This window comes from Helianthus annuus, chromosome 14, assembly GCF_002127325.2.
Source record: "Helianthus annuus cultivar XRQ/B chromosome 14, HanXRQr2.0-SUNRISE, whole genome shotgun sequence".
In the NCBI taxonomy this organism is placed as follows: domain Eukaryota; kingdom Viridiplantae; phylum Streptophyta; class Magnoliopsida; order Asterales; family Asteraceae; genus Helianthus; species Helianthus annuus.
The window spans coordinates 79507685-79579773 of record NC_035446.2 but is presented as its reverse complement, the minus strand read 5'-3'; the positions used below and the strand labels follow the sequence as shown (position 1 = coordinate 79579773).

The window sequence follows — 72089 nt, the reverse complement described above, 5'->3', positions numbered from 1 at the left end:
CAACATCCCTTGGCAATTTTCAGCCACATGACCTATTTCATTACACAAAGCACAAACATCAAATATTTGGTTAGTGGTTTGAACATTACCATCATCTATGGCGTGCACTTGCGGTCGGGTAGTGGTCGGGCGAGCTCTTCTTGAAGCTTGAGCTTTCCTCTTTGATGTAGTTGCCATGCTTTCCAAGAACTCCCAATCATCATTCTCATAATTTGTTCCGAAGGTCCCACCGGTAATAGACATCAAATCACGTGCATCTTCGGCACTCAACCCCTCGTGGAAGGCATTCATCAACTCCCACAATTCAATTCCATGGTGAGGGCAATTTTTAATCATCATGTTGAAACGCTCGAATGCCTCATGAAACATCTCACCATGTTGTTGTTGGAAGCTTCTCAACCCCTTTCTTGCATCGTTGGTCTTTTGGGCGGTGTAAAACTCATCCAAGAAAGTTTGTTGCATCTCCCCCCATGTATATATAGATGCCGAAGGTAACGTGTAAAACCACTTCTTCGCCTTATCTTCCAAAGAAAATTGGAATAATACCAATTTGATATCGTCGGCCGAAAACCCTTGACTCCCAAGAGTGTTGCAAATTGAGTCATAAGCCTCTAAATGAAAATAAGGCTCCTCCGTTGCCAACCCTTTGTACTTTGGTAGACTTTGCAAAGAGTTAGTTCTTACTTCAAATGTTCGCCCTTGATCATTATGAGGAATGACTACCGGTGAAGGGTTTTGCGTGATTACCGGCCGAAAATGTGCTTCAATGCCCCTCACATTTTCTCTAAGGTGTCTCCTTGGTACACCATATCTACCTCTTGGAATAATAGGACCATTTGGCCTTGGTACTTGCCCTTGTGGTGCGATTGGTTGTTGAAACTGTTGTTGTCGCATCGGTGGACGTTGAGGTGGTCTTTGAAATTGTTGTTGCACATGTTGTGGCCGGACTTGTTGCAATGGAATAGGTTGTGGCATTGATGGCCCTTGAGGTCTTGGCCGAATGTGTTGTGGTATAAGTTGTTGTTGTGGCATTCCACCAACACTTGCCATCCCTTGAGATTGACTTTGAATATACCCAAACTCCCCTTGATCACCATAACCTCCATAACCGTACCCATCATCTTCATAACCCTCATAATCTTCAAATCCCTCATCATAACCATCTCCTTGAATTCCCGAGGTCTGCCCAAATGGGATGGTCAAATACTGAAAGCCCGATTGTTGTTGTTGTGGTCTACAAGATGAAGTAGTATGCACGATAGTTGAATTGGGTGCAATTGTGAAGGTGGATGATGATTGACCCGTAGTTGGGGGATAGAAGTGAGATAATGGTGGGATTGTGGTGGATGGATTGTAGGTGATGGCGGGTTCAGCTTGAGTGGTGATTGGTTGGGTGACATTGGGTGGTGTGAATTCGGCGGTGGTATTAGGTAATGTGGTGTTTGGTGATGGTTGGGTGGAAGTAGGTATAAAGGATGAGGATGATTGACTGGTTGTGGGTGGAATTTGAGAATCAGCCATGATGTTTCTCGGTGTGATGGGTGAAGTGGGTGAACCAATGATCTTGTTTTCTCGTACTAACACTCTGTTTTGTCTTAGCGTTCTTTCAATTTCCGGATCAAACGATAGCGGTGATGACCTGTGAGAGCCTCTAGTATGCATACACCTGAAGTACCTGCACACTAAACACAACCAACGTAAACCCGAAAATAACAAACAAAACTATTAAACTAGCACACGTTGCACACTACTCCCCGGCAACGGCGCCAAAATTTGACGTGAAGTCGCGGTCACAATCAAATTTAATCCCAATAACAACTATATAGATAGCGGCAAGTGGGTATCGAACACAGGGAGTTTGTGGAATGTGTGTTATTTGAAGATTTATCTAAGTTACCTAAAATTAAACTAATTGCAGAAGAAATAAGATTCGAGAGTTTATGTGAGTGAATTGGTTTTAGACTAAATTAAACTAAGCAAATTGCAAGAGAAAAGTTTGGTTGTAAGCAAATTAGAGACAAATGACCATCCTAGATTTCCGGTTTGTATCGACATTCATATTATCATTCCACTAGAAAGAACTACATAGACATAGCTCATGTGTGATTACTTGCAGTGATGAAAGGGAACTAAGTACTCAGATTCCTAGAACGTGAGGTTGTTACCCGATGATCAATCAACCCTTACCCAATCCTAATTCTACCCATGATATCTCGATTGCCAACGGCACCAAGAACGTATGGTTTCAAACTAGAAAATCATAAGAATTAACAAGTTACTAACAAACAATCACACACCATAACAAACCAACCATCAAGATTAGGATTGCTATTCTAGAAATTAGGAAATCAAATACAAATTGTCTTAAACAAACCTTCAATCTAGGACAGTCATAAAGTGTTTAGCCACACATGGCTCGAATCAACATCCTAACAAAGATAATATTGTTCATACGGATCAAAGACACAAACCGAATGTTAGAGATTGTCCAAAAACAAGCAAGAACCAGCCAATTCGCCCTGGAATGCCCCCAAAACCGACAATGATTGGAATATGTGAAAAGACACCATCAAAACCAACTTAATGTGGAAGTTACACTTTTTCACGCAGCCACCACCGTAAATTACGGCTCCACCGTAATTTACGGTGGACTTGATATGTTTATGGTGACAGGAGACTGATTTACGGTGGCCAATATTTGATTCTCAGGTCCACCGTAAATTACGGTGGAACCGTAATTTACGGTAGTGACCTGAATGTCCTTCTTTGTCTTGTCTTTTGTTCCATGCTTGACCCGTTCATCACCAAAGTCTCCAAAGCTGCATTTAATCCATCTTTTAGCTCCCAAAATGCACCTGAAACATAAGCAACGGTAGTTATCTAATTCAAGATAATTACACAATTAAGTGGAGGATTATTTCATCTTTTAACACGCTTAAGGGTTGTCCAATGGACCACCCGTCAGGGACCGACCATCTTCGGATTTCATAAACTCTTTTAAAACAAAGGTAGCATTTCCATTCATTACAAAATACGATATGCATGACCAATAAGTACTTTATATCCTCTTACATATGCAAACTATATTCTACCTTTTAAACCAAGCTCAATCTAAATTTGATTCAATAAACTCAACGTTTCGTCTAAACAACTATACATTCATATCATCATACACGTTTTTGTCGCTTCATCGCGACAATTTCACTTATATCGTTCGTATTTACATGCTCAACCTTTTGAGCACTCTTACATACGTAACTTTGTTATGTTTCAATTAATATTATATACGTAATCATTAGTATTTGTACTCACACTCTCACTCATATTCATAACAACGCATTTTATGCTTATACTTATAATCGTATTCATACTTGTACTCATGCGTTTTATGCTTATAATTATATTTATATGTTTCATGCTTACACGTATACTCATACTACTCGTACGTTTGTTACCCATACTTACGTGTATATTCATACTTAAACTTATACTTATGCTCATAATTTTGCTTATACTCATGATTCATACATTCGTACCTATACGCGAGCGTAATCCGAGGGATTCGCTTGCGTGGGTCCCATACATACTTAAGCATGGAATTGCTTACATACTATATTCTTATACGTACACATTCTTATTCTTTTTATGTATACCCTGATTCATACACAACTAGTACAAGCTATGCAGATCATGCGATGATCAAAATAATCGCGGGTGCACACGGGATTATAGTGATAGGCGTATGAGAACCATAGAGTGTACTACAGTGTATGGTAAGACACGGAACGTAACCTGACACTGAATACGAGACAGACGTGACATGGTCAAAACATGGTGGATACGCCGCTGGTACTTCCTATATATAAGTGTTTCACCATGTTACCAAACCGTCGTAGAACGTGCCACGAGAAATTCAGTGTTTTGCAGACCCTTTGACCTAATACAAACTTTAAATAACTCACAAACGCATTATATCCGATTATCCATGACGAGACTTCATCTTTAACATGCTACTTTCGTCTATCTAATACTTATATCATTCATATACTTGCATTCATTTAGTGTCAATTGTTCACCCCATACTCCTATTATTCTCCATTATCCTTATTTTCATATGAACCCCGTTCGCAATCAAGCTTGTTTAAACATTCAAATCCTAACTTATCTCATTACCTTTAAAACCGTCTTCCTATTCTTTATTCTTATGTAAATGTACTTAGTATACCTTTAACAAATCTTTTCGTTACTCTCAATAAACAATTTTTACAAAAATGTGATTTTTATACTATCCTTTAGACTCCCCATGCAAACTACCACACTTTTCATCAAAAATACTAAACGCATTATACGAAAGTTATACTTCTTGGATATCATATTTTAAAGATACCTCTCCATTCTGGGACATTCAAACTTATTTAAACTCCTTTGCCTATGCGCACGCATACACGTTTTACCTATGCTTAAACGCCTCAACTCATTTTAGTCAAACAAATTCCTATCCTATCGTTCTTCAAAATTTCATACTTTTCTAAACGTTTCAAAACTCCCAAGTCTCGATTCTTTTAGCCAAAATGCTTTTTCTCCAAGGTCTTCCTCTTGAACAAATTTCGGGACGAAATTTCCTAAAGAAGGGGAGACTGTAACGCCCTGCTTTTTCATACTTTCCATAATTAGAAAGCCCGCCTTGTAATGCTATTTTTGGAAATCTTGTATTATTGTAGTCGTCTTTTCGTTGTAAAATCCGAGACTTGGATCATAAAAAAAATTCGTATTTCTTTAAATTCACCATCTACATATTCATACATGTTCATACGTTTGAATTCATTGTACATCGAATCCTTATTTGTAATTCATACTTATACGATACTTATTCACGATGCATGTCCATGCTTGTCCTTAAATTTTTGATACCTAAAAACCCCTAATAATATGCTTATTTATACAACGGTTAATCATCTAATATGTGACATATACTTGTCACTTACAAACATGTTACATACTTGTACATTACACTTTTTACCTAGTTAAATCATGTTTTATTTCATATTTCACCTTGTTACAAGTTAGGGGAAACATTGTTGCATATTATTACACAACTTAATTAACAAAATTACTCATTATAATGTTTTAAAAAAATAAAAAAAAATAAAGAAATATGGCAGCCCCAATTCAGCAAAATTCAGCCCCATATAGTTGGGTTTTGTGGGCTAGTTTCAAGGTGTAACCCCTTCTAAACACTTCCAAAGCCCAACCCATTGAAACCCTAATCCTTCCCCCTATAAATACCACTTATAACCAGCCTCCCTACCACTTTTGCAACACTAAAAACTCTCAAAACATCCTCCAAACTGTAGCTGAAAGCAAGGGTTCGAGCAGATTGACACCCCTTCACGAAAATGAGCATAACTCACTCAATTCTTATCTGATTCACTCGATTCTTTTTCCTACTACTTTGTATTGACCTTATCTACGTTTCCATGGGTTTTTCACAGTAAATAAGTCCCTGGAATGTCCCCAAATAGGCTCCAAAGTGGGCTGTTCGTTTCTGTTTTTATCTAAACTTTGTTAAACTCATCCAACTTATGTCTAACACATCTCACACCTATGTCCTAATGCTTACAACCTCACTTATGGTTGGTTAAGCTTAAAAACAAGGTTGAGACACTATAAGTCAGAGGTTAAAACCTCAAATACTTTCTGTTTTGTTAGGGTATTTAACCCACAAATCATGTCAAGCTTAGATCTTGATGAATGAGTGATTATGGAACAACTTGGGCTGTCCTACATACAATCCTCACATGATTTGATGATTTCTCTATAGTTAGGTTGTTTATGTTATTGTGCTAAACCTAGTTCGTGACCCTCCTTGGTTGTTTTTACATCAAGTGAAGTGGTGAACATTCAAGGGGTTCCTAAATGGAAGCATGTTCTTCCTACCCCATACATGACATCTATGATAACACGAGGTGCCTAAATGAAGATCCTAATCTTCTACCTCCTACTTGAATTATTGGACTAAATAATATGTAGTACTTAACCTAGATATATATATATACACTCATTCGAACCTTTGATGTTGAACTTATGTTTATATGTTAAAGTAGTAGAACATCACCTAACACCTAAACCTTGTTGTGATTCTTATGGGTGTTCAACTCATGAAAACATTATCATAACCCTTGTGGTTACCAAGTGTCATACAAATGTTAAGTGTTGAAGATGATTATTTTCACATGCTATTCTCATATCTTACTTTTATGTTGTTTTAAATACCGAATCTCGACTCTAAGCATACTTGAACTTTAACCCTACACATTCAATCTTCTAACCTCATCAACTCGTCAATAATTGGATAATTGGAAAGCATATGCAAACTTTGTGAGTATACTCGTATTTCCCTTTTTTTACTTTTACCACTTTTGGGGTGTAACATGTTTACCTATCAACAAACTTACACATGAACATTTTGCTTAAACACATGAACATTCCTATAACATGCTTGTATACGTGATGGCTTGATACTTTAAACTTGGGTGAAACTTATGTATTGAACTTATCATTAACTTCGTACGAGCCAAACCGTGACATATATAGCGCTATAGGATTAACGACCCGCCCTTTATCATCGGTAATGTCATGAGCATATTGCGTTTCCTTGGTTTGATATGTTAGACACATGCCATGTTTAAATGTTTATCTTGAATCACATGCTTGCTATGAGGAATTGTTTAAAACTTATCTTTTGCTATGTATGTATCAAACTTGTATACTCGCCTTTGCTTTTGCATTGAATTATTTTAAACATGTTACAGGTTGATGAGGATGATGCTAAGAAAAGAATTAGCGTTGATGCCTAGATACACACATAGACGTTAGGGTTTAATATGTTGTATCAATTTTGTTATGTTGTCATGTTATTTTGTTACACTTGTTGTATTTGAATTTCTTGTAATGTTGAAAATTTATCTTATGAAATGAAATCGGATTATTTAAATACTTGTCGCAATTATTAGCGTTATGATGTCTCGAGCAATCTTCACACTTCGTCTCATCCCGATGTTTCCGCCATTGGTTGGGGTGTGACAGGTGTTTTTTATACCAGTTGTTTCTTTTCTACAGTTTGATTAGTTGCGTATGGTGTTATGTTGTAGATATTATATTGCAGTGTCTTTTTTTGCACATCGTTAGTTTTGAATGGTATTTTCTGCATTAGTTGTATATTTCCATATGGTGTTTTATTGTAAAACACAACGCCTTGAATCACAATACAATGAAAACACCATTGTATGAACATAGAAAAAACACCATGGACTAAAACATCCAATTGAAACATAATTTTGTTCTCTACATGAGTATAACAATATGATACTCATGGTAAAGATAAAAAAAACACCCGTTATTATGGTGTAATTAAAAAAAAAAAGAGTTACGTATAAAATGTTATTGACGTTTAAAAAAGAAGGGGGGAACTTGTATGTGGATTGCATGTGACTTTCTAAATTTAAAAAAAAATAATTTTACCTTTATACCCTTAATCTAGAAAATTAATTATTTTAATTGTTACATTATTTACAAAATTGCCATCAAGATCTCAACTATTAGATTAAAGATCTAATGGTTTAGATTATTTCTTACCCTTCTCACAAAAAAAATATTTTTTTACAATAAACACACCCTCTATATATATATATATATATATATATATATATATATATATATATGTTTAACTAAAGTAGGGTTAGAGTATGTGTGAAATACTCGTTCTAAAAACAAATAGTTTTTTTTTTTTTTCATGGAACTTTAAAAATAATAGGCAAATTCTTCTTGTATGTTAGATTTTTTTATGTGATTTAATTCGTGAAATAAAAAGAATACCGAAAATAACTCATTTTAGGTATGTATCAATATGATTTATGCCTCTAGCTAAATGTATACGACTAGGCTATATATAAAGAAGATCATAAGTGTAAATATGTTGATAACTAAAAACGAAAGTAGATATGAGAAAATGAAGTGGATACGTGAAAGTTGTTGATGCAACAAACACGAGACCAAAGATGGTAGCTGAGTTGGTTAGGCAAAAAGGTTGAAGGGTTCAACCTTGCCTAACGCAGGTCGCGGGGTCCCCCCACGTTTGCGAGACGTGGAAGGAGGTTTACTAGTTTGTAGTTGTCGTTGGCTGAAGATTCTTTTTCTGAGATGTTCTCAGATCCAGAAGTGAGAGCAAACAGAATGTGTGTGGTGGATGTGAAAAGGAGTGACTTGGACGTAAGCAAGTACTCCACACGAATGACAAGAGATGAGAGAATCTCAGCTGATCAGGGATGTCTTCTGGAGTAAATGAAGTGTCATTTTATAAGGGAAGACATCTCCCAAAGTGGCATGTATTAGACTAGTAATCCTGCTTGTAGTGGAGGGTTTCCCCTTTTGGGGTTGAAGGCTTTTGACCCCTGGGTAATAGCGTGTATTGTGCAGACCTGCTTTGCTTTTGCGGCCGAGGGTTGGTGAAGCGAGCTCCGGATGTGACTGGCCACTGTTTCCTCCTCGCTTTTCCCATCTTACAGCTTTTTAACCATTGAACCGTTTAACCATTTAAGCATTTGCATATTTAGTCACTTTATTTAGTCTTGGGCTACCCCCGTCATCAGCCCCCCAAGTCAGAGGTTTTTTGGGTAGTATGCTCAAAGACTTCTGACTTTTATGCATGTGTTTTATTGCTTAAGGGTTCGTTGCTTGATGGCTTGAAAGGCTGAAAGCAGTTAATGTTTGAATTTGAATTTTAAATGACTGACAGTTGATTTGATTGATGTGTAGCAGTTGATAGGGTGGCGGTTTTGCAGAAGTTATTATTTACATTTTTGCCCCTATATTAACTTGTTTTATATTTTTCTTAATTGCCGTTTCATTTTTGCATCCAAGTATTTTCTGCAAGTCTTCCCCTTTTCTTTCAAGGTTAGTGTTGTTTTCTTTTGCTTTACTTTTTCATAGTTTCCTTGCAAAAATGGGTGCCCTTAAGGATTTAGCAAGATCCTTTTCCCGGTTAACCCAAGAGGAAGTAGAATTGTTTTGTAAGGAATATGGCATTGGGATTGAGTTTACACCTACTGCTCCTGCATGTGATGCTTCGATTGATAAATGCCTAACTGGTTTCATCGCCCTTTATTGTCGTCACTTTGAGTTTTCAAACCTTCGCTATCCGTTTTCTCTGTTTGTTTTGAATTTGTTAGAGTATTACCGGGTTTCCTTTGGTCAGATTCATCCGAAGGGCATGGCTAGGGTTTTACATTTCGAGGTTTTGTGCCGTGCCCTCGGATATGATCCTTCCTTATTGTTATTTCGTCGTTTTTTCCGATTGGCCAAGAATGGCGATTGGTTTACTTTTGAAGCATCTAAGGTTGATTATAGCCTTATTTCATCTATGGTTACCACACTTGGAACTTGGAAGAATCGTTTTTTCTGGGTTTCAGACACTATTGTTCCGTTTAAAACTGTGTGGCGTCACCCGGATGCTGTTCTCAATGAACCGGAACCCCTTGAATCTGATTTAAATGATGCTTTTCTGAAATCTATTCGTAAATGCCCTGCGAGGGTTCGTCCCTTTCCTGAGCATTTGCTGGTTTTATTAGGGGTTAGTAAGTTGTGGGAAAAAGCTGACCGGGATCCGGTTCTGATGAGAGATGGCACGGGTATGCATTTTTGTTTTCTCCTTTCTTTTATATTTCTAATTTTTGTCTCATGTTCTATCTGTTTGTTGCTTGCAGTTATGTCTGCCTTGGATTTCATCAAAAGTGATGACACTTCGGACGTGGTTTTTGGGGATGTTCCTGTTGTTCCTGATGAAAATGTTGTGGTTAAAGGTACCGAGCAAAGGTTTGAAGGTGGTGGGTATGTTAGTGTGTCGAATGTTAAAGGTTTCTTTAAGCCTCTTGCCCCCAAGACTTCGACTCGGCGATCTACTCGTCGTTTGAAAGCTGCTCCTCAATCCACCTCTACTGAACCGGTGGAGTTGAGTGATGATGTTGAAGAGTCTAAGGACCAAGGTGTTGAGGCGGGTTCTGAAAGGGAGAGGAAGTTAGTTGTTCATGGCAAAAAGGATTCAACCAGAAAGGTTGCTGCTACACCTGTTCAAGGTTCTTCGAGTATGGACGTTGAAGGGTTGGATCCTGATGCAGTTTATGTGCCAAGCTGGTCGGTAAAGGTTGATGATAGCTTTAAAGATGCTGTTGTCTGTGAAGAAGCCTTAAGTCATATTGCTCCTCCTTCGGTTCATAAGACTATCTTCGAAATGGATGATGATGTGATGCTGTCCCGGATGATTCTTAGCACTTGCAACCTTGCAGCTATGCTTCCTCAGGGGGTTGCTCGTTTTCGCCAAAGGATGCGAGAGTATGAAGACTTTTCCAAGAAGAAAGATAAGATGAAGTCTTCGATGGCGTCGATGAGAAAAGAGATAAGCAGCTTTGCTGAGAAGGAGGAAGCTTGGTCGAAGAAGGTTGAAGGCTTGTCCAAGCAGCATGAGATTGAAATGACTGATTTTAAGAAGAGCTTCGAGGCTGATCGGTTGAAGCTAAAGGCGGACAGGGAGGCTTTGTCTGTTGCCCAGAAAGCCTTTGATGCAGAGAAAGAGAGTTTGAAGGCTTCGGTATCTCGTGCAACTAGTGATAACCAGTGGTTGATTGAGCAGGGCTTTCAAAAGGTTGTCACTTACCTGCTTCATTCTACTGAGTTTAATTCTGCCCTTGGTGATGTGTATACAAAGTTGCTAAACTTGGGAAAACACCAAGGTCTTGTTGCCGGTTACAAACTGCATGAAGTTGGGCATGCTCTGGAAAAGTCTCCCTTATTTCGCCCAGATGCCCCTGATGTGTTCAAGAGCTCAGTTGAACAAATGGAGAGGCTAACCTATCCTTATGTTCATCAGGTTTCCTCTTGCTTTGGTAAGCCTTTGTCTGTTTTACAGGATTTGAAACCTGAGGGTCTGAACGAAAAGGTGTGCACTGAAGTTTTGGGCTCCCTTTCAAAGAAGAGGTCTTATTCCAGAGATAGTGATGATACTCTCTCGAGTCTGCCTGATGTTTCAAAGGATGTTGGTTTAGAGGCCTCCGCGGTTGGTGGTGATGATGGTGCTAAGGCCAAGAAGTCTAAGAAAGCCAAGAAGTCCAAAGCTGAAGGTTCGAAGCCTTCTGCCATCTGATGATTATTCGTAGCTTTCTTAGCAAAACACTTTATGGTCTGTAATGTTATTTTGAACAATGTTAGGTTTCCAGGAACCCTTAAGGTTCCTGTTGGTGGTGTGTTGGGCCCATATGGCCATTTGAACAGTAGTTTACCTTGCAAGTTACTAGAACTTGCTTTAACTGTTATCTGAAAGTCTTTTATGACTTTCTTTGCTATGATATGATGGTTATTATGTTACTTGTGTTATGTTTTTTATGCTTGCTTTGCTTAGTTTCTTCGGTAGGCTCTTAACCCTTCAAGCCTTTTGGTTAGCTGTTTTTGGGTTGAAGCCTTCAACGTTTCAAGCTTATTATCTGGGTGGTTTGAAGCCTTGATAGCTTCTGGTTTGGTTTGTATGTTTTATTGATGGATTTGCTTATTTTTCCTTTGGCAATTGTCATTCTTTTTTAGCCTTATCTTTGTTGAGTTTACTTTGTCTTTATGTTTTTTACACTTTAAAGGGTTCAGTGCTGCAGACACTTAGCCTTGGTGTTTTTGAACAAGAAGACGTAGTATCTATCCTCTTCATTATTTCTTTGTGATTTACTCGATTTCGTAAGCCTATTTGTTAGTTATATTTCTAAGGCTTAAGGAACGATTGGTGTAGGTTGTTCAGACCTGTCTATGAGACATTATTGTTTTTGCTTAATAAGTCTCATGGAGTTGTATTGATTTAGGAACTCACCCCTTATATAGGTTCATTCAACCCTTGAACCTATTGAGTGATATGGCCCGGGAGCTCATCCCCTTACATGGCCATTGCCATGGAGTTTTTTGCTAGGTTCTCAACCTGATATTAGGATAGAAAGACAAGTTTGATAAAACAACTTCATTCATTCAAGCAGTACTTGCTTTTTACAAAAGGTTTTCATTTTGATACAAACCAAACTTTTCTATCTAAACATAGAATTTTCTCAGGGTTTTTCCGTTCCAATGTCTTGGAAGTCTTTTGCCTTCTGAGTCTGCTAGCTTGTAGGATCCGCCCTTGTGTGCTTCGAGGATGGTGTATGGACCTTCCCATTTTGGGCCCAGTTTCCCTTGATTTTCCTTTTTACTAGCTTCATTGTTTCTGAGGACTAGGTCCCTTGGTTTGAATCGTTCATTCTTAACCTTCTTGTTGTAGTAGGCTACCATCTTTTGCTTGTATTTGGCTTCTTGTATTGCAGCTTGATCTCGGGCTTCCTCTAGGAGTTGTAAATTCAACATGGTCTCTTGTTGGTTTGTTTCGGGATCCATGTTGACAATTCGTTGGGTTACAACTCCTATTTCAGCAGGGATTACAGCCTCGGATCCAAATATCAAGCTGTAAGGCGTTTTCTTGTGGCTTGTTTTTTCGGTTGTTCTAATTGCCCATAGAACACTAGGCAATTCCTCGAGCCAATTGCTTTCATATCTTCCTAATCTCGTTTTGATGCCTTCCACTATGCTTCGGTTGGCCCTTTCAACCTGGCCGTTTGATTGCGGGTAAGCCACTGAGCTGAAGATCTGGTTGATCTTGTACTCTTTGCACCAAAGGCTGAAAGGTTTTTCAGCAAATTGCTTTCCATTGTCAGTGACAATCACTCCCGGCAGCCCATAGCGGCAGATGATGTTTTCCCAAACGAAGTCTATGACCTGCTTTCCTGTGATCTTTGCAAGGGGTTTAACCTCGGGCCATTTGCTGAAGTAGTCAATTGCTACCAACAAAAATTTTACTCCTCCTTTGCTTGGAGGGAAGGGCCCAACAATGTCCATTCCCCACTTATGGAATGGCCATGCCGAGGTTATTGGAACAAGATCATGTTTGGGACTTCTTGGGATTGGGGCATGGATTTGACAAGCATCACATTTCTTCAATTGCTCAATAGTGTCACGATGCATCGAGGGCCAGAAATATCCAAGGTTCATGAGCTTTGCAACCACCGACCTAGCTCCAAAATGAGCTCCGCATACTCCTTCGTGTATTTCCTTGATCAAATACTTGCTTTGTTCAGGACCAACACATCTTAGCAAGGGGGCAAGGTAACCCCTTTTGTAGAGGGTTTCTCCTTGTAACACATATTGTCTTGCTTTGATTTTAACCCTTTCGGCTTCTATTTGATCGTTGGGTAGTTCACCATTTTGAAGGAATTTTTTGATGGGAGTCATCCAGTTTGGATCTTCCTCAGTGATTACTTCTTGGACTTCCAATTCATCAATCGATGGAGCCTTCAACACTTCAACCAACACCTTTTTAGTGAGGTGGGCAAAGGTGAGGGACGCTAATTTACTTAAGGCATCGGCCTTTTTGTTTTGGGACCTTGGAATTTGCTTGATGCTGCATGTTTGGAAGGTGTTCATCAATTCCTTGGATTTCTCTTTATATCTTCTCATGTTGGGTTCTTTAGCAATGTAGCTGTCGTTGACTTGGCTTGAGACTAGCAATGAATCTGTGAACACTTCAAGCTTCCGGGCTTTCATTTCTTTGGCCAGTCTTAAACCGGCGACCAGTGCCTCGTATTCAGCCTCATTATTGGTGGTCTGAAAATTAAAACGGAGAGCATATGTGAATTCTAACCCTTCAGGGTTGATTAGAACTAAACCAGCTCCTGACCCTTCAACGCTTGAAGCCCAATCAGTAAATAATTTCCAGGCTTCAGGGTTGGAAGGTTCAGTGGTTGTGGTGTTTACTTCGTCAGTTGTTTGGTTTGGGACTTCCACAAGGAAGTCGGCCAGAACTTGAGCTTTAATGGCTTTTTGTGGAACATAGGTGATGTTGTACTCACCCAGTTCCACTGCCCATTTTGCTAGCCTTCCTGAGTTTTCAGGTTTTTCAAGCACATTCTTGACAGGTTGGTCAGTGACCACTTGTATAGGATGTGCTTGGAAGTACCTTCTAAGCCTTCTAGCTGTTTGAACTAGAGCTAGGGCAAGTTTTTCGAGGGGAGGATATTTAGTTTCAGCTAATTTTAGAGTTTTGCTGAAAAAATAAACGGGTACCTGGGCCTTGTCTCGCTCAATGGTGAGGACTGCACTGATGGCTTCGTCAGCGATTGAAAGGTACACCGATATTACCTCCCCGGTTTCCGGTGCTGCAATATCTGGTAGGGAAGCTAAATGTTGCTTCATTTGATTGAAAGCTTCTTCAGCTTCATCAGTCCATTTGAAATCCTTCTTGTCTGAGCAGTTCTTGAGCGTTTTGTAGAAGGGCAGATATCTTTCGGCTAGTTTTGAGGTAAAACGCTTCAAGGCTGCAAGCTTCCCATTTAAGCTTTCAACCTCCTTCTTGGTTCTGGGTGGTTTAGCTTCGAGAACGGCTTTCACTTTGTTAGGGTTGGCTTTGATGCTTTGCTTTCCAACAATGTGACCCAAGAATTTTCCCTCCTCGAATCCAAATGAGCATTTTTCAGGATTAAGCTTCATGTTAACCTTTCTGAGGTTCTTGAAAGTTTCTTGAATATCGTCAAGCATTTGATGTTCCGTCTTTCTTTTAATCACCAAGTCGTCAACGTATGCCTCCATGTTTTTTCCAATTTGGCTTTCGAAGGCCTTGTCGACAAGCCGTTGATAGGTAGCTCCTGCATTTTTTAGGCCAAAAGGCATCTTTTGATAACAGAAGATCCCTTTGTCCGTGTGAAAGGCTGTTTTTTCCTCATCCTCTTTCTTCATGAGGATTTGGTGATAGCCTTTGTATGCATCAAGAAAGCATTTAAACGAGTATCCTGTGAGGGAATCGACCTTGAGATCAATTTCCGGTAGTGGGTAACAATCTTTAGGACAAGCTTTGTTAAGATCTTTAAAATCTATGCACATTCTCCAAGAGTTGTCAGGTTTCTTGACCATAACCGGGTTTGCAACCCATGATTGGTACTTGACTTCTTGGAGAATGCCGGCCGACACAAGCTTTTCAACCTCTTGGCAGGCTGCCAGACTTCTCTCGGGTGCCAAGCTTCTTTTCTTTTGGACCACTGGCTTGACATCCGGTGGTATTCTTAATTCGTGCTCGGCAATGTTCCGAGGGATCCCGGTCATATCTTCTGGACACCAAGCGAATACATCACTGTAATGTGTTAGCAACTTTTCAAGGTATGAAAGGGTCTCTTGAGAAAGGTTTGGGTTGACTCTTATCCGTTGCTCAGGGTATTTAGGGTTTATGACTAACCTTTGCCTGTCTTCTTCGCTGTTTGAGTTTTCGCCCACAATCAGGTAAGCTTCCTGCGAGGGTTGAAGGGTTGCTATGCCTCTTTCGGTAGGAAATTTAACCGGGCCATGGCCAACAGACACTGCCATGTAAAATGCACACTGTCCGGGTCTCCCGATGATCACGTCATAGCTTGAGGGGATGTTGATAACCACAAAGGTTAATGATTGGGTTCTTTCTTTTAATCCTTCGCTGAAACGAACATCAAGGGTTAGCTGCCCCAAAGGCTTGAGGGGTATGTCAGCGACACTTATAGAGGTTCCCGAAGGTTGAAGCCTTGAACGTTCTTCATTGCTCAAACGTTTGAAGAACTTTTTGAACATGATTTCAGTGGCTGCCCCAGTATCTATGTATGCCTTACATGTTTGCAGCGTTCCCACGGTGGCTTCTACTACGAGAGGACTGGAAAGTGGGTCCTTCTCCGTAGGGGGGAAGCAGACACACTGAAGCTCCCAAGCTTCCAACCGCTGCCTCTTATGAGGAACCTTTTCATCACAGTATACCATATTGACTTCCTTTCCCTTGCCTTCAGCCATCTTGTCTCGAACTCCTTTTATGTAACACCTCGAATTTTTGTGTCCAATGATGTGTTAACACGTGTCATTTGTTTACACGTGGCATTGATATTAAATAAAAGACTAATATTGACAAACCTTGAAAGTATATAAATTCGAGGATTATAAATGTCAAACAAGGGTAAATATACTGTATAGTAACCCTAAGTGGTGCTTGTACCTTCAAACGAATAAATCATGGATCGTACGGAAGCGAAACGCGGAAGAAAGTGAGAGATTACAAGCTACAGGGGTTAACTGTGTCAACATGTTTAATTATACCTCTGAGTGACCCTTTAACGTTCCCAAGGCTTTGTAACAGTATAATACGCTCACTAGAATGCAATATATAAATTTTGCGAAGTTCCGATTTAAAACGAGAAAGTTATGATCGAATTCGTATAAGAAGGGTTAAAAGCGTCAACAATGAAAGTTAAGGCTTTCCGAATAATTAATAAATTAACCGGGGACTTAATAATGCGGGTAAATAACACAAGGCCCTTAATTGTAATTAACCGAGGGCCAAACCGCAAAGTTACCCCTTCAAACCCGAAAGGTCAGGTTAATAATTACGAAAGATTTCGTTATTAATTACCAGATTCTGATAATCATTACAAAAGATTTAAAATTTCTGAAAACATAACCTCTCGCAGGCCGCGTAAGGTTTAGTGTTAAGTTGAGGCGGGCCGCGAGCCACCTAATATACGCGCCTGATTTTTAAAACTCAGGCGGCCCGCGTACAAAGTGCATGATTCCTCCATGCGGGCCGCGTGGGACGCCCAGATGCAGAAACTTTGGATTTTTATGCCTTTTGAGCTTGTGAACGATCAAATCTCCAATAAATGAGGCATGGGCGCCCCCTACTCGACCCATAACACTCTAGGCCACCTGCCCATCATCCATGGTCACTTGTAGACCAATGTGTGATGATCTTGGAGCTTGGTTTGCACTATAAATAGGCATACTTGTTCACAACTTAGAACACACCTCAAAACTCAACTACTGATCATTCTTGGAGCTCTCAAGCTTTCCTCTGTGTTCTTAAGTCTTGCCTTAAGCTTCTGTAAGTGGTCTAACCCTTGTGGTTTCATATTTCTATAGATTTAGTTTAAAAGTCAATCCGTCGTAACCAACGGTTGACTTTGCAATAACTCACAAATAGTTTAGGAGATTGTCGAATCAAAAGTAGTTATGAGATGGTATTTGTGTGGGTAATAAACCTCTGAAAGGGGTCCCCATGATCACCACTCTAACTATGTCAAATATCGAATCAAACGCTTGCTTAAAAAGTCAACAGAAAGCTATGTTTGCGAATCTTGCATAATCTGTAATGTATATACTATGAAACCTGTTTTGATGATCATAAAACATGATATAAAGTTTATAAACTTGTTTACGCTCGTTTGATTCGGTCATTTGCTATATTGAACCGGTTCGGAGCCGAATGTCGCAAAAGTTTGACTTTTGCATTGACTTCAGTTCTGACCCGTTTTAGTGAGGTGTAGATATGCCTTAGGACTCTATTAGGACCAGGTTACATGATGGTATAAACCTCTGTGACCGGTTCATTGTTTGTCCGAGTCTTTTACGCATTTCCGTTAATTGCCTAAAAGTTGACCGTAACGGCCTTTTTAAAATAAAACGAGCATTTCGGACGCGTGAACGGACCATAACCTTGCTTACTAAATTATAAGCATGTCCTTAAAGTTTCACGTCAATCCGAGGTCTAGAATGAGAGTTATGCTAAAAAGCGCAATTAAAGTAAACTTTTGTAATAAACGGCGCAATTAGCATAACGCCTATCTAAACCAAGATTTCGTCACCAAAACTTTTACCCACTGTTGTAAAATAATATTTTTGGAATTTTAAAGATTTTTAATAATTTTTACCTTGCTCATAACCTGCGGTTATGGCTACGGTTCGGTAAATACCGAATATGCCCTTTTCGGCCAAAACTTGAGTTCTACAAGGTCTTTTGACCCGATTCCAGTCGCTACTGATTTTAAATAATAAATAAAGTATTTTAGACTCCATAAACTGTTTGGGAAACTCAGATTTCCTGCAGAACTCGAAAAGCTCTTTAAAAGTCTTTAAAATGACCGAAAAACCCCTACGGGGCATAATATTAACTTAAACTCATTACGGGCATCACGGAAGGTATCCTACTGATACCACAACCTCTTTAAGGCATATTAACTTAGGAAACAAGCGTAGGACTCCTACAGTTACCCATTGCGCCTATTACGCGCACGATTCGGCTTATGAGACTAGTTTTCATAAATTAGCCGATATGGGTCAAACCATATTATTTTGACCCCGAAATCCAGAGTGTGAACCTTAAACCCATATAAAACAAGTCTCTGAACTTGTTGAGTCAGAATCACACTCCATTCTCGGTTTTCGCCTTTTCGCGCGATTAAACCGTATTTATATTTCGGAACCAACCGGTCTAGGCTACGGCCAATATAAAGACCCATTAGGATTCTAATAGGTTAATTAAAACCTTCGTTCCAGAATAGGAGCCCCAGTAAAAGCTATCTGTGACGTAATCCATTAAGGAATATACTTGCAAAGGTAAATACTATAACTTATTTTCCCTTATACGGGCTTGGGATACGGTATATTAATACCGCTTGATTGAGCATCATATCTTCCATCGCTTAGGTGGTTAATTGAATAATGTGATCGGCTCATTTAAACAGTCTTGTTACTTAAAAGCCTTTGGGGGGTTAATGACCGTTGTCCCGGATATCCTTGGCATCATTTTACGAAATGGCCACGACCTCGACATCCCGGTGTAGGCGTACACCCGGTATATTATGTCGACATTATTATTAAAAGACGTAGCCGTTGGTTTTTACACTACGGTTTTACGCAATGTGGTGTGTCTATTAATCTTTAACCCGGACAGGATCCGGGCTACTGAACGCATAAAAGGACATGTAATTCGTTCACAAGATTTTAATAATTTTCCCAAGTTATAAAAGAGTTTGTGCCTCGTGCATTCAAATCAATTTTAATAAACATTTTCAAATGTGTCAGTTGAACGTATTTACCAGTGTAAACTGACGTATTTTCCCAAAAAGATTAAGTGCAGGTACTACACGAAATTGGCTGGTAGTAGCTTCCTAGCATTGTGATAAGTCTCGCAAGCTTGATGCTGTATCTGACTGAACAATACTTTATTATTATTTTGATCCCCTGTGGATACAATTCGACTTCTGTAATACACTTGATATTACATTCAAAAGGTTGAATTATATTTATCTTTTTGCTTCCGCTGTGCATTCATATAATTGTGTGGTTTGACTATATTGTTGCCAACTACGTCACGGTAATCCACCACCGGGCCCACCGGTGATACACGTGGAAATCGGGGTGTGACATTTTACCAAATGAGCGAGTTCTCCTGACTTAACAGCCTCTTCAATTCTCTTCTTTAGTTGGAAGCAATCATTGGTGTGGTGACCCTTTTCTTCATGAAACTCACAGAACTGCGTGGAGTTCTCATTTTTTCTGCTTTTGGGGAGAGGCCTGGGAGGTCTAAAGTTTTGTTTGACTTCTTCCATTGCCAGGATTTCTTGAGGGGTTTTTGTGAGGGGAGTGAAACTTATGCCTTTTTCTCTGCTTGAAGGGTTCCGACTTTCAGACCTTCGAGGGTCTGAACCCTTTGGCCGCCTGTCATAGGAGTTGAAATTTCCCCTCTTTCTAGCTGGGCTATTGCTTCGCCAGCCTGATCCTCTTTTCCTTTGTTCCTTGATGTCTACAGCTTCCTCTCCCCGAATGTGAGCTTCGGCCCTTTCAAGGGCTTCTTCCAAGGTTTTGGGCAGAGACTTGTTGAAATCTCGTGTGAGGTATTTAGAGGTTATGGCATTCATAAAGCCAGCCACTCTCATTTTCTCGTCTGCCCCTACATAGGTCAGACCTTCCTTTTTGTATCGTTCAATGAATGCTCGAAGACTTTCATCATCACGTTGTTTTATCTGGAAGATCACCGTCACGTCTTTGACATATCGCCTTTGTTGGGAGAAGTTTGCCAGAAAACCCCTGCTGAGGTCATCAAAGCTTTGAATGCTTTGAGCAGGTAGGTCGTTGAACCAGATTCTGGCGGATCCAACAAGAGTTTGCATGAACATTAGGCAACATTCAGCGTTTGACCATTTTTCTATTCGGGCTGCACCAGTGAAGATCTGGAGATGGTCCTCGGGATCTTCAGTCCCATCATACGTTCTGATGTGGGACGGCATCTTGATCTTTGATTGGAAATCATAATCGGCTATCTGCTTTGAGAAGCATGAAAGGTTACTTGGCTTATAGGGTTTAGCCAAGTCCTCTTCAGTCCTTGTATCTATATTGTTACTATTGTCGTGATTCCCCTGAGTGGCTAACACTTGATTGATGAAGTGTTGCCACGAGAAGTTGGCCATCATCTGGGTCATCATATTGGGTACGAGGTTGAAGCCTTGAAGGCTTCCTGGACCAACCGAGCAGTTTATTCCGAGAGGAGTGCTCATAACAGCACTTCGTGCTAAAGGGAGCACGGACAGAGCTTGCTCCCATGAGGTTGTTACAGAAGCTGGATAGCTTGTTACTGGGGATTGTAGGAGCTGGTCAAGTGTTAGCTCGTGTCCCAAAGGAGCACCACTAGTAATCGGTTGGGAAGAGAGGATAGGATGCACCGTAGGATTTGTCATAGTGGACAGATAAGGGTGAGGGTTTGGAGGGTTGCTGGGACCAGCCTCACTTCTTGTGGTAAAAGGAGGTAGGGGTGGTCCGGGAGACAGCGTTGGTTCAGGTTCGTCATAGTCTAAACGAATCCTTATACCCTTTTCCCTTTCTTTACTCACATGCTGGTTAAGAAGTGACCTTAACTCAAGGAAATTATTTGCGACCCCCTTGGGGGTAAGTTCAACACGTGCTGGGGTGTCAGATACACCGACATTGGGAGATGGAACCACAGATTTGGACGGAGTTGGTGTGTTGAAGGTAAGGAACTCGGGTGTGCTCCCCGGAGTCGAGAAAGATGTTGGTATAGCCACATGAGCTTGGCCACTACCCGGGGTTGAAGTGTTTGGAATCTGATTTACTTCTCCCGGAGATCCACTTTCAGACATGGTGACTTTAAGTGAAGAGAGCTACACTACTAGGTCTTTTTTGAGAAGAAATAGCGGCGTAGCCCCACGGTGGGCGCCAACTTGTTGATGCAACAAACACGAGACCAAAGATGGTAGCTGAGTTGGTTAGGCAAAAAGGTTGAAGGGTTCAACCTTGCCTAACGCAGGTCGCGGGGTCCCCCCACGTTTGCGAGACGTGGAAGGAGGTTTACTAGTTTGTAGTTGTCGTTTGTTGAAGATTCTTTTTCTGAGATGTTCTCAGATCCAGAAGTGAGAGCAAACAGAATGTGTGTGGTGGATGTGAAAAGGAGTGACTTGGACGTAAGCAAGTACTCCACACGAATGACCAGAGATGAGAGAATCTCAGCTGATCAGGGATGTCTTCTGGAGTAAATGAAGTGTCATTTTATAAGGGAAGACATCTCCCAAAGTGGCATGTATTAGACTAGTAATCCTGCTTGCAGTGGAGGGTTTCCCCTTTTGGGGTTGAAGGCTTTTGACCCCTGGGTAATAGCGTGTATTGTGCAGACCTGCTTTGCTTTTGCGGCCGAGGGTTGGTGAAGCGAGCTCCGGATGTGACTGGCCACTGTTTCCTCCTCGCTTTTCCCATCTTACAGCTTTTTAACCATTGAACCGTTTAACCATTTAAGCATTTGCATATTTAGTCACTTTATTTAGTTTTGGGCTACCCCCGTCATCAAAAGTAAAGTAGGTACGTGGAAGAATATGTATGTGAAGAAAGTAATCATTCAAAAGTTAATGTTAGTTGAAACTTAAAGGTGATTAGATAACTAATATGTATTATGGTATCTAGCTTTAAAACCATGTGTAGTGGCACACATAAATAAAGCCTCTATTTATGGGTATTTTATAATACGTGTCATTCCGGTCAGCAAAGTGGCATTATGATTGTTTTTTACGAATGGGCATAGTGGGATAATGCCCTATAATGCCCCATTAATGATTACCTAATTAATATTTTCTTGTTTTTTTTACTTTAAATATAAAGGTATTTGAGTTGGAATTACATGATTGGCCAAATAAGGTGAAGAAAGGCGTGGATTGAAACACGCCTGGAAGCTTTTTTTGAAAGAAAACGCCCAAAATTGCCCCGGGGGTGGGGCTACGACGTGATGGGGCGTGACTGGGGGAGAAAAACGCTAGAATCATTCCCACTACGGATGGTCTAATAAGTATTATGGTATCTAGCTCTAGCAAGCAGTGCTTGATGCAAGATTTTATTTAAGTGTGTTCCTTTTGATAAATTTTCTTTAGTTCTTACTATTTTTTTTTTCTAAATTCTACAAAGTTCTCACTAATTTTTTCTGTTTTTTTTTTAAACACACTGGGTTCATGAGAACCCATAAATATGGGCTGGATCCGCCCCTGCTAGCAAGTTAGGATTTTTCTTTCCGTACAACTTCTCCTCCATCGTTCAAAAAAGAAAGTTGAAAATATTGTAGAATTATGAAAGGCAAAGTCTTTAAATACATTTAGATTTGGATGTTCTGAATTCAAAGAAATTCGCTATTTAAAAAAAAATAGAATTGTGAAATTTAATCACTTATTTTGAAATTATAGATGTTGACATCACTATTTTAGCTATTTTCGAAGGTATATATATGCTGTATTTTGAGAAAAGAGTTAGGGAAATTGTGTGTTGTAGGTTGGTTGACTTTTGAATAAAACCAAATAAGCCATCGATGGTAGGGAACAGTAACCATTACTTACTAACTTGGCTGTATCCTTTTCTTGGTTCATTTCCCGTGGCTTGTTTGTCTCTTACATGCATACGATTTCGACATCTATTATTGACACCTAAACCATCATCTTTGTCTTCTTATTTAAAGTCAACCACTATTTATATAATTCAGAAAACATTGTAGCCCCCTCTAAACCGTATATTTTCATCATATGTTTTTAGATCTGAATTATAATTTACAAGTAAAATCTTGTTGTTCAATTATTACTAAAAAAGTTACTTTTACTCATTTTCAAGTATATTTATGGATTAATTGTTGAAAAGGAAATATAGAATTTATTCACTTCTAACACAAAACAACATGCGAAAAATTGAATTGAAAAGAATTATTCATCAACGATATTTAACAATTTCTTACTGAAAATAAATTCTAATAATTACAGATAAATTTTATCAAATAAAAATGATTATAAATGTTTTTAACATACAACTAAAGATTTTTCTTTTGTGATTTTTATTAGCAATAACATTTAGTATCTTAGGCAAATCCTAAATTGTTGTGTATTGTTTTGTCTACATGAGAGATACTGGGCCAGAATGAATGTCATGCCTCAAATATCACCAACGCGTTTCGGATTCATGGTAATGGATGAGATGAGAACTCGATAGTTAAACGTGCATATGTGAGAGTAATACTAGGATAAGTGATCTTTTGGGAAATCTCCACCAAGGCAACAAAAAACAAGTCTATGAGCTCCTTGTGAGCAACGCGTGCAACATTAGTGGTACGAGTACGTGGCCAAATATTACAAATGGTATGAGAGCTATTCTTTTTGTTTTCTGTAGGATGGTAGAGAAAATCAATCGGGGTGTTTGTAACATTTTAGACATATCCCACATTGTTATGTATTTATGCCCATAAGATAGATACTAGGTTAGAAGGAAAGCTTTCCTCAAATATCATCAGCGTGTTTTATGCTAATGGTAGTGAACTAAAGAAGAATCCCATAGTAAAGCGTGCTCATGTGAGAGTAGTACTAGGATGGGTAAGATCCTAGGTAGTTCCACTGAGGCAACCAAAAACAAATTTGTGACCTCCTTTTGGGCAAAACGAACAATATTGGTAATACAAGTAGTCGGATGCTACATTAGCACTATTGGACCATAAGTAACTACTTTTTAGTTCACCACAAACTTCCTACTCACCAAATAAGTTTATGTTGACCACACTTACTACTCGTACACCATTGCCATTGACTATATATAATCATCGTCAACCTGTGAACACTTTCGTTTGACTCTTGCAATGTATTCCTACATTATAAGGATAGAAACTTAAAACTTATTACTCTATACATCCTATGATGGATGCGCGCGCGCGTGTATATAAGTGAGGGTTAATACAAAAAGGTGAAAACTAGGAAGGATAAGAAAGTACCTAAGTACGTCAAGCGTCAATGAGTAAATAACAAAGGCGTCCAAAGAAAGGAAGAAACCTACACATGCAAGTTAGGGTGTTCAAGATTGAATATCCGATAATTCGTATATGGATTTGGATAGAAAAACGGATATACGAAATTCTAGAAAAGTAAGCATTGGTTCCTTATTTTTCTATTATTGTATGTCATTTAAAAAAATATACTATAAAATCGAGTGGTTTTACCTTTAATATGCTTTAAAAATCAAACACCTAGGTGTGTAAAATAATTTGACACCCACGAATAAAAAACCGCAGCCGAATGTTTTTTGAACCGGCTGTAAAATTCGGAGCAATGAATGATACTTTTTAATCATAAAATTGCTTCAAGTCGTGTTCTTTGGTGTAGTGGTCTAATTGTTTTCTACTATATCTTGATGGTCAAGTTCGAATCTTATTTCTCCCGTTTTTCCCCTTTCTTAAATTATAAACAAATAAATACTGGGCTCTTAACATAGCACATAGCCCAAGCCCGTTACCAAACCTAATTTATCAATCTTCCATATATAAATTAAAGAAAACTTAAAGTCGCCGTTCAGAAAATAAAAAATAAAAGTCAAATTCGGTGGGTTTCGCAAATTCCAAAATCCTGACAAGGCTCTTAATCACAGCAAGTAAGAACGTTAATAGTTGCATGTTATTTGTTTGAATACAGCTTATTAAGATTTTTTTTTTGGTTTTGGATGCATCGATCAGTCTTAAAAATCAGGTTTATGGAATGTTAGGGTTCAAACACTGAACTTGTAAAAACCGTCGAAATCAACCCAAATCGGCCGGTTCGGTTTAGGGCCTGAAAACCCGGGTTTTGCAGTTCGGCCGAGTCTTTTTTATAACCAGCTGTTAAATTCGAACCTATTTATTAGTCGTTCTTATAAAGCCTATAAATGTGTGTTATGTGATCTAGTGGTATAACTGCTTTCTACTGTGTTATTTTGCTCAGGTTCGAGTCTTACTTCTCCTTTTGTTAACTACTTTTTAATAGGATTTAGGAATATTACTTGTGAATTAATAATATTACATTTGTGTAAGGAATAAATCATTACAAACTATTTAAAATCAAACTATAAGTGGATGGAGTTTCCATTGAATATGTGTTTTATGTGTGCTGATGTTTCAATTTCATTCCTACACATTTTTGCTAGATTTATTCAGCTAGAACTTGCTTAACACTTATTCAACTACATTTCTATACTCCTTTAACAACAATCTGATTAGTTTTGAAAAAAAAAAAGAACTCAAAAAAAGGAACCAGCCCAAACCGTCAAAACCGAACCGTTTAGTAGGTCCATATGGTGTTTCATTGTTTTAGTTAGGTTGCTTGGTATACATGTTTTAGATGCATTAGTGTCATGACTTTATCATTATTTGACCCGTTTTATCAATTGCTTGAACATCGCTTTCTATAAGACGGACATATACCTTTCGGTTTAGTAATCAGTTATTAGTTATATATAAAGTAACTTGGATATGTCATATATGCTAATATTGTTCAACTTTGGTGATAGAGAATTCACGCGCGAAGAGATGAGTTGGTGTCATCATTGTTCACAAAATACTGGGACATATCATGATTATACCACCGGCAACATGTAAATATTTCCCAATTATTTTTGTTCCTCAGATATAGTAAAGTGAGAAATTCTTGATCTGTTCTTGTTACTTCAAGATGTTGTACTGACTGTGGAAAAGTAGTACATCAAGATGTATATACGGAAGACGACACTTTTGTTAAAGATGCAGCAGGAGGGGTGGGTTTTAGAACGCCGTTTGTTTGATTTTCGTTATTCATTTTGGGTCCGTCTAACTTGTATATAATTGCAGGCTCGTCTTGCAGGAAATCGTGTTAGAATGCCAAGTGATATTTCTGACTCACATCAAAGGACTTTGAATATAGGTGCATTGTGTTTGTGATTGTATATTATTACATATTCCACTAGGTAGATTGCGATAATATATTCTTATATTGCAGGGAATGATTATATTAATGATCTGATAAGAGTTTATGGAATCAGCGATGTTAATCACGCTACCAAGTATTACCAGGTTTGTGCTTTTCTTATATATTAGAATACACTTATTGAGAATGGTAGTTTTTGATTCCTTCATAGTTGTAGATTGCCGTTGAGCGTGGGTTTACAAGAGGACGTAGAACAAAACGAGTTGCGGCTGCTTGCCTCTATGTTGCCTGCCGGTAAAAACATTAACCGTTTGGTTGTCGCGAATTCTTGATAAATTGATACTCGGGTTATGAACAGGGGCGGACCCACCCTTTGGCCAAGGTGGGCAGCCGCACCCCTTGAAAAAAAAATTTAGTGTATATTTTAGGCAAAAAAACCTGACCGCACCCCTTGAAAATATGGTTGAACACCTCATCCGCACCCCCCAACAAATAATTCCTGGGTCCACCACTGATTATGAACTTATGATTTAGCATTCAGTCATCCTTTTTGCTTATGTGGCATTAACTTTCTTTCGCGTCGGTTTTCTGATATGTTATATAGGGAAATGGAGAAGCCATTTCTGCTTATAGAATTTTCCAGTCGTTCGGATTGTAGTGTGTAAGCAATCACCTTCCTTAACTATTAAATATTTTTTGAACTTTTTTTATACCAATCTGAAGTTGTAATTTATATTTTCTAGCTACGAATTGGGCGTGGTGTATTTACAGCTTTGCAAACTGTTGTGCCTCCAGGAGCATCCCTTTGTACAAAATCCAGTTGATCCGAGCCTTTATATGCATAGATTTATACGTGGTAACTAAGAGTTGAAATATCTTTATTCATTCTCAAGTACACTGCATATATCTGTAACATTTTTGGTCCTTTTCATTAAGTGACGTTAAAACATTTTTTAAAGTAATATTGTATGCTTGTCGTTTCACATGGATTTAACGGATAATTTAACGTTCGTTAGTGAGGACCATACGTGTAATTTCTAAAACTAAAGGACCAATATTGCAATACGATCACAGGCTATTCGTGTAATTTTCTCTTCTTGTCTTTGTTTTATGGTTGATGTTGTTATTGTTACCTTTATGTTTTTTTGTGTTTTAGAACTAAAGAAAGATAGTAGCAAAAAGGAAGCTCTGAACACTACTGCATTGCACCTTGTAGTTTGCATGAAAAGAGACTGGATTCAGGTTTTATCCTTTCTGATTTATTTATTTATTTATTTTTATAATTCCTTCTATCTAAGTATATTTAATTTATTTTTAATTTTTTTCGTGATGTTTTACAGACGGGAAGGAAACCTAGTGGGATATGTGCTGCAGCTATTTATGTTTCTTCACTGTTACACGGATATAATTTTTCAAAAGACGATGTTGTGAGTATAATTCTAAAACTTTTTTATTTATGCAGACATTTATATTTGTTTAACATGTTCCGTTATGTTCAAAAACAATGTATTCAAATAAATTTGTTAGCTAAAATAGACACTATTTAAATTCGTTGAATGCTTTGTTAAAGTCGCTCAAAGTATGCTCATGTGTTTACAACCTCGTGAATTGATACATTCAAATAATTTGGAAAATTATATTATGTGTAAAGTACACACATCTGTTGGCCTCGGTTAAGACATATATCTAGCTTTCGACATGTTAGTGTTTCATTGATGAAAATGGCATCTATTTTTGTTATAAAGTTCATATTTTACTATATTATTGTCAGGTTAAAGCTGTACACATATGTGAAGCAACATTGACAAAGCGATTGGTTGAGTTTGAAAACACAGAAGCTGGGAGTTTAACAGTGAGTTCTGTTGCTTTGCTCAAAAGGAAATGAACACATATATCTGCCTAATATATTTTACTTAATAATGTGAGAGATATAGGAGTTTAAAAGAGTTTGTGAGCTACTCGAGATCGCCTAGCTAAAAGCACAAATCGATCCAAGCTAAGACGAGCTCGAGGATATATTATTTATATAATAACCTAAATATATTTGACATAGTAATTATTATTATTATTATTATTATTATTATTATTATTATTATTATACATAAAACTATGATTAAAATAAGTAAACAATATATACAGACACACACACCATGTTATATATGAAAATTATAATTATAAATGTATATAAACTTGGTATTTCCCACGTGTGATGTAGCGGGAAGCCTGTATATTACAAAAAAATATTTTTAGTAGTATTAGATTTAAGAGTAAACTTTCGTTTTGCTCCCTGTGGTTTGGTCGTTTTAACGGTTTTGCCGCAGTCCTTTAAAAATAGACATTTTACTCCCTGATCTATGTAACCAATCATCATTTTGCTCCCCCCTCAAACGACGTCCATTTTCACCGTTAAAGTCTGGTCATGTGCCCCTCACATGAGAGTATTTTGGTAATTTTGTGTTTAAAATAAAGTGTATTTTGGTAATTTTGTGAAAAAAGATATTTATATATTTATATAACAGATACTCTCTCTCTCCTCTCTCTCTCTCTCTACTCCCTCTCTATAACTTCTAGCCCCACCAGCCACCAACCTCCGACCACCAGCTACCACCACCAACCCACCGCACCGCACCTTCTAACACCACCAGTGCACCTTCCATCACTATCACTATTGCACTTCCACCACCATTACACCTCCACCGCAAACCTGTCCACCACGGTCGTCCGCATCTCCGAACACCACCACCGCACTTCTTCACCACCTTACCCCCACCATACCACCACCATCTTCAAACGATTGTACAGATCTGAGCAAAAACTCCCACCCACAATAATCTCTGATTGAGTCACGAACCTGTGACTTATACAGAACAAGTGAAGCACACACTTTTGTCTTAGCAACCGATGATGACATCCAAAGGAGGAGAAATACCATAAACCAAAGAAAAAACTCTGTAACCATTCTCACACAAATCACATCTTGTTTCCATCGATTTGAAGATGAAACAACTTCAACAATATTCCTCAAAATACCCAAATTTCAAGAACTAAAGATAATTTATTTAAGTAACTTTTGCGAGAAATTATGTGAGTTTTGTAAGATTAAATATACTAAGTATTAATATTTAATCTATAGCCATCTTAATCATTTACATTATAGAGATCAAAATATATTAGAACCTATTATTTAATTAGTTGGTAATTGTTGATGGACCATATTACCCTTAGTAACTAATTAGGTTTCCTCCTGGGTGCTTATATAAGGAGAGTTATGTGGAGGTTTAAGAGTTACTCAGTTTCACAATTCACAGACCCCATAAGCCATAACATCATCACGAAACCTCCTCTCCTAAACCGATACCCTTTTCGGTTTCTAAGTCACCATCATTAGTCAGCACCCTAAGGAGGAACCGAATCAAGATGACAAGCATGTCGAACTCCATTACTGGATTCTCCTCTGCACTATCTGCTGTGACAGGTATGATTTATATTGTTTTCCTTCATGCACAAACAGAACTGAACCAGCATGTGGTATCAGAGCATATGTTGATTAGTCAGTTCTGTTTTCGTATCCATAATTCTGGGATTGAAACTTGGAAAACAGAATTTTTCTTTAAAAACCGTATGACCTTAACAGCCGGTTTCGAGTCATAAGAATCGACTCGAAATCATGATTTCGATGAAAAGATTAATTGTTTTGTTCACCGAATTAACTGGATTATAATTTTAGCCGAAATCTGTTTAGTAAAACTATTAAAATTCAGGTTTCGGGTTCCAGAATTTTATTTTTTATGATTAGGGTTCATCATGTTCGTGAGAAAATTCGAAGATTTCTATTATGTTTTGGAATGATTTAGGATTAATGGGTGTTTTTTCCATGTTTGATCTAATTTTATCTTTTAATTTTTATTCGAAACTGTTATTAGATAAACAGTTATTATTTTCGAAATATGTTGATAAAATTAGATCACTTTAAAACAGGAAATAATATCCCATAATCCCCTAGATTTCGAATTTCGGTTATGATATCACAATTAACAGCTGTTAACGAGGTTGCTACTCGAGACCATGAGATTGCTACTCGAGATCACGAGGTTGCTACTCGCAACCATGAGGTTGCTACTCGCAACCATGAGGTTACTACTTGAGAGCAAAAGGTCTACCACTCGCAACCATGAGGTTGCGACTCGCAACCATAACATGATTAGTCGAAACCGTAGTTGCGACTCGCAACCATAACGTGACTAGTCGAAACCGTAGTTGCGACTCGCAACCATAACGTCATTAGTCGAAATCGTGGTTGCGACTCGCAACCATAACGTCATTAGTCGAAATCGTGGTTGCGACTCGCAATCTCATAACGTCATTAGTTCGATCCGCGCTAACGGGTGGTTTGCTATTAAATTATTGGTTTTTGTAATTATTTAGTTAATTAATGAGGATCAAATAATGTTTTACAAAACCAAAATGGCTTTACTTGAATGAGCTTCTGATACATCATTTCTGGCCAAAGCTGACTTGATGCATCTACTTATCATCCAAGTATTACGAAAGCTATGTTGTGTGTGCATCATAAGCATGAATGTCTTAATTTCTGGCCAAAGCTGATTTAATTCATTCATAGATGGCATACTCAACAAGTGCATAACTAAAGTGTTTGTCTCAATTTCTGGCCAAAGCTGATTTGTTACAACCACTTTGCACATATGCTTAAATGATTACACTTCTGGCCAAAGCTGTTTTGTCTTCGTTTAAGTAGAACTTTAAGTAGTCTATTATTTTGATGTTAGTAATAGACATATCACAACCTCTTCACATAATGATCCTTATATTAATGATCCTCAATTAATTTTTGTGATCATTTTGTCTGCCTTATTCTTAGTACCCATAATTTTTACTCACTATAATTTTCTTCTATAAATCTATATCTCATCCACTCTAATTCCTAAGCCTAAAATGTTTTGCTTTATTTAAAGTTTCTATAAGAATTAGCTCTTAAATTAAATCCTTGATTATCTCTTAAGACACGATGATCCTTATTGCTCTCTTCTGATAAGGCACTACAGAAGAAAAGTAGAGCATGATGATTAGGATAAATCGAACATGATGTCTCTTATGATAATCAAGAACTATCTAATATAATTGCTATCACTAAAGTTATTCCAGATTAATTTTTTCCTAAGACTAATCTATAATTGTGGAATAATTACAAGAACTCCTAAGGCGCATGTCTTCATTTAAAATTATAAATTATAAGGTTAAGTGGTATATGTGAATATATTATAATGTACAATACCATAACCCATAAAGTTAAGGGCTTACGCATGGAAATAAGTACATTTTCCAGTACATTACATACTAAGTTTTCATTTGTACGATTTGATGCATTATAAATCAGCTATAACACTCAAAAGTACCAAAGTATAACGAGTGTGTTGATAAGCAACATATGTACATAGAAATAAATGTTTGAAACTGGAAAATAAGATGTTATTCACCTTACAACCACTAAAACCTTAAGAGAGGATTGTTCTAAAGTCCATAGACAAATTACAAGTGTTAATCCCAACGTTAAGGTTCTTCAAGGGAAAATCTCACTGCATAATTATGTCATTAGACTAGGCATAAGCAACGAGACTATCCATTATTCTAAAGAACAGTTGGATAAATTAATTAGATAGTAACTTACTAATGATATTTAAGTCTGATAATTTTAATATTCCAATTAACACATGATTAGTTGACTCTAGTTCCATACGTTTCCTTACCAGAACTCGACAAATAACTAACATGAGAGTTAGTGACAAAATTAAATGTCAAGACTATAAGAACCATAATGAAGACTCTTCCAACAACGCTTTTCGATACCTTATATATTCTGAAGATTAATCAGAATATAGTATCATAATTAAGCAATGTTATGAAGGTTGTGAGGTTTGCATAGTCAACATAAAGTCACACTTATCTTAAACTCTCCTCTTATTTGTTCTAAATATCTGGATAGAAACATTACTAAGATGAAACTAGATGATACCTTATTTTTTCACAACTTTTGTCATCATGCTAATGAGAATTTGACAAAAGGAAAATGAGACTTATAAATTTCATCCATTAGAACCAAAATTCATGAGAAATCATAACATGGTTAATAAGGATGATTTTTTCATCTAATCTCATTTTCAGTGATTTTAAATCATGACGTTACAGCCCTAAATATTATTTGGCTTAAGGAATAAGTATGGGTCCATCATAAGTCATTCATTGACATTCGTGGAACTTATTCCAAATGGAATATTCAGACATAATTCATTTATCATTTGAAAGACTATCAACTTGTATCTAAACTTTGTCGCATATGGCCTACGGTCTTAGAAGAACTCTATTCATATATGTAGTTAATCAGATTTCTATTAAATATGTCCTTAAAGTTTCTTATGATATCTGGACATTAAAGAAATCAAATAAAGTCTAACGTATATGTGATAGGTTCCCACGTCACGTAGCTCATTGAAACTTCTCTTGTAGCATTCTAGAGATATTAAAGATCAGTGGGAGCATTAAGTGTCTTAATAATAACTTGCAATAGTTGCAAGAGGTGGGGAGTGAAAATTTTACATTACCTCATAACTTTACACCTCTTGCACAAGACATCGCTCCATCACGACACTGTTCTATCAAACCTTATCTCCTTAAATCTAATGCTACTCTTACAAAAGTTTCATTATTGCTTAATTGTGGGCGCACTTAGATTTCTTACCTAAACTAACATAATCCTCAACAAGAGAAACTACAACGACTAATGTCATTAATTTGTTTTCTCTATTAGAATTTGTTGGTCGTTAAGTATTGACCCTAAGCATGCTGAGTTCCTAAAGATTTCTAAGGTTAGTGGGAGCAGTCAAAGTCCTTATTATGACTTGCAAGGAATACAAGAGGCGGGGGGAAGAGTGTCATTAAATTCACTCCGAATTTAACTCCGATTACACCTCTTGTACACTATACTGCACCAACTCTTACAAACTTAGAATGAAAATGATAGCAACCTAACCAAGAGCTAATCCATAAAATTGAAACTTCTAATGAACCCAATAATCAACTCAGGAGGTCATCTAGGTTTAAAAGCCTACTAACTTTGATGATTACATAACCTCCCTAATTGAAGTTGAAATGGATTTTGGAAATGTTTACTGATCCTATCTCTTCAAATTAAGCCATTAGTGTAAATCAATCATTTGAATGGAATATAACAGTTTTATAGTGAAACTGACTTTGTGTGTTCTTATAACGTTTGGGATTTGATTAAGTTACCTAAGAGTGTTCATGACTAAACCAAATCCTAATATAAGCGTTAAGACACTCAAAAGCATGATTGATTGTCAAAGGTTGTACTCAGGAAGAGATAAATTATTAAAGAATCTTTATTGCATATCTAACAAAAGATTTCTTTGAGGATCATCACTGTTCTAGTAGCTTATAATAGTTTTAAGCTACATTAGATGAACATTAAAACGATTTTCCCTAATAAATGGCTGACACATTTACATGTTCATTAGATAACAACCTAAAGTTTCAAACTGAAGGTTAAAGAACATTTTGTTTGTAAGCCAATAATATCCATGTATGGGTTAATGCAAACATCATAATGTGATGAAAAGCTAACGTAATTATTTTCATCAAAAATCTAGTGGATTAATGTACCTACCTCAAGATGAGTGGGAGCAACTAAAATAAACTTGTCTATATAGATGACATTCTTTGACAAGCATATGTTACATAAGTCAAAGCATTGTTAACACAAACTTTGATATAATAAAACTCAGAGATATCTCTTACGTGATTGATATCATAACATACTGAGATAGACCCAATGGGATATTAGTTTCGTTCCATAAGTTTAACATTAAATGGGTCCTTACATATGTAACAATCAATATTGCTCTCCTTTAGAGGATAATAGGATAAATGAGATTATTTATTTATGCTTCATTAATTAGAAGCCTTATGTAAGTTTAAGTCTATACTCGTTTAGATATTACTCATATTGCAACACACTAGATATGTCTAGATTAATGTGTAGCATCTAATGGAGTATTACAATATCTTTAAAAGAAACGAGAGACTACAATTTAAAGAAGAAGTGAGAATTAAAACCGGTTTATTACTCTAACTTTGAGATATTCAAAGATTATAAAATGCAATTTCGGGTATATCTTTATGTCAGCAGACAAAACCTATTTCATGGAGGAGTCATAATGCACTGATATTAACAACCTAAGTTATAACGACATAACATGGCCACTAAATGTTGTTGGAAATTTAATCAGTGGACTCATAAGTTTATTAACTCCATATAATGTTTTGAAGAATTAGTGTGATAAAGTCAGCCACCATAACTCCTTGAACAGTAACAGTTCAAGAGGTGCTGCATTAAGTTTCGATACGCAATTAATTATTCGTTTATGAACGAATTGAGGAAACTAAGTTTTGTATCGAATACATTCATGATATGCTTAAGGATCCTATAACTGAAGGGCTATTACCCATAAGTCTTACTAAGAGAGCTCATAGACGGGTATTAATTAATGGCCATGCGCAACCGCATATCGTACTATGAATGACTAAGTATTAGTTAACTTTCCTCAAGTTTGATTTTGTATGTCTGTTAGAATATGTTCAACCGGTATAATGGCATATAGACAAATAAAAGTTACAAATCAAACAAAGGGCTTACGTGTATTTTGATCATGATGATTAGGTTTTAAATTAAGGCTATAGTATGATTAATGGGGGTCCTGAGTCGCATAATGATTCAACGGCTGTATTTTTCTGCTATAGTACTTGTTTAAGGCTAAAATGAGTATTAACTCCTGATCAGGCTTATCTAATACTCATAGTAAATGATTACTCGGCTAAGTGGGAGAATGTAAGATTAAATATACTAAGTATTAATATTTAATCTATAGCCATCTTAATCATTTACATTATAGAGATCAAGATATATTAGAACCTATTATTTAATTAGTTGGTAATTGTTGATGGACCATATTACCCTTAGTAACTAATTAGGTTTCCTCCTGGGTGCTTATATAAGGAGAGTTATGTGGAGGTTTAAGAGTTACTCAGTTTCACAATTCACAGACCCCATAAGCCATAACATCATCACGAAACCTCCTCTCCTAAACCGATACCCTTTTCGGTTTCTAAGTCACCATCATTAGTCAGCACCCTAAGGAGGAACCGAATCAAGATGACAAGCATGTCGAACTCCATTACTGGATTCTCCTCTGCACTATCTGCTGTGACAGGTATGATTTATATTGTTTTCCTTCATGCACAAACAGAACTGAACCAACAAGTTTGCATTCTGTGTTGATAGCTTTTCATCTTGTAAAACATTATGTCGAAGTCGTTCGAGCGAGCCGAGCCTTGATCTGGATGGTATTCCCGTAGTTGTTGGGTTTTGGTAGTGGTTATTAATGTGCAGTCTTGAGTTTTGATCTAACATTTTGTTGTTTTCTTATGAAGTTGTGTTCATTTGAGGTTATTATTTGTTTTAGAGTAAACTTCCATTAGCAGCATCTTCCATAAAAATTGGCTCAGATGAGATCTCAGGGGTTTTTGGTGGGGCTGAGAAGTTAGAAAGGGAGTAGAGAGAGAGAGAGAGAGGAGAGAGAGAGAGAGAGTGTATGTGTTATATAAACATATATAAATATCTTTCCACACAAAATTACCGAAAGACACTTTATTTATACACAAAAATACCAAAATACCCTCATGTGAGGGGCACATGACCAGACTTTAACGGTGGAAATAGACGTCGTTTGAGGCGGGGAGCAAAATGATGATTGGTTACATAGACGAGGGAATAAAATGACTATTTTGAAAGGTTTGGAGCAAAACCGTTAAAGTGATTAAACCACAGGGAGCAAAACGGAAGTTTACTCTAGATTTAATTACACAAAAGGCGCCCTGTATAACCAAAAGATAAAGCGTTAACATACCCAAAAGGATATGATGGTAGCCATATTAGCCTGTGGAAGGTAGTAAGGGCTTTCATTAACGTAAAAAAAAAATAATAATGATAATAACAATAATGACAATAATAATGATAATTATAATAATAATACTAATGATGAGATGAACCGCTAGGACCGAGATGAACAAGTCGTAAATGTTCAATAGTTTTGCTGTTAGAAGGATGTTTTGTTAATTTTGGGGAAACTCTTATGTAGATTGAAGAGTTCACTCAAAAAGCCATAAACTTTGAGAAGGAAATGGAGTCATGTAAACAATCTGCCAATGATTTAAAGATGCCTGAAATGACAGAAGTGGTTTGCGAGCACAAAAGCAGTGTTGTTCAATCTGGTTCTGGGCTTTGCAAGAGTTGTTATTTGGAGTTTTGTGGGGGACTTGATGGTTCCGAACCTCCAGCGTTTCAACGTGCCCAAGCAGAACGATTATTCATGGAATCCGTGAAAAGGTCAACCGCGTCAACGCCTTGTGTAACAACTCATAGTGAAAATGTAAGGATATTTTTATAGTTGCCGGTAATAGTGGTGGGGTTTCGACTCATTTACTTATGAACGGGTCTATTTAATGGGTGAAATGAGCTTAAAAAAGAGTTTTTTTTAGAGTTTTTTTTTTTTTTTTTACATAGAATACCAATAATGTTTTTTTTGTTCCTATTGAATCGTTATAATATGGTCTTGTGTCTCGTTTGGGTCTTAAAAAAGTTAGATTTATATACAATGATAATTAATAGGAGTGCAAACGAGCTCGAGCTCGTTTAACATATGAAAGCTCGAGATCGAGCTCGGCTCGATTCGAGCTTTATTTCTATGGCTCGAGCTTGGCTCGAAGGTAATATTTCAAGCTTGAGCTCGATAAGCGAAGCTCGGGCTCGGGCTCGTTTACTAAATGAGCTTGTTTTTAGGCTCGGGCTCGAGCTCATTTAAGCTCGGCTCGTTCGAGCTATTTTTCGAGCTGGGCTCGAGTAGCTCACGAGTAGCTTGGCTCGTTTGCACCCTAATAATAAATATGACCCAAATGGGACACAACCATCTTAACGGCTCAGTGATAAAAATAGTGAGTTGTTTCGTTTGGGCAGTACATTGGTGTAGATTTAGGAGTCTGTTTAGTCTTTAGAGGGTGTATGAGTTAGCCGTTAAAAATAAATTTGATATGTGTGAATGTAAAAGTCTTGATTATGCTTAGTTTGTACTGACTTATTCATATGCACAGGTGACGCTAGATAACACGAAAGAAAAAGGTGACGAATACGTTGGTAAGTCGTATGTTGACCATTTCATATTTTTTTTTCCTTTAGTTGAGAGAATCTCATGTTCTTATTGATTATTTTATCAGGAGAACTAAACAAAACTAGTGACAATGTTGATGCTTTTGTAAGCTCAAAGGAAGCCTCTGCCGATGAAAGTGATACCTTTTCTGATATTGATGAGGCTGAGGTAACTGAAACTATAACCTTATTCTAACTCTTGGTATTTAAAAGCGCGCCTGAGAGGCAAGGCGCATGACGCGATCTGGGTCAAACTTGGTCAAAAATAGGGTGTGTAGGAGGCTCATAAGTAAAAAACAACCACATCCCCCTCATGCCTCAACTTTTAGGATATAAACGCCTGGGAGCGCCTTGCGCTTTTTAGAACCGAAATTCTTGTCATTTAGTTAAGATTATATTGTGGTGATATATTTTGTGGTGTAGGTCGATGGCTACCTTCACGACGAGGAAGGTATTCGTATGAAGACGCACATATGGGAATGGCAGAACCGGGAGTATATGCAGGTGATTAACTAACTTCTTCATTACTTATGAATTTTTTTATTTTTTTAGAACAGCGAATTTCTTTAATCATGTCACTTGTTGGACTTGAACCTGTGACCGCTAAACCCGTGATAAATATTGAAACAATATAATTTTGGAGACACTAATTGTTATTTAAAAGTTGAAATTTTGGGTCAACCTGACGCGTTCGATTTCCTCAGGAACAAGCCGCGAAAGCATCAGCAACAAACAAGCTTCAAGAGGTACACGTCATAATTTCCATGTTAAGAAATTTAATTTTGGAAAACAAGTTGATATGTTATTAAAAAATATTTATAGATGATTTAAATTGTTATGCGCTGGTGATGTGCGCATTAGTTGACGCGATCTTATCATCGCATCGGGTGCATGACGCGTTATGCGCTACTAATTCGCGCGTTTTATAATCAAGGATGCATGATTAGTTAGCGTTACTGATTGTGTGTATGATGTGAAAGCAGAAAGATAAAAGAAAGAGAAAAACTGAGGCTAAAAATGCTAAGCCTCCAGATACTGCTGGAGAAGCTGCTGCTCAACACTTTACAAAAAAGGTAAGTTTGATATTAAAAGGTAAGTTTATCCCAATGTTTCTTATTAACTCGTTGTTTTTCTTTTTGTGCAGAAATTTAGTTCAAAATTTAATTATGATGCGATCGCTAATCTCTTAGATAATGAGGTAAGCAATATGTTCTTATCTCGGTTTCGATCTTAATTTGGTAAACGAGTTGAGTTGACTCATTTTGGGGTCTGTGTTTAAAATTTCTCTATAGATATAAACACCAGGGATGGTTAACGTACAATAGCCTCTTAACGTGCGACAGTACCAATACATGTGTTGAGTTAAACCCTAATTACGCACGTTATATTGGTGGTCGCGCACCATCACACGTTAAGAGCCTTTTGGATTTAAACCTTTCGCTATAAACACCTATTAATAAGAACCTAACTGAACCATAACATACATGGTGCTTTGGCTGATTGGTTAAAGTACTAGTTATGATATTTATAAATTTAATATATAACATAATATATATAGTTATTAGTTATTTTTATCATATTTAATATAAAATAGTTATTAGTATGTAATATATTGAAAACTATATATAGATAACAACTTTGTTTATACTTTAGTGGTATCATGGTGTGTAATAAAGGTGTTCCTCTTGAGGTGGTTGAGAGTTCTTGTCCAAAGTAGGCGTTGATGTAGATTTTGAAGTTGGTTTAGAGAGTGTGAGTTAGTCGTTTTAAAAGAAAATAACAACCTTGTTTTGGCACACAAGCCTAGTCAATCTAACTCGCATGTTTGATATTTGAATTCAGACTGATTTGAGCTTTTAACGAGCCGAATATGAGCAACTCGGATTGTTTACAATTTAATTATTTGATTTAATGCATCATGCATGCATCACATCATGATATGCTCTAGTTTATTTGCAAAATTGAGAATGTTAAAATGGTTATGACTTGTAGTTGGAAGTTTAATATTATTTTTATGTTCTAGGAGCCGATTTGGAAAGAATAGTGTCGATGATGGCGGTAACAGAAAGGGGAAAGGAATCGGTATGATAATGGAAATGAACAACAAAAGAGTGGAGGTTATGTTGATGATTATTTATTTAATATGAAATTGTCTTGTGAGAGAATTTTGTCTTTGTTAGAAGCTAAAATTATGATTGTGGGATTTTTTTTTTTTTTTAATTTAGCCCAACTATAAACTAGTTATCAACTTATGGTTCTCTTTCTAAATTGAATTATTATTATTATTATTGTTGTTGTTGTTGACGGGAGTGACGTTACAAGGTCAAGCAATGCTAGCATGAAACGTGATGTTTTAGTCTTAGTAATTGTGTATACTAGTTTTTTATTTATTGTTTATATTAATTTATTAATCTATACTATATTATAATGCATGAGGGAGGGATATTTTAAGATACCCAAAAAATAAGAACTTCTTACCCCCTTTATTTATAGAAAGACCCCTAAAATGAGGGTAGTTTGGTCTTTTAAACGTCATTTATTTTTTAGCCCCTAAACTTATTACACTTAAATCCTTGACGTTTTAACAAAACTATAGATAATTAATTACAATTCATCCCTCCACAACAAAATTCTAATTTTTTTACGTATTCATGACATATCTTATAAACTATACTGTTTAAAAAAAAATCCAAAGATAGCATAACGACCTACACATTTTTGTCGACGTTTCGGTAGTTGTCTTGTTCAATATCGACACTCAAATTAAAAGGTACAAGTCGATAATACTTTAATGTACAAGTAATTAACACTTGTGATCTCATGCGCCTAATCTACAAAGATGGGCTTCATCTATGCAAACAAAAAGAATTTAAAAGTATCGTAACATAAAATGAAGATATTATATGTCACATTTTATTTTATTAAAACTGCCTAATATCTATACTTAGATATATCTTATAAAAACTTAAAACTAATCACAACAAACTTCCTAAATAAAAGGGTGGCAGATCTAAAATTAAACCCTAATGCACTTCTATAGTTACTACTATAAATACATAGCAGGACACCCCTATATCTATTGCTAATCAAAGTTAAAAAATGGATCCGGTTCAAAATTCAATTGTTGCGAAAAACCATGCATGCGAGATTGAAAATTCTAAGGTTAGTTTTGTTATATCGCAGCAGTGAATAACTGTTTTCTTTTATTTACTTTTATGTGAATGTTAACTTATTTGATTTTTCAGATTCAGTTGCATGATAAACATGCCAATTTAAACAACCAGTTGTCGAACAAGCTTCTAAGGTATTGATTTTGCTGGTTTTTAAGTATTATTTTTGCGTATATCTTTCATATTAACATGTTCGTTATGTTATTATATGTGTATTTTATTGTAGGATGATGGTGATAAAAGTGTTGAAATTATTTCTTATGGTGCAATGTTTAGTTCATACAAGTCTAATCTTCAACGTGAATTTAGTGAAGAGGTAATTTTAAGGTTTATTTAATCTTTGAGTAAAATGCACGGATGCTCCCTGTGGTTTGGTAAAATAACACCTATAGTCCCCAACTTTGGAAATTACACTGGTGGTCCCTGTGGTTTGACAATTTGTTACTCGGATAGTCCCTGGAGTGGATGGAGGTTAGTTTTCTCCGTTAAGTGGCTGTGAAATGACTTATTTACCCTTAATAATAAAACAAAATAAACTAATTAAATATTATATTATATATTTGTTCTCCCTGGTCTTCCTGGTCAATCATCATCATCCAGTCATCATCATCATTATCATCTCAATTCAGAAACCTAGTTCCACGAATATTCATCCGATGAAATTAATCAAATGGTGTTGCACCAACAAATCAAATAATAGCCATACATCATAACTGACCTCCTTCCTTTGATCTTCTCCGGTGAAGAAACACCACCCATCGCCGTCGTCCAATTTCACATACAATCAGACAACCACTACCTTGGCGTTCGATTTCACAGAGTTTCCCCTTGTTATACTTCAATTTGGTCACGAATTGATGGACAAAAATAGCGATTGCGTTTATTTGGGGGTTTCATCGTCATCACTAAGAATCGCCATCGAGTTTATTTGGGCCGAGTTTGCTTGGGGGCTTCATCGAGTTTGCTTGGGGGCTTATCAGGTTCGTGTTTACAAATTAGGTTTCGATTTACTTTAGTATGAATTAGTGGTTGGAGTCGGAGAAGGTGTTGTTGACGGTGGTTATGGTGGAGAGGATTGTTATACCTTTGAATGATGGTGGTTGTAGTGGTTATTGATGGGAGGTGGACTGGTCGTGATGGTTGGTTGTATGCGGGTAGGTTGTCAAATTTGAAGGTGAAAGGTGGGTGGTGGGTGGTGGTGAGTGGAGTTAGGTAGTGGATGATGGTGAACGCATTGGTTTATGGTGGTGACGACGGGTGTTGTGGGGGTGGGTGGTGGCAGGTGGTTGTGTGGGGGTTGTGGCAGGTGTTGGAGGCATGTGGTGGTGTTGGTGGCGGCAGGTGGTGGTGGGGTTTGCCTGAGAAAGAGAGAGTAGAGATAGTCAGAGTGTGCATTTTAGAGAGAGAGAGAGTCAGTGTGACAGTGTGTGTGTTAATATATATGTGTGGGTGTGAATTGTTTCTTATATTTTAATAAAAGCAAGGGGTAATTTTGTAATTTCACATGGCCTTAACGAAGAAAACTAACCCCCATCTACTCCAGGGACTATCCGAGTAACAAACTGTCAAACCACAAGGACCGCCAACGTAATTTCCAAAAGTTGAGGACTATAGGTGTTATTTTACCAAACCACAGGGAGCATCCGTGCATTTTACTCTTAATCTTTTTTTTTTAACTTTTGAATTCTATTTTTGTCCTTATTAAGGATCGCAAGTTTAAGGCTCAAAGGAAGAGATCCAAGAGACTCTCTGAACGGAAATGGAGTGAGGTTATTAATTTAGACGATTCTGAGGACAATGACAAAGAAGAGGAATTAGAAGATACTACCGATTCAAGCACAAACCAGAAAATCCGATTATAAATAGCTCGAGTGTCAATTCAAAAGCGGAACAAATTTCATATAGTCTAATATGAAATCAATCAAATGTTTTTATGTTTGTATTTTTCATTTTCAGTTGTTATGTTTGATCTAGACGTGTGAATAAAGTTTATTTTATATTTGAACTTTATTTTTGGTGATAATATAATGTAGTTATTGACTATATTAATAAAGTTCAAAATAAAATTAGTATCCTAAATTTACAAGTCAACTAAACTTATATAAGTTAATATCCTAAAATTGCAATAAATAGATATTGCAGTTAGATATAGTGAAATTATAAAATATTGCAGTTATTCTTGGATATTAATCTAATAATTTATATTTCTTAATTAAAAAATAATAAACTTTAAAACTAAACTAAAAAACTGAACTTACTATGATATAAAGTTAATAAAGATATAAACTCTTAACATCCTATTTTCTTTTTTTTTTATAAAAACTGTTTTTAAAATTTATAAAATATATTTTTATATATATAAAAATGAAATTTAACAATTAAAGTTAAAGGTGTAAAACGTACTTATGAGTCAATTATTATTTTTTAATTTTATAAAAACAAAAATTTTAAACTTAAAGTTTATTGGATGAGTATCATGTGGATATTTAAAAAAAGTTATGAACTTTAAAGAATAAAATTATAATAGTTATCATTTAACCACCAGACTGCAGTAGGAAGTTCATTAGAGATTGTAGGTTTTAGTTATATATATAATACTAGTATGGTGCCTGCGCGATGCGACGGGGGCGACACTTTGCATTGCGGCACTCGTTTCTGATAGTTTTCTTATTCGTATAATATTTATGATAACAATATTGTGGTGGATATATGTAATAAGTGTTACACATATGTAAAGTTTTGTTTTTTTTTATAAAAATTAATAATCAAAAGAAAAAAAATATTGCTTTTTCTATAAAAATTAATAATCAAAAGACAAAAAATAAAAGATAAGTTGTTATAATTGTAAAGTATGTTCATTTTATTGGTTAAATTATAAAATATAATTTTATTCTTTAAAGTTCATAACTTTTTTTAAATATCCACATAGTACTCATTCAATAAACTTTAAGTTTAAAATTTTCGTTTTTATAAAAATTAGAGTAAACTTCCGTTTTGCTCCCTGTGGTTTGATCACTTTAATGGTTTTGCTCCAAACCTTTAAAAATAGCCATTTTGCTCCCTGATGTTTTGGTTTTTTTGCCAGTTTCCTCCCCGCCTCTAACTCCATCCAAATTGTTTGTGTTTCCATTTTGCTCCCCGCAGGGAGTAAACTGGCAACAAAACCAAAATATCAGGGAGTAAAATGACTATTTTTAAAGGTTTGGGGCAAAACCGTTAAAGTGACCAAACCACAGGGAGCAAAACGGAAGTTTACTCTAAAAATTAAAAAATAGTATTTGACTCGTAAGTATGTTTTAGACCTTTAACTTAAATTGTTAAATTTCGTTTTTTACAGATATAAATAATTAATATTTTTTATAAAATTTCAAGAACTGTTTTTATTAAAAAAAAGTTGGATGTTAAGAGTTTATATCTTTATTAACTTTATATCATACTAAGTTTGAATTTTTAGATCCTAACTAATCTTATCTATATGAGTCTATTTTTAACTTATAATCCCTAAAAATATGCAACATAATCTACTATGTATCTAGTCAAGTTGGTAAATAATTCTTTTGAAATTGACTAATATTATCTATAACAATATAGTTGAACTTATAATTCCTAAAATTTGCAACACAATTTATTATTTATCTAGTAGTGATTGTAAATTTCTGGAGTATTTTATTTATAATACTTGTTACAAAAAAGTTTTTAACACATGTAAATAAAGTAAAAAACTGTTTTACACATGTGAAGTTTCATTTTTTAATAAAAAATAATAATCAAATGACAAAAAATAAAAGATAAGTTGTTCTAGTTGTAAAGTAAGTTCATTTTGTTGGTTAAATGATAAAGTTTAAAATTTTATTTTTTAAAGTTCATAGCTTTTTTTTAAATATCCACATGATACTCATCCAATAAACTTAACGTTAAAAATTTTTGTTTTAAAAAATAAAAAATAGTAGTTGACTCGTAAGTACGTTTTACACCTTTAACTTTAATTGTTAAATTTCGTTTTTATATATATAAAAAATTTATATTTTTATAAAATTTTTAAAATAGTTTTTATAAAAAATAGGATGTTAAGAGTTTATATCCTGATTAGCTTTATAACATAGTAAGTTCAGTTTTTTAGTTTAACTTTAAAGTTTATTACTTTATTATTTTTTAATTAAGAAATACAAATTATTAGATTAATATCCAAGAATAACTGCAATATTTTATAATTTCAGCTCGACTAACTTATACAAGTTCAGTTGACTTGTAAATTTAGGATACTAACTTTATTTGAACTTTATTAATATGGTCCTGCGTTATATTAACACCAAAAATAAAGTTTAAATATTAAATAAACTTTATTCATACGTTTAGATCAAACATAACAACTAAAAATTAAAAAAAAAACATAAAAACACTTGATAGATTTCATATTAGACTACATGAAATCTGTTCCGCTTCTGAATTGACACTCGAATTATTTTTAATCGGGTTTTTTGGTTTGTGCTTGAATCAACATTATCTTCTAATTCCTCTTCTTTGTCATTGTCCTCAGAATTGTCTAAATTAACAACCTCACTCCATTTCCATTCAGAGAGTTTCTTGTATCTCTTCCTTTGAGTCTCAAACTTCTGATCCTTAAAAAGTTAAAAAAAAAAAGATTAAATAAACATTAAAATTACATCTTCACTAAATTCACATTGAAGATAACATTGCACCATAAGAAATAATATCAACACTTTTATCACCATCATCCTGCAATAAAACACACATATAATAACATAACGAACATGTTAATATGAAATATATACGCAAAAATAATACTTAAAAACCAGCAAAATCAATACCTTAGAAGCTTATTCGACAAATGGGTTGTTTAAATTGGCATGTTCATCATGCAACTGAATCTGAAAAATCAAATAAGTTAACATTCACATAAAAGTAAATAAAAGAAAACAATTATTCACAGCTGCGATATAATAGAACTGAAATTAGAATTTTCAATCTCGCATGCTTATTTTTTCGCAACAATTGAATTCAGAACTGGGTTTCTAACTTTGTTTAGCAGTAGATACATGGGTGTCCTGCTATGTATTTATAGTAGTAACTATAGAAGTGCCTTAGGGTTTAATTTTAGATTTGCCACCCCCTTTATTTAGGAAGTTTGTTGTGGTTAGTTTTAAGTTTTTATAAGATGTATCAAAGTATAAATATTAGGCAGTTTTAATAAAATAAAATGTGACACATAATATCTTCATTTTATGTTACAGTATTTTTAATTCTTTTTGTTTTTGTTTGCATAGATGGAGCCCATCTTTGTAGATTAGGCGCATTAGATCACAAGTATTAACTACTTGTACATTAAAGCATTATCGACTTGTACCTTTTAATCCGTGCATCAAGACAACTATCGAAACGTCGACCAAAATGTGTAGGTTGTCATGCTATCTTTGGATTTTTTTTAAACAATATAGTTTATAAGATATGTCATGAATACGTAAAAAAATTATAATTTTGTTGTGGAGGGGTGAATTGTAACTAATTATCTATAATTTTGTTAAAACATCAGGGATTTAAGTGTAATAAGTTTAGGGGCTAAAAAATAAATAGTGCTTAAAAGACCAAACTACCCTCATTTTAGGGGTCTTTCTATAAATAAAGGGGGGAAAGTTCTTATTTTTTGGGTATCTTAAAATACCCCTCACTCATGCATTATAATATAGTATAGATAATTTATATAAACAATATGTAAAAACTTTAGCAACATAAAGCAGCTACCGGTAAAATGTATAACATAAATCAAGTATATTACAACGATATAATGAACATAGAGCTCTAAAGATCTCAAACAACCATCCCATTTAAGCCAATTTGTTAAACAATGCCCTTTTTCTTTTGAGAAAAGTTTGAAACAAATGAAAAATTAGAGTTAGTAGCTTGGTCATGTACTTTCGTCTTTTTGTTCCAAATCGATTGTTCCTAAATCAAGAATCCATAAAAAAAAGAACCTAATTGTAACATTTGCAAAATTTCAACCGTCGTACACTTTCGATCGTTTTCGTATTTAATAAAATTTATATTTTATTTACGAAATACGTAATCGTACGATCGAGAGAAATGGTATTCACGGCATTTTTGAAACAAAATCCGAGTTACATATGCCTTTATACCATTCATATAGCTTAAATTACAAGTTAGAAGGGTTAAAAATGGCAAACAAGTGAAAATACAAGTTCGGAGGCCAAATCTGCCAAAAAGTGAAACTTATTTATTAGAAGGCCTTATGGACCATAATACAAGTCACACCCCAACCGATGGCGGAAACATCGGGGTGCGAGCACTAAGCGTTCAGATTGCTCATGAGATTCCATAACACTAAATAGTTTCATTATAAATTAGATTGATTAAAACACTGACTAAAACCAAACAACCATCATCAAAAGTATCAAGTACATCAAGTCTCATTATTGTTCATAACTTAATTATCTAGGTGAGTTTCTAAGCATCATCCTAGCTTGATCCCAAGAATCCTAGCATCCTGTCAACCTGCCACATGTATTAAAATATAGTCAGTACAAAACGTACTGGCGAGTATACAAGTTTGAGTAATAGCATAATAGATTGAAAAGCCTCATATCCATATGTAAATGATAACAAAATAGTTTCAGCCATGCTAGTGTTCGCAGTCCAACAAGTGATAGTCCAAGTATCCCGATGCTTTGTTGTTTTCCCAAGTCTCAAGGAAAACTAGAATCCTCCTAACAATACCCCCGAGAATAATGGGGAGGTGCATCTCCTATAGCGCTACTATCGTTAAGGCGGAACTACACACCCTGGATTAAACGTCCACGTAACACAAATAGAATACAAGAATCACAAGTTTCACATACACATAGGATAGAGTTTAGTTTCCAAAAGTCTCAAGTATCGTAGTCTAATAGAATACATGTTACATCCCAAAGTTTAAAACAAAAAGGGATCGAGTATACTCACAGTGATTGCTTAACAGATTAACTGTTATTGGATCAAAGGGAACTCTTTAGGGTTAGCCTGATTAGATTACAACAGATAAGTGTCGGACAAAACGACGAGGTTCAAACCAAGTATCGGATCAGTCATCTTGATCGGATGGTTGTTCGATCGGATGGCTATCCGATCAGATTGCCATTCGATTGAGATGACCATTGTGTGACGGAACGGATGGCTATTTGATTAGATGGCTATCCGATCGGATTACCATACGATCCAGAGTTCTAAATTTTCAAAGATTCAAAGTCTCAAAAGATTCTAAGTGTTTTAAAGGTTCCAAGGCACATTGCCACTTTGATTGGATGGCGGTTCGATCGGATGGCTATCCGATCGGATTGCCATTCGACGATCAAAGGTTCAAAGTATCAAAATGTTTAGGGTTAAGAGGCAAGGGTCACTTGATCAGATGGTTGTTCGATCGGATGGCTATCCCGATCGGATTGCCACCCGATCAGGTTGTCCTTGTCCCGTTCTTAAACTTGTAAAGTCTCTATTATTCTGTTTAAACAGTGAAGACATGGTACGTATTGAGACAACGGTAAACACATCAGTGTACAACCGATCTGATCGGATGGGAATCACCCCAGTCCGTTCAGTTGTCCGTTCGTGAAGGTGTTTATGTCAAAATTCATACTCCGGTCATCTTCTCCAGCAACAATCCTTTACCAAACCAACTTCAAACTAATCATCAAGTCTATAGTCCGTTTAGACCCAGATCTCACCGTTTTTAAGTAAAAGTTTAAGAAAAGATGAAAGAAAAGCATAAGTTTAAGTCGAAAAGTCCAGATTTAGTGTAAAAACACATGAAATTCCTTAGATCTGAGCTAGATCTTGAACGGAATGACATCACTCAACAGTTTATACAAACCGCCATGATGACATCACCTTCAAGAGATCGAATCTCAGAGATTTCACTGTGAAAAGTGAGATTTCAAAGGAGAATCATACGTAGAATGATGTGTAGATCAAAGATGTACAATAATCTAGTGTAAAACGTATCGAAATCTCCGAGAAATGGAAGAAAAGAGGAGTGCGTGCGTCTGGTCGAGCGAGGCTGTCACATCAGTGGAAATGATTATGTGACAGACCTATTTATAGTGTCAGAGTGAGTAAAGGCGGTGTGCAGCGGATCGGATGGCAGCTCGGTCGAATGGCCATCGATCGGTTGTTCATCTGATCGGATGGCTATCCGATCGGATATTCATTCGACCTGATCGCCATTCGGTCAATCCCATCTTTACCGTTTAACCGACTTTGATTCATTTTGCGAGTTAGATTAAGCGTTGCGTATTATTGGGTAATCGTATAACTAGATTATAGCATTAACACAAAAGTTTCCATAGTTTCCATAGTTTCCGTAGTTTCCGCCAGTGACAAGACTCCAGTCCCTCGTTCAACCAAGTCTCAAGTTTCACGAGCCTGAAGAGTCGAGCACCAAAGTATCAAGAGTCAAGAATCTAGCTTCCAAGTATCAAGAATCATAGAATCAAGTCTCATAGAGTCGTAGTATCATAGAATCATAGTCTCCTAGCATAATAGACTCACAAAGTTCCAAGCATCAAAAGCATCAAAAGTGTCAAGTTTCATATAGTACAGGGACTAAAAATGACAAAAGGTAAAAGTCTAGGGACGCATGCGTTACAGTCTCCCCTCCTTTAGGAGATTTCGTCCCCGAAATCTAAGAAGAAGACTGCTCGAAGAGCTGCGGATACTTGGCCCTCATCTCACTTTTCAGTTCCCAAGTGAACTTGGCGCCACACTTTCCTTCCCATCGAACCTTGACTATGGGAATTTTGCTGCGCCTCAGTCGCTTGACGCCCTGATCCATGATTTCGACCGGTTTCTCCACAAAGTGTAGAGCTTCATTTATTTGCAAGTCTTCAAGGGGAACCTGCAATTCGTCGTCGGCTAGGCATTTACGTAGGTTGGATACGTGGAAAACTGGATGCACATTGTTTAGTTCATGTGGCAGGTCGAGTCTGTACGCTACCTTGCCAATCCTTTCGAGTATCATGAAAGGACCCACATAGCGAGGAGCGAGCTTTCCCTTCTTACCAAATCGAACTACTCCCTTCTAGGGAGATACCTTGAGAAGAACTCGGTCACCAACTTCAAATTCCAGAGGCTTGCGCCTAATATCAGCATAGCTCTTTTGTCTGCTCCTAGCCTTGATCAAGTTATCATGGATCTGAAGAATCTTATCCGTTGTCTCTTGAATAATTTCAGGGCCAGTAAACTGCTTGTCACCAATCTCATGGCAGCTGAGAGGAGATCGGCACTTACGGCCATACAAAGCTTCGAAAAGAGCCATCTGAATACTGGAATGATAGCTGTTGTTGTACGAGAACTCAATCAATGGTAAATGTACATCCCAGTTACCACCAAAGTCAATGACATAAGAACGGAGCATATCCTCTAGGGTTTGAATAGTACGCTCGGTCTGTCCATCCGTTTGAGGATGAAAAGCCGTGCTAAGATTCAAATGAGAACCCATAGGGGATTGAAAGGTTTGCCAAAGACGTGACGTAAAACAACCATCACGGTCTGAGATTATGTCAAGAGGTATGCCATGACGGCACATAATCTCATCAGTATATATTCGAGCACAGTGGCGGATCCAGGGTCGGATTCCACTGGGTTCCTTTTGGTAGTTTTTCACTAATTTTCATTATTTTTTCCCAAATCATACAAGGTTTACACTAATTTTTTCCATTTTCTTCGAATCAAATGGGTTCCTAGGAACTCGTGGAAACATGCTAAATCTGCCCCTGTTCGAGCAAGTTTCTCCACCTTATAATCTTCACGAATAGGAAGAAAGTGGGTGGATTTGGTTAACCGATCAACGATCACCCAGATACTATCGTGACCAGAAGGTGTACGGGGTAGTTTAGTAATAAAGTCCATAGCAATGCTATCCCATTTCCAAACAGGGATCTCGGGTTGTTCTAAGAGTCCAGAAGGATGCTGATGTTCAGCCTTTACCTTCGAGCAAGTAAGGCATTTAGAAACATATACAACAATGTCCTTCTTCATGCCAGGCCACCAATAAGTCATACGCAGATCATGGTACATTTTATCGGCACCTGGATGAATAGAGTAACGAGATTTGTGAGCCTCATACATAATGAGCTCACGGAGGTTATCGCGGTCTGGCACCCAGATACGATTGAATTAGTATTGAAGACCATCAGATTTAGTTTCGAGTTGATTCACGTTAGCACCAAGAACTTCAACAGATAGACTATCTTCATTAGCTGACAAATACTGAGCTTCACGAATACACGCATGAAGATCACTAGAGATAATAGTCTTAACATAAGTTTTATGACTAAAAGCGTCGGCCACTACATTCGCCTTGCCAGGATGATAGCAAATTTCGTAGTCGTAGTCATTAAGCAATTCCACCCAACGTCTCTGTCGCATGTTCAGTTCTTTTTGGTCAAAGATATGTTGAAGGCTCTTATGGTCGGTGAAGACTACACACTTAGTACCATACAGGTAGTGTCGCCAGATCTTTAACGCAAACACAACTGCACCAAGCTCTAGATCGTGAGTAGTATAGTTCTTCTCATGTATCTTGAGTTGACGAGAAGCATAAGCAATAACCTTGTCCCGCTGCATGAGCACACAGCCCAAGCCACGGTTCGAGGCATCACAATATACCACGAAGTCGTCATTCCCATCAGGTAGAGTAAGAACCGGAGCATTAAACAAAAGGATCTTAAGAGTCTGAAAAGATTCCTCTTGCTCGGGACCCCAAGCAAAAGGTCTCTCTTTTTGAGTCAATGAAGTGAGAGGTACAACAATCTTAGAAAAGTCCAAGATGAATCGACGGTAATAACCCGCCAATCCTAAAAATGAACGAATCTCAGATGCGGATTTAGGCGTACTCCAATTTCTCACAGCTTCGATTTTAGACGGGTCAACATTAATACCTTGCTTACTAACGACATGATCAAGAAATTGCACTTCATCAATCCAAAACTCACACTTAGAAAATTTAGCATACAAACGTTCACCACGTAAGAGGTCAAGCATTAAGCATAAATGACGAGCATGATCAGCTTTAGTGTTAGAATAAATGAGAATATCATCAATAAAGACTATCACAAAACGATCCAAATAGGGTTTATAAACACGATTCATAAGATCCATGAACACAGCAGGTGCGTTGGTCAATCCAAAACGCATGACCACGAACTCGTAGTGTCCATAACGGGTACGAAATGCGGTTTTGGGCACATCATCCTCGAGTACACGAAGCTGATGATAACCAGAACGAAGATCGATTTTTGAGAAGCAGGACGCGCCTTGTAGTTGGTCAAATAGATCATCGGTATGAGGTAGAGGATAACGATTCTTAACGGTAAGCTTATTAAGTTCACGGTAGTTGATACATATACGAAACGAACCATCTTTCTTCTTGACGAACAACACAGGAGCACCCCACGGAGAGGTACTTGGGCGAATGAAACCTTTGTCGAGTAGTTCCTGTAGTTGGCTAGATAATTCTTGCATCTCGGAAGGTGCAAGACGATAGGGAGCCTTGGCGACAGGAGTCGCACCAGGTACGAGATCAATACGAAAATCAACAGATCTAGGAGGAGGAAGACCAGGAAGATCTTTAGGAAAGACATCAGGGAAATCACACACTACTGGAACGTCACCTATGTTTTTCCCCTTACCCTTTTGTTCCACTACGTGGGCCAAGAAGGCAAAGTTCTTTTTACGTAAGTATCTGTTCGCTTGAGTGCATGACATCAGCCTTAGTCCTTGCGAAGGTCGGTCCCCATAGACATGCAAAACATCGCCGGACAAAAGAGGTAAACGAACAAACTTCTCGTGACAGGAAATCTCGGCATGATTCTTGCGCAACCAATCCATACCGATAATGACATCGAAACTACCCAATTGCATGGGTATTAGATCAATAGTAAACACGTGGTCATTAAGAATCAAGGAACAACCACAGAGAATGGAATCAACTAGAATAGACTTCCCATCGGCAATTTCCACCGAAAACGACTTAGGTAACATAGAGCGTGCACAATTTAACAAAGATTCAAATTGCACAGACACAAAGCTTCTATCGGCACCAATATCAAATAGAATCGAAGCGTAAAGGTTATTCACAAGAAACGTACCATTAACGAGGTCATTGTCGTTACGAGCTTGATTAGCGTTAAGATTGAACGCTCGTCCACGAGCGGCTGGCTGCTGGTCCTGATTCAGCTGAGGACACTGGTTACGAAGATGAGTAGTATATCCACACTTGTAGCATGCACGAACATCGTTGACTGGCCTCGGATTCTGCGGAGGAGCTGGAAGTGCTGGTAGGGCTACTTGAGTTGGGGCTTGCTGAGCTGGCTGTGCAGGATTAGCTTGACGATAGTAAGGAGTCGTGTGACCATAACGATTACAGTTGGTGCACAAACGACATACAGAGGCAGTATGATGATGAAAATTGCAAGTCGTACACTTGGGTAAGACCTAATGTACTGCTTCTTGACTTCCAGTGTAGCAGTGTTTTGAGCAGTAGCAGCAGGAACATGTTTAGCAGCAGGGTTCGCAGCAGGAACAATAGCATTGCATCCTGAACCCTGAGACTTTCGCCTCTTGTTCTTGCTGCCACTTAGCTGCTGAGTAACTTGATGTGCAGACTTGGAAGAAGCAGGAGTAGCAAACTCCTTATCACGGATGCGGTTGTTGTTGAGACTTGCTGCAAGACGGTAGACTTCCTCAATAGTTTCCAGTTGAGCTGCTTCAATAGAATCACGCATAGCAGGAGGTATACCATTGATGTACTTGGTTATCATTCGCTTAGGAGTAGAGACCAAGTGAGGAACGATCAGACTGAGCTGCTTAAAACGATTAGTATAAGCCAGATTATCGTCACCAATCTGCTTTAAGTGCTAGAACACTTCTTCAAGCTTCAATTGTTCATGGGGAGGGCAGAACTCAAGCATCATTAGTTCTCGCACCTTAGTCCATAGAAGAGCATAGGCTTCTTCATTTGAACGGATATTTCTCTCATTTGACCACCACTCCAACGCTCTGCCTTTAAACATTCCAGTCGCACTCCTAGTCTTTAGATGATCTGGGCACTCGTTGTTGATAAAAGTAACCACAATGCTGTCAAACCACTCGAGCATAGCGGTCACCCCATCACTGCCCGTGAAAGGCTTAGGGTTGCAAGAGATGAAATGTTTGTAGCTGAACTTTGTAGGCTTTAGCTTCTCGGCCTTTGAGTCCACAGAGGAGGGATGAGTGTTCGATCCTTGTATCTCAGAGACGATCTTTGGCACGACTCGAGCAATCTGGTCGGCCATGAAGGACATCATCTTCTTCTAAGACTTTTCCCTGGATCTCTTGAGAGTGTCGGATAGCTTATGAGAAGACATCTAAAGATCCAACAAGAGGATCGTATAAGTCTAGATTCACATAGCCTCACAATATAGATTCACACACGATAGGCTAAGACTCAAGATTTAACAAGATTCACATAGATTAAGATTCAAGTTTCATGTAGATTCCAATAGACTCAACCACAAAAACCCACGACCTTCGCATGGCACGTTGTACGAAGTTTGGCAACATGTCAGAAATGCTTATATATAGGAAGTACCAGCGGAGTATCCACCACGCTTCGGGCACATCGCTTCCGCCTCGTACTCGGTGTCATGTTATGTGTCGCAAAACACACTCATCATTATCATCATAGATTCACATAGATTCAAATAGATTCAATAGATTCCCCATAGATCCAATAGATTCTAATAAATTCAATAGATTCCAATAGATTCAATAGATTCCAATAGATTCAATAGTTTCACATAGATTCTCATATATTAGGGTTAACAATCCACATACAACGAAATCCCGCATGGCACGTGCTACGAAAGTTCGGCAACATGACGGAAGCACTTATATATAGGAAGTACCAGCGGCGTATCCACCATGCTTCAATCATGCCACGTCCGTCTCGTCATCGGTGTCATGCTTCGTTAACCACAACATTAGATTTACACATAGGCTAACCAAATAGATTCCACAACATAGTTCAACTAGATAGATTTAACAACATAGATTATCCAAATAGATTCAACAACTTCAATCCGAGTCTACAAATCTACGAACTTCACTTTGCGCGTGGTACGAAGGTTTGGTAACATGTCAGAAACACTTATATATAGGAAGTACCAGCGGCGTATCCACCATGCTTCGGACATGCCACGTCCGCCTCGTCTTCGGCGCTAGGCTACGTCTCGTATTTTGTTTCTCAAAACAACGCATACGTAGACTATACACATAGATCTTGTAGGATCGTATTCTGACCCGAACGAGTCGTTCAGAGGCTTTCTCCTTTGTTTCAGGTGCGGAATAACAAGAAACTAAGGTAGAAATAGCACACAGATCACTTTAACTACTTGTTTTATTGATTTGACGCTGATTACACTTCAAATCTCGCACCGGCAGCACTTCGGCACGATTTCTCCAACTATTCTAACTGTTACAACTGAAATCGCTCATCATGTATATATAGGGCTTTGGGACCGCTTATTGGACAGGCCCAATAAGCGGCCCAGACATGTCACACGAGCGGTCCATCAGGTGTCATACGAGCGGTCCAGCCAATTACTACTCGAGCGATCCAACATAGTTGCTGTTCGAGCGGTCCAGGCTGTTTACCATTCGAGCGACCCTAACCTTAATGGACTATGATCGATCCAAACAACCTGAATCTATACAATTCACACAATTACTCATATTTACAATCAATCCTATTCTAAGACTCGAACGAAGATGTAGTTGACAGACAACTGCACCAACAGACTCCCCCTTGAATGTTGACGGAATCTTCAGTGAGAGTCTTCACCATGACATTCTCGGATATTGTTCGGTCTTCTTCAATAATTCTGCCTGGATCTTTCTTTCTTTGGCTATAACTTTCATTAGACTCCCCCTATCATCCTGCTAGGATAGTCGTCTGGGATTTGTTACCACCATAGAAATTATCTCCTGGCTTCTCTCTGTTCAGCTCATCATCTGCATACATCTCAAACACTCTATCACAAACAAATAATGTTGTGATTCAACTTAATGAATCAACTAAACCTTTAAGAATATTTACAATTATACACAGATCACAAATTTGAAACATTTCAATTTCTGATTCAACCTAATGAATCATTTTAAACATTTCAAACCACTTAACCAACCTGTTTGTTCATCAAGTTTAGCCTTTGAGATTTTGAAAATCAGCTCTTCAACATCAGTTGTCAAAAATCTTTTTGGATTTTTCAAAATATGAAACGTAAATGCAAATACAGAAATTTAAATGCAAAACAAACATATTTTTGTGAGTTTGTGCAAGAGAATCATATCAGTTTTTGAAACACATCACAAGCACCGTTAAGCTTCTAATCGTTTTAAGTTCTAAACGATTCACGTTGATTGACGATATATTTGTCCTCTTAAATTTTCATACAATTTTCAATCTATTCAGGATACTATTTAAGTGTTTTATAAACTTAGTTCAATTCATGTGTCCCACCTCTTGAATATACTCCCGTATCCAGAATCCCAATATTCAGTCTTACAGGTATGAACACTACAATGATGTCTGTACATAAATTAGGGGAAAGATGCGAGAACTGAGGGATCTCAGGTCAGAACTTCCGTTCAGCAGAGAGATATCAGCTTCGACTTAGCAGTGTGTCCCCTTTAGAGGATCTTTTCAGCTACAACAGATGATTATCAATTTTATTGTCTAATCAACTGAGGGCTTTATGCTATATTTCAAGCATTTTGTGGAAAGTATTAGCCAAGGACTAGGTCAGAACTACCGTTCAGCAGAAGTCCCGGAATAATACCCCAGACATCATAGAGTATAAACACCTAGTATATCAGAATACGAGACCTTTCAAACGAGATTTCAGGGGTTACCTATATATCCAAGTAGTGTTCCCCACGAATTTCATAAGTTTGAAATTTTAGGTTTATATCCCGAATAAATCTACTAAATGTACAAAAACCTATCGTCACATCATCAGTGAGACCGTTTATCACATTTTACATTACATTTCTTTAGCATGCTGTGATAGTCCACTGATTTACAATCATTTCCTCTTTTTCACAACAAAACTCATTTTTAAATTTTTAATGTTTTTGACATTTTCAAATTTTCTAATTTTTTTAAAATTTTTCTCCCCCTAAAATCAAAATATGTTTCAATTTTGATTTTCTGGGAAAATTTGAAACAGTACAAACTTGACAACCTGATGAGAATCACTTCAATTCTCTATCCACCTGGCATAAACAATCTGAACTCCCCCTCACAACAAACTATTTTCCCATTGTGATTTCAAAACACTTAAGTTTGTTTTAATCAAAATGGTTTTTCCAGAAAACTTAGTTTGTTTACCAAACAGTTTAGGTACGGGGTTACTTCATCATCTTGTTTTTCTACACAAAAGTAGGAAAATCCAAGTACAAGTTAATGTCCTTGATTTACCATTTGCAGTCCAGAATCCTCTGTACCACTTGCAAAACATAAACTCGTCTAATAACTCTTGTAAGAAAAACACAAACAAACCTTTTTACCGTTTGTTTGATTGACGTTACCGATTATTTTCAATTTTGAGAAAAATGCCGATTCATGATCCACGATACCATCTTGGGATCTCCGGCAATTCCCGCAAAACCTTCAAACACAGATTTAAAAAGATGCCGATTCATGCTCCACTCTTACAAACCTGGGAGCTCCGGCAAGTCAGGTTTTTCATTTAAAAAGATCCACCCAAGCCCGACCAGTCTTGGGTGTTTTCGACAATTTTTCCTGAATGTGGCTTGTCTGACTTTGACCTGTCAGATTCATTGCCGACATGTGGCTCCTTTGTTTCCGAAGAAACAGATTCATCGCCAGGAAGTGAAAACTTCACTTTCTTCTTCTTCTTATCCTCTTTAGTCCTCAGATTTGTATCTGAAGAATTCATCTTGCTTGACTTTGCAGCCGAGGAAGTTGATTCATCAGAACTCTTCTTCGAGCTGTCGGGTGAACCCGAGGACAAAATCTTTTCGAGATATTCTCTCGCTTTCTTTCTCTTTTTCCTCAGTCTGTCTTTCTGCCCCTGTGAAAGTTTAACTTTCTTTTCCTGAATTGACTGTTCTTTGACGTTTTGACCCGAATCTTTCAATTCTTTGGGCTTGACAACGACTGGTATCTTCTTTGCCATTTTCTGAGAATTAGCCCTCAATCTGTCATTCGATCTTCTTGGGCAATCTCTGGCAATGTGACCTTTGATATTGCAATTATAGCACCTCCTGGTCTCATAACTCCAGTATTGGCAGTTAACAGCAATATGCCCCTGATATCCGCAGCTGTAGCACACCCTGTTATCATACCAGTTACCACCGTTGTACCAAACATTCAAATCGTAACATTGTTTGGCCTGGTGGTACTCATTCCTCAAATTTACTGGTTTTGACGCTTTAGCACTGGAGTTATGAGACCAGGAGGTGCTATAATTGCAATATCACATAGATTCCACATAGATTACATATAGCTTAGACTTCAACCATCTCATCGCCGGTCTGCAAAACACTAAGTTTCGCATGGCACTTAGTACGAAAGTTGGTAATATGTCAGAAACACTTATATATAGGAAGTACCAGCGGCGTATCCACCATGCTTCAGACACGTCACTTTCCCTCATATTTCTATGCGATGTTACGTTTAGTGTTTCACGACCACCATAACTCATAGATTCATCAGATAGCTTCACATAGTATCATAGTCGATCAAGATTCCCACATAGATTAACATGATACAATAAAGCTTCATAAATTTAGTTTGATTCTGAGATTAGAATTAGCGTTTTAGATTGCGGACATACGTGCGATTCGTGAAAAAGTCTCAAAATAGACGAAGAATAAAAAATAATCGAAGAATCAAGAATAACGAAGAATCGAGTTTAAAACCACAACTGAAATCGAGATAACATAAAAAGATAGGCTCTTAAAACATAGGATTGTTCCGGGTAGAGGAACGGTGACTAACCAAAGTGAATCGAACCCCTTTCGAATTGAGGCAACGTGTCTTAACTTACTTAGACAAATACGTCATCGATGTTAAGCCTACGATATTCGTCCTTTCGGTCATTTCACGTTCCTAATTGAATGGAAGTTTCGAGACTTCGGCGAGACATAGAAACGTCAAGGAGTGGGACTAGTCATCAAGGTCTGAGTTTCACCTCTAACTTGACAATATCGTACCCTAATAGCGTCGGTACTTATCCGTAGACAAGACCTTCTAGAATAATATGGAGATTTTTCCATCAAGGTTCGGATGTCACTCCTGACTTGAGAGCAAATCTCGTGCAAAATATACAAACACTGATTTACAGTGTTTTCAATGCATCAAGTGTATATTGTATCAGCCTTAGGAAAGGCATGTAAGTTTAACAGAGAAATGTGCTGCTAGGAAGCAGATACGGTAGAATGCATAAGTCTTAAACAAAAAATAAGAATCAAGAGTCCTAGAACTATCGACTAGGGCAAGTATTCCTATTTATCCTAATTCCCTATAGTTATAGCTCTGATACCAATCTGTCACACCCCAACCGATGGAAGAAACATCGGGGTGCGAGCACTAAGCGTTCAGATTGCTCATGAGATTCCATAACACTAAATAGTTTCATTATAAATTAGATTGATTAAAACACTGACTAAAACCAAACAACCATCATCAAAAGTATCAAGTACATCAAGTCTCAAATATTGTTCATAACTTAATTATCTAGGTGAGTTTCTAAGCATCATCCTAGCTTGATCCCAAGAATCCTAGCATCCTGTCAACCTGCCACATGTATTAAAATATAGTCAACATAAAACGTACTGGCGAGTATACAAGTTTGAGTAATAGCATAATAGATTGAAAAGCCTCATATCCATATGTAAATGATAACAAAATAGTTTCAGCCATGCTAGTGTGCGCAGTCCAACAAGTGATAGCCCAAGTATCCCGATGCTTTGTTGTTTTCCCAAGTCTCAAGGAAAACTAGAATCCTCCTAACAATACCCGCGAGAATAATGGGGAGGTGCATCTCCTATAGCGCTACTATTGTTAAGGCAGAACTACACACCCTGGATTAAACGTCCACGTAACACAAATAGAATACAAGAATCACAAGTTTCACATACACATAGGATAGAGTTTAGTTTCCAAAAGTATCAAGTATCGTAGTTTAATAAAATACATGTTACATCCCAAAGTTTAAAACAAAAAGGGATCGAGTATACTCACAATGATTGCTTAACAAATTAGCTGTTATTGGATCAAAGGGAGCTCTTTAGGGTTAGCCTGATTAGATTACAACAGATAAGTGTCGGACAAAATGACGAGGTTCAAACCAAGTGTCGGATCAGTCATCTTGATCGGATGGCTGTTCGATCGGATGGCTATCCGATCGGATTGCCATTCGATTGAGATGACCATTGTGTGAGGGAACGGATGGCTATTCGATCGGATGGCAATCCGATCAGATTTCTATTCGATCGGATGGCAATCCGATCAGATTGCTATTCGATCCAGAGTTCTAAGTTTTCAAAGATTCAAATTCTCAAAAGATTCTAAGTGTTTGAAAGGTTCCAAGGCACATTGTCACTTTGATCGGATGGCAGTTCAATCAGATGGCTATCCGATCGGATTTCCATTCGACGATAAAAGGTTCAAAGTATCAAAATGTTTAGGGTTAAGAGGCAAGTGTCACTTGATCGGATGGTTTTTCAATCGGATGGCTATCCGATCGGATTGCCACTCGATCAGGTTGTCCTTGTCCCGTTCCTAGACTTGTAAAGTCTCTAAGTTTCTGTTTAAATATGACGACATGGTACGTATTGAGACAACGGTAAACACATCAGTGTACAGCCGATCTAATCATGTGGGAATCACCCAGTCCGTTCAATTGTCCTTTCGTGACGGTGTTTATGTCAAAATTCATACTCCGGTCATCTTCTCCTGTAACAATCCTTTTCCAAACCAACTTCAGACTAGTCATCAAATCTATAGTCCGTTTAGACCCAGATCTCACCATCTTGTCACACCCCTAATTTCCACGTGTCACCGGTGGGCCCGGTGGGGAGTATCGTGACGTCATTGATATCATCATAGTCAAACAACACAACATATAAAATGCACAGTGGAAGCAAAAGATATAGATTTATTTCAACTGAACAAAATGTAATGTTTAAGTATTACAACACAGTTGAAACAGATCCACAGGCGGATCAAATAAAAAGGAAAACTGTTCAACAGACTTTGACATCTAAAGCTTGCGAGACTTGAGTAATGATGCCTGGAGTAGCCAGCCTATTTCGTCTAGCACCTGCACTTAGCCTTTTCGGAAAATACGTCAGTTTGCACTGGTAAATACAACTTAACTGACTCATTTTGAAAAGAGTTTGAAAATTGATTTAAATGCACTTCGGCAAAATATTTTATAACTTGGGACAATTATTCAAAATAATCTTGTATACAGTTTTACTCATTTGTCGTCCATTAGGGCCGGTTTGTAGGGCCGGACTTAAGTTAACTGACACGCCACAGGTATAATGCCCACAAGGTCGATTCCTTATAGTGGGATACCAGTTTTTACATAATGCAGCTGTCAGGTGTACGCCTACACCCCGTGCTTAGGTCGTGGCCATTTCATGAATGATGCCAAGGATATCCGGAACATGGTCATTTAACCCCCAAGGGCCATACACCAAATAATACATATCAAACAGGTTATGTAAATACATCAATCACAATACGATTTAAATGACTACATACACCCGACCAAGCGGTACTTTTATAGTACCGTATCCCAAGCCCGTATAGGGAAAATAAGTTAAGGGTATTTACCTGAGCTGAATATAAATTCAATCCCAGCCGTATATCAAATCAGAAAGTACAGATAGCTTTTACTGGGCTCCTAATCTGGAACGAAGGTTTTTAATAACCTATTAGAATCCTAACGGGTCTTTAATTAAGCTTAGACTTAGACCGGTTAGTTTTCAAAAGGAATACACGGTTCAAACGCATGATGAAGCGAAGACCGGTTTAGAATGTGGTTTTGACCCAACAAGCTTGAATACTTGTTTAATATGGGTAACTTAAACACATTCTGAATATTGAGACAAAAACGATTTGGTTTGACCCGTTTCGGCTTATATATGCAAACTAGTCACATAGGCCGATCCGAACGCGAAACATGCGTAACGGGTAACCATAAGAGTCATGAACATGTTCCATAAGTTAATATGCCTTAAATATGTTGTGACATCAGTAGGATGTCTTCTATTATGCCCAACACGAATTTAAAACCAATTTATGCCTCGCAGGCGCATTTTGGTCATATAAAAGGTTATAAAAGAGGTTAGTAATCTGAGTTTCAGGTCTGATTATACCAGAAAAATACTTAATTTACTAAGTTACATCAGTAGGGTATAACCTATACGTGAAATTTATCACTTATAACCAAACTATGCATCTTAAGGGCATTTTGGTAATTTCACATAGGCTTAAAAAGGTCAAAACTAGAATTCTGAGTTTAAGACTTTTGCTTACTGTTAAAGTATGAAAGTTTACTTAAAACATCAGTAGGTATCAAGTCTTATAGATTTAAAATGGTTTCAATATATACTATGCGTTAAAAACGCTTAAATAGGTGATTTTGAGCTATTTCCGGGTTCTAGAAGGGAAGCTGATATTTTTATTATTCTAGAAGGCTCAAAATACTTTATTTATCATATTAGATCCGTATAAAAAGGTTTGGAGTCAAAAGGTTTTGTAAAACTTATTTTCTAGCCTAAAAGGGCAAAACCGGCAATTACCGAATCAAGCTTAGAACTCTAGGTTACGATCAGCCTAAAAATAGATAAAAATCTTCAGTAAACCCAAAATATTATATTACATCAGTGGGTAATAAGTTTGGTATTAAAAATTGGGTTTAGATAGGCTATTTGCTAATCATACGGTTTATTTACCGAAAAGCTTCTTAATTACGCTAATGAGCATATCTCCTAATTTTGACCTCAAACTGATGTGAAATTTTATGGACATGCTTATAGATCAGTAATAAAGGTATTAGTCCTTTCACATCTTCAAAAATATCGTTTTAATATCAAAGGGCATTATGGTCAACATTTCGGCATTATGGAAACATGCGATGGTCTTTAATTCTAAAGAACCAAGTAGTATAACTTTGGGAGGTTATACTATTATATAACGTGATCACAAAGGACCCTAAGGCATAAATAAACTCAAGCTAATTCGGGTCAGAACTGAAAGTCAAAGAAAAGGTCAAACTTTGCGACTTTCGGTCGCGAATCGAGCCTATACTTAGAATTGTCGGGTTAAATCATGCTTAGACATGTTCAATTAATATTTACCAAGTTATTAAGTGACAAAACTGATTTTTGTAACTTTTATATCATTAGTTATGAATTTTATTTAAAACAACCTGATTGACTTTAATTTGACCCGACAATTAAACTAAGTAAACGTGGTAATTAGGAGGTGCCCTTTAGAGGGTTAAATACCTACCTAATTACGATCACGTAGCTACGTTCAACACGAACAATGGCTCAACCGATAAAAGTCAAAGTGTTTATCGATAACGCTTGACTTTTCGGTTTAAACGCTAAACAAATAACTAAGCATGAAAGGAATCACTTACAAAAGTCCAAAGGACTTGAAAGAGGTTCTCAAGAAGCTCAAGACCCTCAAAGAATGCAGAGAATTCAGAATTGAAGGAAGGTGCAAGTGAAACCCAAAACAAAGGGGGGGTATTTATAGGATTTTGAGAGCCGTTAGGATCGTTCCTCGGTAAACGGGATTCGATCTCAGCCCTACAAGTATACACACTGATTTAGAAAACCATGGGTGTCCCTAATTCAGCCCATAGAATCAAGAATTGTGAGAGGGAAGCAAAACCACAACTGGTTTTTAAAATCTGGTTACTGGGCAAGCTATACGGACCGTATGGTCCTGTATACGGTCCGTAAGGGACCTGTACAGCACATGCAATCTTTCATTAATTAACAGATTTGGCCCCCGCACTCCCAAATGCCATTTCCGACACATTTGAGGCCCGTTAAACCATTTTAAGGCTCTACAATGATGCCTAAGCATAGGGAACATGAAACATGCTCAAAAATATGCCGGATGTTGGTTCAGTTGGTCGTACGGTCCCGTTGTTCGGCTAATTACGACGAAACACGGACGGACGCTTAAAACGATCCAAATTACGCGACGAATGGAATTTTATCAAGCCAAACACTAAAATAAAATATTTTAGTGCTTACATAAGTTTTTGGGTGTCCGGGGATATTCAGAATGCAAGATATGCGCGAAAGTGCAAACTTGTGCACTTTTTGACACTTTTAGTCCCTGCATGACATAAAAGTTTATTTTTGCGCACCAAACACCTCTAAGCCTATATCTAAGCTATATAAAGGTTAATTAGAGTATACTAAACTCATGGTCATATTCCGGAAGGTCCGAAACCTTACGAATTGACATACTTTTGCAGTTTGACGCTTTTAACCCCTCGCATACGAATATTGTCATAACTTTCTCATACTTTATCGAAACCTTGTGAAATTTTTATCACACATTCTTGTGAGTATAATTTATCATTACAAAGCTTCGGGTCTGCTAAAAGATCACTCAGAGGTATACTTTAAACATGTTGACACATTTAGCCCCTGCAGTTTGTAATTCCTTACTTTCTTTCACAATTAGCTTCGTATGATCCATGATTTATTCGTTTAAGGATATAAACATCTTGTAGGGTTATTGAAGGTTATATTTATTCATCGTTGACATTTCGAATCCTTTTACACACATAGATTCCCTGTTTGTCAACTTTAGTCCCTTTAATTCAATCCTTTACACGTTTTAAGTTCATGACACGTGTCGATATGATATTGGACATGAATTTTCGAGGTGTTACATCCTCACCCCCTTAAAAGAAATCTCGAACTCGAGATTTACTGAAATAAATGAGGGTACTTTTCCTTCATTGTGGATTCTACCTCCCACGTGTACTCGGGACCTCTGCGAGCATCCCATTTAACCTTTACAATAGGCACATGCTTCCTCCGAAGCTTCTTAACCTGTCGATCTTCAATCGACAAAGGTTTCTCCACAAATTTCAAGCTCTCATCTATATGCACATCTGTATGTGGTATGACTAGTGATTCATCAGCTAGGCATTTCTTCAGATTGCAGACGTGGAACACATTGTGAATACCACTGAGCTTTTCAGGTAAGTTTAACTTATAAGCCACTGATCCAACACATTCGATGATCTCGAATGGTCCTATATATCTTGGGCTTAACTTACCTTTCTTGCCAAATCGCATTACCCCTTTCCAAGGTGATACTTTAAGCAAAACCTTATCACCGACCTCGAACTTGAGGGGTTTTCGCCTTTCATCAGCATAGCTCTTCTGCCTATCACGGGCAGCTTTTAGGCGGTCACGAATCTGGACAATCTTGTCCGTCGTTTCCAGGACTATATCTGGTCCTGATAATTGAGCTTCTCCTACTTCTGCCCAACAAATAGGCGTCCTGCATTTCCTACCATATAATGCCTCAAAAGGCGCAGCTTTAATGCTGGTATGGTAGCTATTATTGTAGGAGAACTCGATCAGAGGTAGGTGCCTATCCCAGCTACCTCCTAAATCGATCACACATGCACGCAGCATGTCTTCCAATGTTTGAATGGTACGCTCACTTTGCCCATCCGTCTGAGGATGGTAAGCCGCACTGAAATTTAAATGCGTGCCCAAAGACTGTTGGAAACTTTTCCAAAAATGTGACGTGTATCTGGTATCTCTGTCCGAGATAATAGCCACTGGTACTCCATGCAGAGATACAATCTTATCAACATACAACTGGGCTAACATGTCAGAACTGTAAGTTTCCTTAATGGGTAGGAAATGTGCTGACTTAGTCAGTCTATCTACTATCACCCAAATAGTATCATTTCCTTTATTAGTCTTTGGCAACTTGGTAATGAAATCCATCGTCACCATTTCCCATTTCCAAGTGGGAATTTCATGCTGTTGCAGCAAACCTGACGGTTTCTGATGTTCAGCTTTGACTTGAGCACACGTCAAGCCCTTAGCTACATAGGCAGCTATAGACTTCTTCAAGCCTATCCACCAATAATTCGCCTTTAAATCCTGGTACATCTTATCAGCTCCAGGATGAACGGAATATTTGGAACTGTGGGCTTCCTGGAGGATAACTTCCCGAAGTCCTCCATAAATAGGAACCCATATTCGTCCATTTAATCTTAGGATTCCGTCCTTGCCGTAGGATAACTGCTCCTCAGTTACTCCTAGCTTTTCCTCAGGATAGTTAGCTTCCAACACAGCTTCCTTCTGTGCAGCTAACAACCTTTCATTTAAGTTATTCTTGATCTCAATGCTCTTGGCATTGATTCTTATAGGCTTCACTCTTTCCTTTCGACTTAAGGCATCAGCAACCACATTTCCCTTGCCTGGATGGTATCTTATCTCACAATCATAATCGTTCAGAGTTTCCATCCAACGTCGCTGCCTCATGTTCAAATCCTTCTGGTTGAACAGGTGCTGAAGGCTCTTGTGATCTGAATAGATCACACACTTGGTTCCATACAAGTAATGCCTCCACAGTTTTAGTGCAAATACAACGGCACCCAGCTCCAAGTCATGGGTGGTGTAATTCCTTTCGTGCACCTTTAACTGACGTGAAGCATAGGCAATGACTTTGCCTTTCTGCATAAGCACACACCCCATCCCGGTGTGTGATGCATCACAATATACTACAAACTCATCAATTCCATCAGGCAACGTCAAAACAGGAGCGTTGCTCAACTTTTGCTTCAATATATCGAAGGATTCTTGCTGCTTAGGCCCCCAATTGAACTTACTATTCTTGCGAGTTAGCAAAGTCAGGGGTGCTGCAATTCTTGAGAAGTTCTCGATAAATCGTCTGTAGTACCCGGCCAATCCTAAGAAACTGCGAATCTCCGTGGGCGTCTTTGGCTCTTGCCAGTTCATGACAGCTTCAACTTTAGCGGGATCTACTTGGATACCACGCTCACTGACAACATGTCCAAGAAATTGGACTTCACGAAGCCAAAATTCACACTTCGAGAACTTGGCATTAAGTTTCTCCTGCTGAAGTAGCTTCAGAATGCAACGGAGGTGCTTCTCATGGTCAGCTTGACTCTTTGAGTATATGAGAATGTCATCGATGAAGACAATGACAAATTTATCCATATAAAGCTTGCAAACGCGATTCATGAGATCCATGAATGCGGCAGGTGCGTTAGTGAGCCCAAAAGGCATCACTAAGAACTCATAATGACCATAACGAGTCCTGAACGCAGTCTTGTGCACATCTTCATCTCTAACCTTCAACTGATGATAGCCTGACCTCAAGTCGATCTTAGAGAAATAGCTTGCTCCTTGCAATTGATCGAACAGATCGTCGATCCTGGGCAAAGGATACCTATTCTTGATAGTAACCTTATTAAGCTCCCGGTAATCAATACATAAACGCATCGATCCATCCTTCTTTTTAACAAACAAGATTGGCGCTCCCCAAGGAGATGAACTAGGTCTAATAAAACCTTTGGCTAGCAAATCATCTAGCTGCGTTCTCAATTCCTTCATCTCTGTTGGTGCCAACCTATAAGGCGCTCTAGCAACAGGTGCAGCTCTGGGGATGATGTCGATCCGGAATTCTACCTGCCTATCTGGTGGCAAACCAGGTAGTTCTTCAGGGAAAACTTCAGGGTATTCAGAAATGACTAGAATATCTTCGACCTTGGGCTTCTGCTCCTCGATAGTCACTTGTGCCATATAAATAACACAACCCTTCTTCATGGACTTAGATGCCTTGAGCATAGACACTTGCTCAGGCAATCCGTGCTGGGTATCTCCTTGAATGGTAAGTGACTCACCAGACGGAGTCTTAACCACCGCTTGCTTCTTGTTGCAGATGATCTGGGCTTGGTTATGCGATAACCAATCCATGCCCAATACTATATCAAATCCGGCTAACTTCAAAGGAAGCAAAGACATAGGAAAAGAGTGGTTCCTAATGGATATAAAACATCCATCTAAAACGGTTGAGGCGGTTTCTAAGGTACCATCAGCTAATTCCACCTCATATTTTACACTTAAGGTTTTAACAGGTAAATTCAGCAACTTACAAAACTTATCATCTATGAACGACTTATCAGCGCCAGAATCAAACAGTACTCTAGCATATACATCATTTATGAGGAAAGTACCTGTGATCACATTGTCGTCCTGAATGGCCTCCTGCACGTTCATTTGGAAGACCCTAGCATTGGTCTTCTTGGCTTCCTCAGGCTTCTTAGCGTATTTAGGGCAGTTAGTCTTAATGTGTCCTTTCTCGTTACAGCCGTAGCAGGTAGCATCTTTGATCCTTTTGCAGTCAATAGTCTTATGCTGTGACAACCCTCACAAAACCAGGTATCCGTACGACTTAATTAACTATTAATTGTTGCCTAATTACTGTGCTTAACTGAGATTTCTGATAAACTGCTACTTGATTGTTGATACTTGTACATATCTGCATCATACTTTGATATTTCCTTCACTACATTATTACTTACTGAACTCTAGTGACAAACATGATGCACAAAAGCACAGTAGCATTTGAACGGATAACCTATTGACATGCTGATATAACCAGCATCAGGCAAACACTGCCTCTAAAGGCCTGAATGAGCCAGAATTATTTTACTACACCCATAGTGTGTGTAGAGATACAAGGGTTGTAGAATTGCGTCACTAGGAATAAGATACAGAGATTGGATGTGCCTAAAACGTACTCTAAGCATGAAACACAACACTTTTATTTACATACTAGCTTCTAGCTAACTAATAAAGTGCCAAAACATGAGGAATTATTCCTGACACTTTGCAGGATAAATTGTGTCGCTAAAAATATTATTTACAACGCTTAAAGGATTACTTAAGCACTTTAACGGATTACTATCCAACCGAACAACCGGACTATACCCGGAACATAAAAATATTGCCAAAAATATTATTAGTCTTTTTCTGAGCCAGTTAGGGTCCCTGATTACCCTAACACCCGCTTTATAACGCGTCAAACAACTAACGGGGTTAACCTCTAAAAGTAACCTACTTTATGTAACTGAGCACTAACTGAACGATCAAGACCCAACCGGATACCCCCCCCCCCCCTAATGGGATCGGTCACTATGATGTGACACAAGAGTACAACTTTTTGATTATTTAATTTGATTTCGTGGATATCTAGACGACATATAACCGTTGGACGAAGGAGCATGATTTTTGTCTATAAAATCACCACATAACACAAGATTACACACACATTTAACCACCAACTCTCTCTCCCTCTTGCCCTCTCCTTCTCGGCCGAACACCCACACTCCAACCATCCATCTTTCGAGTCCTTGTCTTGCCATTCCAAGCTCATACAAGTGTTGGGGATCACGTACGAGGAAGCTTGAAGCAAGCGGAAGTTGAAGGACCACGTTCTTTTGCTTTTATCCACGCCATTTTCGCCAAAGATCTCCCCTAGCCCCGAGCTAGAGGTATAACATTTAAAACTCGCTCTTGATCGTATCTAAAGTGGTTAAAAGGATTTTTAACGGTTAAAAGTCGGTAACCCATCTTTTGAATCTAAAAAGTCTACTAAAACATGAATTTTGTTGGATAAAGAGTCATGCCTTGTGTAAAAGATGTAGTAATTGAATATGTTGATTATTGAGGCCCGATCTACGATGTGGTGGCTCTTATCATCGTTTAACCCGACTTTGTTAAGATCCCGGATCTTGACATACACTTGTTCCTTTTGTACAAGGGTTAAAAGGTGAAACTCCACCACACGGGAAACATGAACTTGTGTAAAAGTGTTTTGACATGTAAAATAGTATTTAAAACGAGCCGATCTACGTATGTATAAGTGGTACATTCGTAGAACCAAGTGTCGAGAAAATCATGTTTTATATAAGTTGGATAACATGTTAACAAAGGTGATTTTTATAAACTACAAGTGTATAAACACTTGTGAAACGAAAGATCCGACAAAATAACAATTTTTATAAAAATTGTCGGGAAGTTGTAAAGAGTGATTTGTTCCAAAAACGGGGTTTTTACAAGACTAAACTATTTTATACATAGATCCACTAAATATAACGAGATCTACACAATAGTTTTAGAAAAACTACAAGTTCATGTAATATTGTGATTTTACATACTAGTCTACAAGTTTGAAGTGTTGAAACTTGTGTAATGTGTTGGAAATTGATTGGTTGATTTAAAGAAATTGTTGAAGTGATTTGTAAAAGAAAATGATACGCTTGAAAGCGTGGCCACCTCCAGTTACAGGGGAAACTCTGGCGAAATTTTCTAAAATATAACACTTAGAATTATTTACAAGTGTTAGACTACTTTTGACATATTTTCAAATATATTTCGCCATGACTTTATTTACAAATATTCGGAGGTGGGGTTTTCACAAAAATAAACGTGATAAATATTTATTCGATAAATATATTTTTCACAACACTGTTTATGATTATTTTGTGAAAATGTATAAATATTATTTTTAGAGTAAAAATAATATTTACTAACTTTGTCGAACCCAAAATAATACTAACGCCTTTACGACAAACATATAAGTTACAATGGTAATTACTATTACCACTTAATCGCCAAAACGTAACTTACGCTTTATACGGAAATATTCACGAATGCGTATCTTGTCAACGTATTATTTTGGAAAGTATTATGTAAAGAGAAAATATATTATTTTTGAGAAAAATAAATATATTTTGGAATGAGAAATAAAATATATTAAGTGAGACTTAATATTATAAACACGCACATGTATTAATTCCCCCATCCTTGGGAAGGAGATTTTCTACCAAGTATATACACGGAACGGTTGTCTAACCGTTTCCCGAAAATGTAAACTATAAAGCTAAGGCACGGCCATCCGTCTAATAGAATTAGCACATGTAGGTCGTTGCGCAGCAGTTGGATATTTGGATTACTTGGTATTGTGACGCACTCACTGTGAGTTCATGTCCCCCTTTTCTCTTAACTGTTTTCAGTTTTATAAACTGCGGGGGTGAAATACATGTTACAATGATTATGAATATGTTTACACATGGTATGGTTAGCGTAAGGAGGTTTGTTACTCAGATCATGTGAGTGGGTAGGCACAACTTGAGGCCATTAATCCTCGTAGTAGGACCGAGGGACAGGAGCGGTAGATCTATCTGGGTGTAGCGAGCCCAGCCCCAGGTCCAGCATAACGGACCTCGGGGTGACTTAGTGCCCGACGCATAAATCCGCTAGGTTTGAGTCATCCCTACTTGCACTTCACACATATCAATGGCCTTGCAAACCATTGGTGATCTCTTTTCTTTTTCCTTATTTGCTACATACCAGGTTTTTGATAAAGATAAAGGTTTGTTTACGCACTTTCGCATGAACTCGCTCAACATTATTGTTGATTTTTCAACTTACATGTATTTCAGGAAACTAACGATCTGGCGCGGTATGGCTTGTTTTCCGCTGCATTAGGCCCGAGGTCATCCAGGGTTCGAGGCTTGTGACTCTTTCCTGGACAAGTCACAGTCCTTGAATCATGTTTATGTTAAGTTTGCATTTGTAATGTTTAGACAAGTTATGGTTGTTGGGTGTTAACCCGTTAAGACAATGTTTTACTATTTTACTTTTAATGGATGATCTTGCATATTCTTAATTCATATAGCTTGTTATGATTAAGCTATGGTATTAAGAAGTCACACCAAATTAACCACGCTTCCGCAAAGCCAGGGTGTGACAGCTTGGTATCAGAGCTCTGATCATAGCGAACTAGGATTCCATCTCGAGTCTAGACTATGATCTCTAGGGCTCTCACGAAAACATTTTTACTGCATACCACTTAAGTCCAGATCCAAAACGTTTTTACAAACAAATGTTGAGCACATTTCATTTGTTCATTATTAGGCTCAGTCCTGAAGACTGAGGCTCGGTCTTGGAGGCCGAGGCTCGATCTTAGAGATCGAGGTAGATGTTATTTATGTTAGGCTCAGTCTTGGAGGCTGAGGCTCGGTCTTGGAGGCCGAGGCTCGATCTTAGAGATCGAGGTAGATGTTTGTTGTTTTAGGCTCAGTCTTGGAGGCTGAGGCTCGGTCTTGGAGGCCGAGGCTCGATCTAAGAGGTCGAGGTGGATGATAGAGCAGTCTTAGAGACTGGAAGGAATTTGGCTAGTGGGACTAGGAATGTCAGTCTAGGAGACTGGGAGGCTAGTGGGACTAGGAGAATTATTTGATTGTTTATTGTTGACTTACATGTTTATATGAATATATGATTGATTATTATACGTATATGTGTTTGTGTTACAAACGTCAAGCT

The 72089-nt window shown here is 37.5% G+C and overlaps 1 protein-coding gene and 1 non-coding gene across 2 annotated transcripts; both read left to right on the top strand.

Moving 5' to 3' along the window:
• The first annotated feature begins 307 nt into the window (after nt 1-307).
• On the top strand, nt 308-413 carry LOC118486908. The gene has a single exon (XR_004880075.1). It is a non-coding gene; the product is annotated as a small nucleolar RNA R71 (small nucleolar RNA).
• Nucleotides 414-24741: 24328 nt separating this feature from the next.
• Nucleotides 24742-39624, top strand: LOC110918115 (transcription factor IIIB 60 kDa subunit-like). Its single transcript, XM_022162488.2, has 19 exons — nt 24742-24837; nt 25729-25812; nt 25890-25971; nt 26045-26117; nt 26193-26266; nt 26338-26414; nt 26725-26781; nt 26864-26976; nt 27277-27362; nt 27461-27547; nt 27892-27972; nt 36350-36640; nt 37359-37401; nt 37482-37582; nt 37837-37917; nt 38118-38159; nt 38397-38486; nt 38558-38611; nt 39437-39624. The coding sequence occupies exons 2-19, from the start codon at nt 25748-25750 to the stop codon at nt 39455-39457; spliced, it is 1518 nt and encodes a 505-aa protein (XP_022018180.1). The 5' UTR covers nt 24742-24837; nt 25729-25747; the 3' UTR covers nt 39458-39624.
• Nucleotides 39625-72089: the final 32465 nt, after the last annotated feature.

Bases quoted from the DNA above. Each gene is read 5' to 3' on its own strand.
- LOC110918115 (XM_022162488.2), top strand. From the start codon at position 25,748: ATGAGTTGGTGTCATCATTGTTCACAAAATACTGGGACATATCATGAT. The intron at 38,160-38,396 runs GTACACGTCATA...ATGTGAAAGCAG, and splicing joins CAACAAACAAGCTTCAAGAG to AAAGATAAAAGAAAGAGAAA. The intron at 38,612-39,436 runs GTAAGCAATATG...TTTATGTTCTAG, and splicing joins CTAATCTCTTAGATAATGAG to GAGCCGATTTGGAAAGAATA.